This window comes from Myodes glareolus, chromosome 3 (genome assembly GCF_982192425.1).
Source record: "Myodes glareolus chromosome 3, mMyoGla1.1, whole genome shotgun sequence".
NCBI lineage: Eukaryota > Metazoa > Chordata > Mammalia > Rodentia > Cricetidae > Myodes > Myodes glareolus.
In genome coordinates this window covers 1,904,053-1,960,252 of record NC_142028.1, presented here as the reverse complement: position 1 = coordinate 1,960,252, position 56,200 = coordinate 1,904,053, and the positions used below count along the sequence as shown (strand labels likewise).

At 35.0% G+C, this 56,200-nt stretch overlaps 3 protein-coding genes across 3 annotated transcripts; 1 reads left to right on the top strand and 2 right to left on the bottom strand.

The window, feature by feature from the left end:
* Nucleotides 1-8,083: 8,083 nt before the first annotated feature.
* On the bottom strand, nucleotides 8,084-9,043 carry LOC148122496 (olfactory receptor 8H1-like). The gene has a single exon (XM_087903838.1). It carries the CDS (start codon nucleotides 9,029-9,031, stop codon nucleotides 8,084-8,086), a length of 948 nt encoding a protein of 315 aa, XP_087759964.1. The 5' UTR covers nucleotides 9,032-9,043.
* Nucleotides 9,044-29,262: 20,219 nt separating this feature from the next.
* Nucleotides 29,263-30,222, bottom strand: LOC148122495 (olfactory receptor 8H1-like). The gene has a single exon (XM_087903837.1). The coding sequence runs from the start codon at nucleotides 30,208-30,210 to the stop codon at nucleotides 29,263-29,265; it is 948 nt and encodes a 315-aa protein (XP_087759963.1). The 5' UTR covers nucleotides 30,211-30,222.
* A 14,486-nt stretch (nucleotides 30,223-44,708) lies between these two features.
* Nucleotides 44,709-45,656, top strand: LOC125399455 (olfactory receptor 8H2-like). The gene has a single exon (XM_087903836.1). The coding sequence runs from the start codon at nucleotides 44,709-44,711 to the stop codon at nucleotides 45,654-45,656; it is 948 nt and encodes a 315-aa protein (XP_087759962.1).
* Nucleotides 45,657-56,200: the final 10,544 nt, after the last annotated feature.

Below are 56,200 nucleotides of genomic sequence, written 5' to 3'. Positions count from 1 at the left end.
TGACACAGAAACAGAGAGTTCGAGTCATACTCAAGAAGAGAATGCCCAATTTATTCAGCTTAATCTGCGGTTAATATACCCTTTTGCCCCAGTAAAGAAAAACTCCTCCCACCCAGAGGGGGCTGGGGAAACTGGCACCTGTGAGAGCTTCTCCACAGGCAGGTGGTCTAGGGTGCAAGGCAGTGTCAGACAGGTAAGATGAACCTTGGTGTCTGGGCTCTTCCAGGCAGGTTGAGAAATTACCATTTTAAAGTGATATAGAGCCCCTGGGCTAATATACCAGGCTACAGCAGAAGCAAGCAGGAAACTTAGCAGGAAGCTTAGCTGGTTAGCTTAAACATTTCCTGCATCCTGTGCTTTGCCTCAAGGAACAGGGAAGACAGGGCCTCACACTTCTTTGCTCATGTTTTCTCTCCTTCTGCTCCTCATTTGGACCTAGGGAGCTAAGTCCAGTGCTCCAAAGTGGAACTTTGTCTCTATCTCCATCTATCGCCAGATGAAGGTTCTATGGTGGTATGCAAAATATTCATCAGTATGGTTATGGGACGAGGCCAGTTCATGCACCCTCTTTACTGCTGCCCAGGAAACAATCTGGGGATCTCTCCTTGGACCTGGGAATCCCTCTAGAACCAAGTCTCTTACTAACCCTAAAATGGCTCCCTTAGTTGAGATATTTACTTCCCTGCTCCCATATCCATCCTTCCTCCATCCCACCGATTCCATTCCCCCAAACTATCCCGAATCCTCCCCTTCTCCCTTCTCTCTACCCAACTCCCCTTACATCCTCCCCCCAACCCCCCTCTGCCCCCAAGTTTGCCTGGCAATCTTGTCTACTTCCAATATCCAGGAGGATAACAATACGATTTTCTTCAGGTTCACTTTCTTATTTAGCTTCTCTAGGATCACGAATTATAGGCTCAAAGACCTTTAATTATGGCTAGAATCCACTTATGAGTGAGTACATACCATATTCCTATTTTTGGTACTGGGTTACCTCACTCAGTAAAGCGTTTTTGATTTCCATCCATTTGTATGCAAAATTCAAGTTGTCATTGTTTTTTACCGCTGAGTAAAACTCTAATGTGTATATGTTCCACACCTTCTTTAACCACTCTTCTATTGAGGGGCACCTAGGTTGTTTCCATGTTCTGGCTATTACAAATAGTGCTGCTATGAACATAGTTGAACAAATGCTTTTGTAGTATGATAGGGCATCTCTAGGGGATATTCCCAAGAGTGGAAATGCTGGGTCCTGAGGTAGGTTGACTCCCAGTTTCCTGAGAAACCGCCACACTGATTTCCACAGTGGCTGCACAAGTTTGCATTCCCACCAACAATGAATGAGTGTTCCTCTCACTCCACATCTTCTCCAGCATAGGCTATCATTGGTGTTTTTGAGTTTAGCTATTCTGACAGGTATAAGATGGTATCTCTATGTTGTTTTGATTAGGGTTTCCCTGATCGCTAAGGAGGTTTGATAAGAATGGGCTCTGCATTTAAGTGTGGTTTGTTTAACATTTGAGACACTGTTGAAAAAACTTATTTTCTTTTTGTGAGCAGTTGTTAATCGGAAGTAGCTTCTGAGTTAAGAGTGGGAACCTCTGTACACTAGCTCTAACTGAACTAAGACCCTATCTGACCGTCTTTCACAGTGAGAGAGAAGAATAGATTATTATTTATCTTGATTCACTTAATTCTGAAATTACTTTTCCTGAGGTTTCTTCAGAAAGAATGAATATTTCAGAATTTTAGAATATAGTTTATTTGTGTGGTGAATGAAGTTACTTTAACAGGAATCATACACTTGATCAAAATATTTGAGTTCAATATAATTTATAAGAAGAATATTAGTTGATAATGATGAGATAAGATAATCTGCAGACTTTAGAACAACATACAAACTGTGACAAACAGATCACTTACATATGTTCTCCACAATAGATGAAAAGTTACAGGCTCTGAGAGCAGGAAATAGGCTTTCTTTCTTGTTAGCTAACTGATAAGTTGTCTGAGCTAACTAATAAGATATCCAAGTGGCCAGTTCTAGGGGCATGCGCATAAAACAAATACTGAAGAGACTCAGTAAGCCATATAAGCCATAAAGTAATTAAAAAAATACTTGAGACCAGTTATAGACACAGAAAGAATCAAAGAGGGGAAAGGGAATCCTGGAATAGATAGAGGACTTATGTGTGAAATTCTAATACAAACTAACTCAAATTAAAAGTAGTGAAGAAAATGAGAGTTGAGTATTAGTTAAGATTGACTTTCTGCATAAATTTTACTCCAGAAGGTACTGAGTTCATCCACTCACCTTGAGAAAGGGTTATTTGATCTCTATCTATCTTGTCTTTATCCTTACTCCTCTCTTGAATTATTTTGCTATTACATTATAATTTCTTTTTCTGCCACTACATAGGAAATGGAAATTTTTCCTTTCCTTTAGAACTAGTTTTTACTTAGTTCATCAGTATTTTACAGTGGTATATTTTATTTTAATAATAGTAACTCTCTTCTTCTCTATCACAACCTCATTCCTCAACCTGAATGATATATTTCTCTTTCCAAATAATAACTTTTGACAATTCAAATCAGTTTGTTTTCATATTTCACATGTAAGTGAAAACATATGAATTTGTTCCTAGTCTGCTTAATTTCACTTAACATAATGTTCTCTATTTCTACCAATTTTTCAATAACCAATGTAACATGGGGGTCTTTCTTGTTGGGATTTCTGTCCCACCTGGTACCCCACAGCTGTTTAGCCCTAAAGAAAATCACACAGAGGTCACCATAATTTATTGATTGGCCCATTAGCTCAGGCTTCTTATTAGCTCTTATGACTTATATTAACCCATTATTCTGATCTATTTTAGCCATATGCCTTGGTACTTTTTTCAGCTGGCAGGTCACATCCTGTTTCCTTGGTGATCTGCGCAGGACTGGGAGGAATAAACTTCCTCCTTCCCAGAATTCTCCTGTTCTCGTTGCATCACCTCTACTTTCTGTCTGATTTTCCCGCCTATACTTCCTGCCTGGCCAATCAGCATTTATTTAAAACATGGTTGACAGAATACAGACAATTCTCCCGCACCAAACCTATAGTATTTGTTCATCAAATTTACTAAGAATACTAAGTTTTGTATATGAGACAATTTTTCTTTATTCCTCTGTTGATGATATCTAGGGCTCTTCTAACCTTTGGTTATTTTGATTTGTTATATGAATATGATTATCTCTAAAGTACAGTGTCTTTACTTTCTTTAGTAATATGTAAATGTGTGTGTATGTCTATTATAGTTGTATTATAAGGAACTTCTATTTTCTTTTGAGGAACCAACATAAAAAACCCTAACATGGATTCAGTGATGTATAGTTCATAAACACACACACACACACATACACACATTCACACACACACACACACACACACACACACACACATGTATTAGTATTGGACTTCAACCTTCCCTGCTTTCACTGACATTTCATGTCACAGTCATTTTCCATGAATAAGATTGATTCTCAATATTGATTTTCTATGCATTTTGCTCCTGATGTTAAAAATATGTGTGTGTGCTCTTAAGTCAATTGAACTTCTTTTGTGAATTGTCTACTCCCCTCAAATGCTCATTTATGGATTTCTCTTATATAACCACAGAACTGTAAATTTCTGTCTTACTGAGTGTCATATTTTGAAAGCTCTCACCTATCAAAACAAAACAAGAACTAGAAATATCAGTTGAATGCAGATAATTCCTGTGTACAAGATGACCATAAAGAATGTTCCTGCCTCGAGTGATGTGACAGATTTTGTTGACCCCCAGTTGAAGACCTCACACTCTCTGAGGAATGGGTAGGGGGTGTAGGGAAGAAGAGTAAGCAGGGAGGGAGAGGTAACTGGGTTTGTTATACAAATTAAAAGAAGATTGTTTAAAAATTAATTAAAAGGTTTGTTCTACTTTTTGATCTTATGAAAGTGCATCTTCTGAATTTCAGGATTGTTTTATTTTCTTCTCAGGAAATGTGCTCCTATAAAGAGAAGCAATAGAAATTTCTGAGCACATGGACATTGTGATATGCCCTTCCTTGCCTTGTCCTCATTTGATCATAATTATTAGTCCATTCACAAATATTCTCCTGTACATTCTTCATAAAATATAAAGAAAGGCATATAAGTACTCATGTTACATAAAATGCTCTATAAAACAATATTGCTTTTCTCTAGCTGAACTAACTTCCCAATTATATTTTCAAATATATAAAAACTAATGTAGCCAAAACAAACATTCCTCCTTTGTGATAATAATCCACACATATATGTACTCTACTAGATATTGATCAGAGTCAGTTGCATATATCATTTCATGTAGGTCTTATAAGCATTCCAAGAAATATATTTGGTATCACTACTTACTAAAGAAAACAGTACACAAAATTAAATTTTCCCATGTAACTCTCTTAATACTGGCTTCAAGATTAAAACCTAGCTTTTATGGCTTCAGTCTCCTATTTTACGCATAGAATGAAGGAAAAAACAGACATTCCTTTTGACAGTTGTTTTATTCATTCTATAGACCATTCTGTAAGAATTATTCTAGGTCTTAAGTAAGTCATAAGACACAGTAGACAAGAAAAAGGAATTTCTTATTCCAAGTATTGGGACTAAATATAGTTCAGAGGTTAAGAACTGCTCTTGCAGAGTGTTATATGTGCTCTCATTATACAGCTGGCAGCGCATAACCATTCATAACTTCAATAACATGGGGAATCCCATAGACATGGAGGAAGCTACTGAAGTGTAATATATACACATGTAGGCAAAACATACAAAATTGAAAAAAAAGAAAAAGGCAGTAAGTGTTCAGCCTCTTAATTCTGGAAAAATATTCAGTTTCTAAGAAAATAAGATGAGGGGAATGAAATCTCAAGTAAAGTTGAGACAATTGCCTATAATTTTTGGCTCAAAATAAAAGAATAAAAAAGTTTAGGTACATGGGACAAAGTCAGAGAATTTGCCACATGTCTAAGATTCAATGTCCAATTACCTATAGAGAAAAAAAGAGAAAAATATATATTTATCAATTTTATATTGGAAGAAAATGGAGCACAAATATTTGAAAAAGAGAAACAGGTCTATGTTATATTAGGGGTCATATTAGAGATTATTGTATATCTGACTGTTGATGAATGTGCTTTGAATCCAAGCTTTTGTGAGAAACAGGCATTGTCAAAAAAAAATAAACTGGTGATTTCATATAATATGATTCTATTTATACATTAAGTTTGAGCTATAGTTTTAAAACCTTTCATATTAGCATCATAAACTAAGAAATTATTATTCTTGTTGCTACATCCTCCAAGCTTTTTTCTGACTCATGAAACATGAGATAAGACTCAAGATACAAAATTCCCAAATTTAAACCTCAATTTGCTATGCATGTGATTATTCTTATAGCATTGACTAAGGTATGCAACACAATACAAAGGATATAATATATAAAGAAATAATAATTAAATTGAAAAGTAGACATAAAATATTTCATGTTGAATATAGCTTTAGTTGGTAATCATACTATATAAATGTTAATGTAAAGTAGGTATGACATCTCACTTAAAATAAAATATTGTTTGCAATTTTGACAGTCTACAAAGTGACAGATTTTGACTACAGTTGCCAATACAAGAGACGCAAGGTTCCTAGACATAGAAATAGACAAGACAAGGAAAATATGGTTGGACAACTGCCTTCTAGGTGTGTGTGAGTGCATCTCACAGCTTACTTCAGAGAAGCTCCTCATTTCTATGGGTAGCAGTTAATGAGGAGATTCTTAACAGTACAAAGTGCTGAGAATACATGACAGATGAGCACTCAGTCATAATTAGACATCAATATCACCCCCTTACAAGTTTCAGGTAACACTGAAGAAGACAGGCAGCTGGAGGATTGACTAGAGTAATATGAAACAAACACTGGTATTTCTTCGTGTCATGGATGTCACAATGATAGCAGGGGCTAATACAGTCAAAATACTGTGTGTGCAATGCTGATGTCCTTTTCACAGATGAGCACTCATTGTAAATTACTCACTGGCTTAAAAATATATTTATTTTAAATACCAGCAACAAAATATGACAGAAAATGAGGAAAGTATACAGAATGAAGCATATTCAAAATCAAAGAAAAACAAACTAGAAAATACTAATTGTGAACATTTATTTAACTGTTTTATTTACAACAAAAATAAACAAATAGGAGTAACAAAATTATAAATTACAGAGAACTCAGTCACTGGAAGAAAAATAAGACAATTGTCGTGGATTATTGATATACTCCAATGTCAGTCTTTGAACGAGATAAAATTGGAAAATATCTAGTATCTGAACGAACTGGAAAGCTTAGGTTTGTAGAAATAATCATAATAATATATATACAAGTATATATATATATATATGTAGGAAAGAAGTAGTCTTAAATAAGTAGATAAACTATTTTAGAAATGTAATAAATAAATGTATAATTTATATTTATATAACTGTAACTATAACACTAAGAAAGTGGTACTACATTTTCTAAAAGAATGCTTAATGAAATACACATTAAAAAAGAAATAGTATTATATACACATTTACTTCTGAAAATAAATGTAATCCTCTTCCTGAAAATGTTTTTGATTAGAGCAAAATACAAATTTATAGTCAATAAAATACCTTAGAGTATTATCTTCTCTAATACATTAAACCTCTGTCAATCATTTAATTTAAATGATTTATTTTAAACATTTTACAATTGTAAATTAATAAAATAAAAGTCAGTGAAAAGATTCTTTCAATATTGCAAATGATCTGACTTTTTAAAGTTTAGCAGCTGCACACATAGGGGTTATTCTGTACCTGGAACTCTTGACTTGATGTGTATATAGGATATGAACTCTAACAGTAAGTAAGATCTTGCCCACACACTGAGAATACATTTAATGCACAACTTATATTCACAAAGATAGTGAAATATTTGACTTTTCAGTGAATAAAGGAAGTTATAAAGAATATAGAGAAAATGACATGCATTTGTAATGTTACACTATACAAAAGTACAATCAAGTTACTGATTGATAAAAATGTGAAAAATATGTTAATATTTATTTAGTGCTTCTTTTACTTAATAACCATTAACAATTTCCATATTGTCACCAATATTACAATATACTATTTTAATTTTGTTTCAATTATTTAAATCAAAAACAAATTTCATAACCATTGACTTTATTTCTGGCTATTTGTATATTTTGATTAACTGTAATGTGGTTAAGTATCTGTAAATATTCTTCAAATCAACAACAAATATAATTTAGCAATGTTTTTAAATTATAATAAGCAGAGAATTTCATTTTCATGAATATGTTATATTCCTTTTGTTATCACATTGACTTTTAAACATTTTTTATTTTATTCAAATGAGGAAAATGAGACTTAAAAGGTCACTCACTAGCGATAACAACAATAAGAAAAAATCATTCATATTACAAAGAGAATCACTTTTGAAAATGTTAATGTGTCAGTCTAATGTTCTCTAAGTCAGATATCTCACATTTAATAACATATTAAATAATATATAAGCTTAAGAATTTAAAATATTTTCTCAGTTGCATGCCATTTTTATGGATAATCTCAAATATTCAAAGCATGGGTTTCATATGCATTTCTTGATTTTCAATTGACACAGGTTTTTGAAGTCCTGTACTGAGAAATCCCAAACTTTGGTCATGAAAAGGAAGCTCTACACAAATACAGAAAGGAAACAAAGAACATAGTTTCATGAAGAGAGAGATGGTAAAGAAATAATCGATATTCAAGTAGTGGTGGATCACATATTTAATCATAGCTCTTGGAAAGCAGAGGCAGGAGGATGTTTGTGAGTCTGAGACCATCCTGGTCTACAGAGTGAGTTCCAGGACAGCCAGGGCTACACTGCCTTGAAAAACAAAAACAAACCAGCAAACAAAAACCAAAACAAAGCAAACAAGTGATGTGATCAGTACAAAAAAAAAAAAAGAGAGAAGTGTTTAAATGTATACAAACATTGTTATTTAAATTTCTGGGAGCCCTCTCTCTTTTTCATAAGTCTCCTGACAGCACTTTTCACTTCTTTGTTTCTGAGACTATAAATGAGTGGGTTCAGCATGGGGATCACAGTTGTATAGAAAACAGAAGCTACTTGATCCTTTCCCAGAGAGTAGGACTTGCTTGGCTTCAAATAAGAAAAACTCATAGTTCCATAAGAGACAGTGACTCCTAGGAGATGGGAGGCACAAGTGGAAAAGGCTTTGTGCTTACCTGAAGAGGAATTTATCTTCAAAATCGTAGAGAGAATAGACACATATGATAAGAAAATAATGGAAAGGGAAACCAGTAGAGTAGCTCCAGCTAAAATGAATATGTTGACCTCAGCATCTTGGGTATCACTGCAGGACAGGGCTAAAATTGGGAATGCATCACAAAAGAAATGATGGATTACCTTAGAATTGCAGAAATTCAAGGTGATTATGGGAGAAATAGTGCTAATGGAGTCCATAGCTCCAATAACGTAGGATACAGAGATGAGAGAATGGCAGCGCCTTGAGGACAAAATAACTGGATAGTTTAGGGGATTGCAGATAGCTACATAGCGGTCATAGGCCATTGAGGACAGTATGAAGCATTCAGTAACAGCAAAGAGGGCAAAAAGGTATAATTGACTGAAGCAGCCCATGAAGGAAATGTTCTTTCTGGAAGTCAGCAGGTTCTCTAAGGTTTTAGGTGTGATGACAGTTGAGTAAATGAGGTCAAGGAATGACAAGTGGGTGAGGAAGAAATACATTGGAGTGTGAAGCTGGACATCTAGACGGATGATTAGCATCATGCCTGTGTTCCCCAGCACAGTGGCCACGTATATAAAGAGAAAGAGCACAGAGAGGACAAGCTGGATCTCCTTGGAATCTGTCAATCCCATAAGCATGAAGTTAGGCTCATTTGTGTGGTTCCAGGCATTCATAGTTAATGGTTCTAAAATCTGCAGAAATTAAAGACAATACTTAACTTGAGTGATTTAAAATGTTTGTGTATATGCATTTAAAAGTCCTTTATTATAATTGTGTTTTCTCTCAAACAACATTATTTTGCAGTTTGAGGTTGTATAAAATTTAACTGCCCAAAGAGACAGATATATAAAGCACCACTTGTTTATGTGCTCATATTGGTTAGTATACTTCGCAATGTTGGTGGAACTGGTACTGCTATGAAATAATTCATTTAGGCTACAACAAATATTAGCCTCTATACAGTACTCCTTACTATCCATTTATTTTATATTAGGTAAATAATTCAAAAATTCAAATGAATGAAGAGAATTTAACACAATTGTGTCTATGTATTTAAGTAGATTTTGAGCATAAATATGACTTAGGGTTTTGTGTCCCTGATTTTTATTATATGAGTTAATTAAACCCAATTTAAGTATTACATAAATAGTAAACAAAGATGCAAAACAAACCTAATACATTGTTAATTCCTTATTTTTTTAATAATTTCGATTATTATTCTCCAATTAAAAACTAATCACTTCTAATAGGAATATTAATAGGATGTTTCTAGTATCTGATAGTTCAAAGTCAAAGTTTTCTATAACTGCAGTATCAGATGATATTTGTTTATTATAGAATCTCATTCCACCATCTACACATATGTGTTCATAAAAATTCTGAGTTACTTATAAAATTAACAAATGATAACTATGCACAGATTTTTTTTATTGAATCATCTATTTCACTTTAACTTATCTAATCCATTCTGATTTTAAAAATACTTACTGTGAGCCAAAATTAGTGAGGAGTAAGCAAACAAACAAAAACCTCTTATAAGAGTCTATGCCCCCAAAATTTTTTCTGCTCTTCTTCTTTTCCAAATAACGTAGGAAATAAATCTACATAAGCATTAGAAAACATCTGTACTAAATCTTTTATTTTCCTTTAGGTATTTGTTTTAACATTTTAGCTGAATTCATTATTCATATTGTGAAGATAAATTGAAAAGCCTAGAAATTTTATGCAGTTCTCTGTGAAATGAAAATTTTCTTGGTCTACTGTGACCCAAATGAAGCCCAGGAATTGTTGTGGTATAAACAGGCGAGTGGATGCTGGCTTTTCCGCTTTATGATTCCAGGTTCTTCATGTAATAACAATGAGCATCATGCAACATGTGGTCATCTACAGGGGCCAATTTCCAAGCAAGATTCCTTGGCACAGTTTCAGAACTAAAGCTCAAAAATAATTGAGTCAGGAAAAGCATGGTCAATCTGTCTTTCTGCTGCACCAATTAAATCTATGTTCACATATTTTTATGTAGTGTGCATATTAAATTGACTCATTGCTAAATAATTTCATAATTTACATAGGACAATAATAAATTAAGTATATTTTATCTACTTTGGAAAGTTGATTTTTCTGTCATATGTCAGCTACTTCATCAGTATCACTCATTTTTGTCTTACAGTCATTTCAGCAGTGAGAAAGTGCAGAAATGTTCACAATGCCCATGCATTATTGGAGGTATAGTGTCACAGCAGTACTCCAAAACTGTTCAGACGTGTAAGTTTAAATAATAATGCACATCACTTCTGAAACTGGGAAACTAAAACTTAGGTTTTTATATTTTTATTCCCTCTCCTCTCTCATGAATTTATATACTTTCAGTGCCTTCCTTTCTTTACCTCTTCTTTCTCTCTTTTTTCCTTTTACTTATCTTTCCATTTTTACTTGTTTCATTTAATTACATTAGCATATATTTAATGTACATCTTAATTAATGTTTTATGAAAAGTTTTTTTGACACTGCTGTATAATGTACTTCATCATGTTAGTGCTTTCAAATCCCTCCCCTGTACTGCCTTCTCCTTCTTATTGGTCATCTTTGTCCTTGATCATAGTTCCCTTGTTTCATATATCATTCTTTCTAAATTCTATATATTGTAGAAAAATGCAGTATTTGATGTTGTAGTCACAATGTGATGATTCCCCATTTGCATTCATTTTCTGATATGCAATAGGCTTTGGTCCATCCGATCTCTGAGAAGTACATGTGATAGATGCCAGATTTTATTTACCTTCTAGCTAGGAGCTGAAATTAGGTCTACTTTTCACTATTTGATTAGCACATAGATAACACCAGCATCTCAACTGTATGAAATCTGTAGTCTTCATGTGCATATGAAGTAATAATACAGTGATCATTTGCTAATTGTCTTTACTTTTTAATATGTAAACTACATATCAGCTAATAACCTAAACGAACTAATTGACATTCCAATTCCAAATACCAGTGCATATAGGAGTATCTATTTCCCCCTCTACCAAGCATCTGATGTTTGACTTATTGATAACAGTCACTATGACACACTGAGAGTTATCCTCAGTAGAAATAGAATTTACATTTCAAACACATAGGATGTTAAATTTTTTTATGTAGGTATACACTACCTATATTTCTTTGGAGAAGTGTTTGGTTTTTTTTTTTTCTGTAGGTCCTATGTTGGTATCTCATGTGTTGTTTTTGTATCTTATATTTTTAATTTTACAAATATTTCTTCAGTCTTCAACATAACTATTAAGCTTTTCTCTCATACTGTTTTGTGAATCTGGATTCTGTTATTTGTTTTATTTATCTTGCTATCTTTTGAAATAGTTAAGGCCACACATTAAAATAGCACCACCAACAATGTCAGGTAATTATTTTTTAATGCTTTGGACAATTCAACTGGATGAAATGTCTGACTTTGACTTCGTGTTTAATCTCTATTCTCTTTTTTTAACTCATTTTTCTGATTATACAATGTGTTGACCCACCATGACCGTGAGGCTCAAACTTTAAAGATAGAAGGAAATGTTAAAGGTGCTAGTTCCAGGGGACAGACTCCAAAGCTACAAAGAAACCCTGTCTCACAAACCAAAAAAAAAAAAAAAAAAAAAAGAAAGAAAGAAAAAAAAAGAAAAAGAAAAAGAAAAAGAAAAAGAAAAAAAAAGGTTTATGTTGGAAAACACAAAGGACTGTGTCTGCATAGTGCATGCAAAGCTCTTCTCTTTTCTAAAATTAAAGCAAGTATAATACGAAAGATCATTCACAGTAAGGTTAAGCAAATGACAGAAAATGAGGAAATACACCAGGTGTTATTTCTTATTATCTCTGGTCATATGAAAAGAGCAAAGGATATTTCCCCTAGGCTTTTATATTACCCACTGAGATTTTGGGGGAATGACAGGGCATTCCCATCCTGTCCTTGCTTTCAAGGTCATTGTCTTACCATGGTTGTACAATTCTTCTAGAAAGACACCTTCTTGGAAGAACTTTCTGCACTTTACCACATTCATAGATCAAAGTGCATTTAGTTTTCTCCCAGTTGCTCCAACACCACGATGCTGTTTTCCTAACTCTATGTATCATAAGTTTAAATGAGATATGCTTATGCCTTCAACATTACTTTACAGTTTATCAAAATTTTAATTGATGTTTCTTTTCTCTATATAATTTTTAGATATTATTTTAGGTTTTAGTGGAGTTGGATAGAGTTGAATCATTTTTACTATTATGGCTATTTTTAGAATATTAATTTTTTTGAACTATGAGCATGGAAGGTCTTTCATATTCATATATGTTTTCAGTTTTGTTCTTAAGTATGCTGTACATTCCATTAGAACTACTTCATGTAGGCTTTCATATATTCAGTGTTAGTTTTAGATTGTTTTACAATCAGAAACATGATTATTTTCTGTGGAGGGCCTCAACCACATTCTCCATTACAAGATGGCGCTGGCATCCGGCCTCACCGCCTGGTGAACAAGATAATGCACATGTGCTTGGTAACTTTCCACTGATGCGTCCCTGCCTACTCCCGAGGCATCATCTTGGTTGATGGGCAGCAGACCAATCCAAGAGTGACACATCTGAAGCGATGGGAAAAACTCCATTAGGGCAAGAGCATAGGGCTTGTATTTTAGCAGTGTGCTGACTATCAACAAGGCCTGGGTGGACAATCAGTCCCTGTGGGTAAGCGAGCCATGCCCTAAAAGCAGGCCCATGCTTCCAGGGGGTAGGGGCTCAGGCAGCTGCATAGGGACGGGCTGTACACCCATTTGGGCCATCAATAGGAAGTCAGTGAAGGCACGTAAGTCCATTTTTGTTCTGCCTCCGAGGGTCCCTCGGTCGTTGTCCTGACGAACTTGTTTCCATATTTTTGGGGGCCCTGGGACCGAGGGCCCATCATCCCATTTTTTGGACCATCAGTCTGTGGGTTTTCTAATGGTGGGAGGATCTTGCCATGGACATCCCTAATGGAGCGGCAGAGCTCAGCCCTACGATAACCTTTACCATAGTGCGAGCAAAGGGTAGGAGGCACTCTCTCCTTTTTTGATGACCTACAATCCTTTTTAAAATGTCCTGGCTTCCCATATTTAAAGCAAACTCTTTTGTCTGGCCCTTTAAAAGGGCGTTTTTGTGACTGCATGATGGCTGCAGCCAAACCTGTGTTTGTCAGGGGTTCTCCTAGTTCTCTACAGACCCTGAGCCAGTCCTGTAACCCTTTATTTTTCCTAGGGGCTATGGCAGCACGGCACTCCTGCATGGCTTGCTCAAAAATGAGCTGCTCAATGAGTGGCATGGCCATATCAGTATCGCCAAAAATGTGTCCTGCTGCCTCAGTCATTCTTACCATGAAATCTGAAAAAGGCTCCTGAGTCCCTTGTATAATCTTGGTGAGTGGAGTGCTCCCTTCTCCCTTTTTTGACAAGGCTTTTCATGTTCTTATAGCTGTATTGGCTACCTGGCGGTAGGCGCCATAAGGATAGTTTGTCTGGGCAGCAGCGAAGTGCCCTCACCCGGTCAGGAGGTCAAAGGTTCATTGTTGTTGTTCTGGAGTTAAGGCCTGAGCGTTAGCTCTGGCCTGTTCTTGGGCTACCTCATGCCATAGGGCTTTCCATTCCAAATATTGACCCATGCTGATGAGCGACGCTTTTGTAACTGTCTCCCAGTCAGCCGGAGTCATGGCAGTAAAGGCCAATCTGTCCAATTGGGCTAAGGTAAAATTAGCAGTCACTCCATACTTTCTGACTGATTCTGGTAACTCTTATTTGGTTGTATTTCACAGGTGCATGCACCCGCCCATTCTCCCCTTTGTAAATGGGGAAGGCCAGGCGCAACTTTTTCTTGACCTTGTCAGGGATAAATGAAAAAGTCTTTGGCCCAGGGCGTTTCTCATAAGGAGGCACCAGAGGGGCAGTTGTGGGAGGGCGCGGCTCATAAGGAGGCAGATGGGCCATTTGGGATAACCTTCTCATGGCCCTACCACTGGAAGACCGTGCCCCATTATGGGGATATCTTTCCCTCTCATATTTAGCCCCTTCTTCTTCTAATTCTGCCTTCTCCTCTGTATCTAGTTCTTCTACCTCTTCTCCCGAGCCAGAACTTTCGTTCTCATGTTCACTTTCATGGTCACTTTCAATTTGCAGAGCTTTGAGCTCCTGCAGAGGATATAAACTGCTGTTCTTTCCTTTTTTCTTGTTGTTGGTATCAGAAAGCTTTTGACCTTGTAGGTCAGTCTTTTCCCCCGTTTTTATTTTCTTAGAACCACTGGGGGGTCCTTTTTTCTTATCTGCGACTGTCCTTTTCTTGCGTGTGCCCAACCTCTCACTGCGCTCAGTTTCTGGCATGCTATCCTGGACTTCCTCCAATACACTTCATCCTTCTGCAACAACCGCCTGGCAGGATTCATCTTCTAAGCAATTCCAAAGTGATCCCAAAAGAAAAAATAAGAGAACTGCTAAAAGAAGTACCAAGGCCTCTATGAAACCTTCCCAAGGCAGAGACAAGTCAAGCCCCAAATCAAAAAGTCCAGGAATAGTCATACCTCTCTGAGCATACAGACCTGCAGTTCTGAATCCTCTTTGTGTCCAAGGGGTCTCCGGCGTGTGAGCAGTGTTCAGGGTCCCCTGGCATCCCGTGTTTCGGCACCAAATGTCCCGCGCTACCGTCTGGCCAGCAAGAACAACACGGCACACTTGGGATCCTTCTGCAGAAAAGCTTTAATGCGTCTTGAGAGAGAGAACATAAGCTTACAAAGCGGAGACCCAGAATGAGGGGAACCCATCCCTTATATAGGAAACAGTCCTCGCCTCGGACGTGTCACTCTTGGATTGGTCTGCTGCCCATCAACCCAGATGACGCCTCAGGAGTAGGCAGGGATGCAGCAGTGGAAGGTTACCAAGCACATGTGCATTATCTTGTTCACCAGGTGGTGAGGCCGGATGCCAGCGCCTTCTTGTAATGGAGAATGTGGTTGCGGCCCTCCACAATTTTCCTGATTTTCTCTATGTCTATTATTGTAGAAAAGCCACTTATTTAATTATGTATAAAATTAATATCAACTAAATGTAGGTGAATTATGTCAGATTTAACAAAAATCCCAAGAAATTCTTAAAAATTTGTATTCCCCAAATAAAATAGTCTTTTACATTTTTTAAAATTAAACTTTATAATTTATTGATACTTTTGAAGTTAATCATATTTTAAATATGGGTAGTTATGCTTTGAGCAACATCAGAGAAACTTCCTTTACTGTAGGTAGCTGTTAGTGATGAGACCATTATCTAGCAGAGGTACCATGAGTAAGAGATTATTGAATGCTCACTATTACACTGAACATTGTTAATTACCCTCTTCAAGACTTAACAGATATCCTGGAAAGTGGGAAGAAAGAATATTGGGAACAAAGGATAAGGAATCGTGTCACTGGAAGTTGTCTCTTTCAGATCACTTGGAATAATATAATCAGAGCATATGTGGACATATCATGTGATTAAGTATGAGAAATTAAGGATCAAACATGGTCAAAGAAATTCAAAGTGTACCTTAAACAATTTTTAAATTATTTCTAATCAAAAATATAAAATATGGGGCCCAGGGTTGAAGAGTTGCTCAGTGCTTAAGAACAATAACTATTCTTTTTGAGGACTTTTGATTCCCCAAAACCATGTGGCAGATAAAAACCATATCAAACACCTATTCAGATCAATCTTATGTATTATTTGGGTACTTGGTGCACATATAGGCCAAACATACTAAACATAAAACAATAAATAGTTACATTTAAAAAATATACTGAAATGCCTAACAAATATGGATTCTAGACAGCAAATATACCAAAAAATTTCCTAGGCATAATTTGCACTGGAAAAAAAAACTCGGCCATAACACTTTTTAATAGAGGAAAATGCCCATATCTAAATAGATTTTAAATGTAGGTGAATATTATACTCATTTAGAAGGTGAGTAAAATTGTCAATTTTGTTTTCAAGAAAAATCATTAAATAGTTAAATACTAAGGTGGAGTGAGAACACTTAACTTTATAAAGAGAGCATTCAGGAAACCAAAATTAAGTCAAATTTTTTAATACCAAAATACATAAATTGCTAAATTTTAATGATTCATGTAATCATAAAGATGAGACTTAAATAATCCATTTAGGAAGTGTTGCAAATAATTAGTAATTAAATTTCAAACTTATAAAAAGTAAATATATTTGTAAAGTAACAATGAATGAAAGAAAGGTAACTCAAGAGGCAATTACATGATATGTACATAAAATTAAAAAAAAATAAAGGAAATGTTAATATTCATTCTTGAAGTGATAAAGACATGAAGGCCTAGGAATACTGAGAGGAACTAGACAGGAAAGTTGGCTTCGCTGTTGACACCTGGTGGCTGTTAGAACCCTCAACCTTCCTTCTGCTGATATCTTCTACTTTAAGACTACAGAAAACTGTAGAAAATTGACCTGCAGATGGAACCTTCCATTCCTACTCTTTGAGTCACTAACCTCACCACCTCTCTGAGACATGCTTACACAGTCTCTGCTTCCTCAGAGAGACAGTGATCCTTCAGTTGATCTGATTAAAGGAACACTTCTGCTGAGGTCTGTCAGCATCTTATTACTCCTGAGTCTAATTGGTTAACCCCAAAAAAACTTTTGGTATGACCTGCATGCTATCCCTCTCTTCTTGATGACTTTCCTTCTCTACCCTCACACATCTCTTTTGTAAGACTTTAGAATTATGGCTGTTTGTGAGCTCAGGATGATGTAACGCCCAGCAGTCCTGATTTGAATCGTTCAGAATTTTTGTGAATTATTTAAATTAAAGTTGGGTCAATTCCTCACCTACCCTCTCTTCACTATCTACAGACTTCATCAGCAAAGACTCTTTGTTGATTGTGTTTTAGACTGAATCTTCCAGGATTTTACTGAGAAGGTAAGGCCTGGACAATGTCTGAAGGCTCCCCAGACTTAGGTCCTCTCCTGACTTCTAGGAATTCCTCAACTTTGCTCTCAGGTTTTGACACCTGATTTCCACACACAATACACACCCTCAACTAAAAATTAGGCTAGGTGCTGTGAACACTTTATGCTCAGGATAATGACTTGTCAAACAAATGTAGCATTCTACTTGTTTTAAGAGATAGTTCAAAAATGTTTGCATCCAAGGACACTTTTGGTGTGCATAATATTAACCCTCAAAAATTTATGTCTTGTCAACATCAGATCTGCTACTTTTGGGCACCTTTCCCTTTAGATCTCGGCCCAATATCCACAAAAACCATACCTGGCCTAAACTTAGTGCTTTCTACTTCTAAAAACAGATCAACTTAGATAAATCAATAAATAAAATAGCAAAAAAAGAAATCTAAATGTTTCTATTGTCAAGTCTCTGCTTTATCCTTATTTCTATCTTTATTTCTGTACTTCTTTTATTCCTCCATTACTGCTCTTCAGATTTTAACAACTCAAATTTCTAAACCTAGATCCCTAAACTCTCTCTCAGATGATAAGTCCCTTTCTTATAAAAATAAAAGCATATTATTAACAAATTTTCCTGTGCTGTTTAAGCCAACAGAAACTTGAGACTTGGTGGAATATGACCTTTCAACTCCTGAAGCAAAGTCTTTTAAACAGTGTCTCAGGCAGGCTAGTCCCTCGATGCTACAACAGGGAAAAGGAGGCCAAAGTTATCGAACACTTTCGTCCATTCTGGACCTGGGCAGTTCACATTCCTTAGGAGTGATTTCTCAAGTTATCTCTATCACCACTACAATGTGAGAGTCATTTATCCAGTTTTGTGAATCACATCACTCTGTCATGCACCTATAGCCTCAGACCATTTGAGTTGAGACTATGAAAACCCTTATTTTTTTTTCATTTTGCTCTTTTAGGCCTTATCAGCCTAGGACCTCAATACCATCTCCCTCTATACCCATACTACCCTGCCTAATTAAAATAGCATTAAAAGAAAAGGGGATTGCATTACTATGTGGAAGCTATCACCTTGAAAGCTATCATGGGTTTCCTTTCCATTTTGGCTGAGTGACTTCTTCTAGGTAGAATTATGCTGTGGCATTAATGCTGTGGCTGACCACATTACTAATAATATCATAAAAATGCAACTGTCATATAACTTCACACCATCTTGGTTACTGTGACTACATGGCAGAAACCAAAATGGTGACAGTCATAAAATTTCATAGGGCAGGTCTTTTTCTACCGACTTCCTCTAAACACCATCATTTTTTTCTCTACTGACAACTCCTGTAGATACTGCCTGGTAACCTGCTGACCAACGTGGGCAGATAGACTGTGTTCACATTCACTTCCACACTTCACAACAATTTATGCAGTCTTAGTCACAGCTTCTTATTAAACTATATGAAGTGGATTCTCTTCCCTGCTTCCATTTCAATTAGTCTACATAGATCTTGGTAACACATCTACCTTTCCTCTTATTTGTTGATGCTCTCAGCCCACAACCCTTTTACCCATTCCCATTGCTTAATGATAGCTCCCAATACCTAGAAGCTCTTTCTAAACATATCCAAAAATACATAAAAAAATAAGAAGGAAGAAATCCTATAAGGCTGCATAATGATGTTTCTAGAAGCTCTGTGTTATTAGTGTTAGGTGTGAAATACACAACTAAGCATCATTGGTTATATATGCCCCAGAGGCTTCAAAACCAATATAGGTTTTTCCTACTCCTCTTCATTGTCCATCTGAATTAGATGATAAAACCATATTACTAAAGACTATGTAGGCCCCACAGTATACAGTCTGGAATAATAAAGCTATAATTGTTCTGAATAACTTCTCGATGTTTGCTAACTCATGTAAGCTAATGGGGGAGAAGAAGCATCATCATTCTCCAATGGCTGTTTTACAAACGACAATGCAAGCTTTCCAGGAAAGATGCACCCATTGGTACAAAAGAGTTATGACTTTTATACATATAGCCAACTGCTTTCTAATTGGACATAATGGGGAAATTAGTCATTAGTCTACTCTTAAATACTGAATTATTGGATGCTGAAAGATTGTGGAAAGGAGGGAGGCCTTATCTTCATTTGTGTTCCATAGGTAAGCCTATCAGTCTCCGCAATCACAGAGAGTACATTGCTTCATCTCAGTATGTTCTAACACAAAACAGTAAATAATGAATTCACATGATCAAGGGTAGAAAATCCCAGCAATGAATTATCAACATGTCAGAAATTCCCATATAATACCTTATATCATTAAAAGTATCTCTTAAAAACAACCTCACAATCATGTCCCATAGTAAACCACTGCTATTAGAAGGCAATATGCTCAAACTAAGATATTCCAACCTTTCCTATATCCAATACACTCCACAAGTGAGATTAAATTTAATTGATCGAAATAGGATAAAATAATATTTATGTTTTCCAACATGAACCCAAAAGTATAATTAAATTTCTAAAAATGAGACAAAAAAGTTTTTCTCCTAAAATGATGCTTTCTCAACCAGTACCCTTGTACAATAAATGAAATGCATGAGGCGTTACCATCCCCGACATCAAGCTCTAATACAGAGCTACAGTAATGAAAACAGCTTGGTATTGGCATAAAAGCAGATATGTTTGGCAATCTTGTCTACTTCCAGTATCCATGAGGATAACTATATGTTTTTCTTTGGGTTCACCTTCTTATTTAGCTTCTCTAGGACCACAAAATATAGGCTCACTGACCTTTATTTATGGCTAGAGTCCACTTATGAGTGAGTACATACCATATTCATCTTTTTGGGTCTGGGTTATCTCACTCAGAATAGTGTTTTCTATTTCCATCCATTTGCATGCAAAATTCAAGATGTCATTGTATTTTACCGCTGAGTAGTATTCTAATGTGTACATATTTCACACTTTCTTTATCCATTCTTCCATTGAAGGGCATGTAGGTTGTTTCCAGGTACTGGCTATCCTATAGCCACACTGACAAATATCTTGCATATCACCATAGAAGCTTCATCTGGTGATGGATGGAGATAGAGACAGAGACCCACATTGGAGCACTGGACTGAACTCCCAAGGCCCAAATGAGGAGGAGAAGGAGGAAGAACATGAGTTAGAAAGTCAGGACTGTAAAGGGTGCGCCCACCCACTGAGACAGTGAGGATGATCTAATGGGAGCTCTCCAAGGCCAGCTGGACTGAGACTGAAAAAGCATGGTATCAAACCGGACTCTCTGAACGTGGCAGACAATGAGGACTGACTGAGAAGCCACGGATAATGGCACTGAGTTTTGATCCTACTGCATGTACTGGCTTTGTGAGAGCCTAGTCTGTTTGATCATGCATCTTCCTGGACCTGGATGGATGGGGGAGGACCTTGGACTTCCCACAGGGCAGGGAACCCTGACTGCTCTTTGGACTGGAGAGGGAGGGGGAGGAGAGTGAGAAGTAGGGAGGAGGCGAAATTTTTTAATATTAAAAAAATAAAAATTAAAAAGACATTCAGACATTTGGTATTCTGTAACTATTTTAGTAATGATTAAAATGTTAGTTTTGCAAATAATAAAAGATTATTTTGTATGTTGTAGTTTGAATCCTGTATCCCATTAGACTTTTCTGCATAAAATACTACAAATGAATCTTCTTGCAACTTGTTACTCCACTAATCTTGTCTTATATCAATTTATTATATTTGTCTTGAATTTTTTTAAGGAGGTGGAAATTTTTTGCATGCTCATTGTTTTTGTGTATTTGAAACATACTTGTTAATGCAAAATGATAAAATAAATTGCAATTATTACAATAAAAAATGAACAGAGATGTTGACCAATGGAATCGAATGAAGACCTGGATATTAATCCACACATCTACGAACACCTGATTTTTCACAAAGAAGCAAAAATTATACAATGGAAAAAAGAAAGCATCTTCAACAAATGGTGCTGGCATAACTGAATGTCAACCTGAAGAAGAATGAAAATAGATCAATATCTGTTGCCATGCACAAAACTCAAGTCCAAATGGATTAAAGACCTCAATATAACTCTGGCCATACTAAACCTGATAGAGAAAAAAGTGGGAAGTAACCTTCAATGCATGGGCACAGGAGACTATTTCTTAAATATAACCCCAGTGCCACAGGCAATAAGAACAACTGAACCTGATAGAGGAAAAAGTGGGAAGTAACCTTCAATGCATGAGAACAAGAGACTATTTCTTACATATAACCCCAGTGCCACAGGCAATAAGAACAACAATAGATAAATGGAACCTCCTTAAACTGAGAGCTTCTAACAAAGTCAATAATACAGAATCCTATTGAATGGGAAAAAAAATCTTTACCAACCCCACATCAGACAAAGGATTGATCTCCAAAATACATAAAGAACACAAAAAATTAGACTTTAAAATTCTAAATAACCCAATTAAAAAATGGGGTACTGAACTGAACAGAGAATTCTCAACAGAAGAATTTCAAATGGCCAAAACTTAAGGACATGTTTAGCTTCCTTGGTTATCAGGGAAATGCAAATCAAAACTCTGAGATACCATCTTACTCCTGTCAGATGACTAAGGTCAAAAACACTAATGATAGTTTATGCTGGAAAGGATGTGGAGTAAGGGGAACACTCAACCAATACTGGTGGGAAAGCAAACTTGTGCAACCACTTTGGAAATCAGTATGGCAGTTTCTCAGAAAACTAAGAATCAACCTACTTCAGTATCCAGCAGTACCACCCTTGGGAATATACCCAAAAGATGTTCAATCATACTACAAAAGCATTTGTTCAACTACATTCATAGCAGCATTATTTGTAATAGCCAGAACCTGGAAACAACCTAGATGCCCCTCAACTGAAGAATGGATAAAGAAGGTGTGGCACATCTACACATTAGAGTACTCAGCAGTAAAAGATAATGACATCTTAGATTTTGCATGCAAATGGATGGAATTAGAAAACAGTATCCTAAGTGAGATAATGCAGACCAAAAAAAAAACCCGAATATGGTATGTTCTCACTCATAAGAGCATTTTAGGCATAAACAAAGGACATCGAGCCTATAATTAATGATGCTAGAGAAACTAAGTAATAAGGTGAACCCAAAGAAAACCATATATAGACCCTCCTGGAAATTGGAAACAGACAAAGTTTGGGAGCATGGAGGCAGGAGGTAGAAGTAAGGGGAGAAGGGGTGGTTGAGGAGAATTTTGAGGGAATGGGATAGTTGAGATGGGGGAAAGACAGATAAAAGAGCAAGGAAAGAGATATCTTGATTGAGAGAGCTATTAGGGAGGTAGCAAGAAACCTAGCTCTAGAATAATGCCTAAGAACCCACAGGATGACCTCAGCTAAGACCCTAAGCAATAGAAGAGAGGGTGTCTGAACTGGCCTTACCGTGTAGTCAGACTGATGATTATTATAAATAATAATTGATATTTATTGATTGATTGATATTATAAATATTACCATAGAAACTTTGCCCAGCAACAGATGAGAAAAATGCAATGATCCACATCAGATCACTGGACTGAACTCCCAAAATCCAGTTGAAAAGAGGAAGGAGTGAGAGTATGAGCAAGAAATTCAAGACCATGAGGGGTTCATCCACTCAAGACAGTTTGCTTGAGCTCACCAACTCCAACTGGATTGGGAGTCAACTCTGAAGGTGTTTGACAGTTGGGCAGACTGAGGGGCCACTAATAGTGGCACTGGAATTTATCTCTACTGCTTGTACTGGCTTCTTTGGATTCTATTCTCTACAGATATAAGCCTTGTTCAACCTAGATGTAGTAGGGAGGGCCTTGGATTTTTCACAGGGCAGGGTGCATTGCCCTCTCTTAAGATCGGAAGGAGTGGGGTGGGAGGGTCTGTGTAAGGAGTGGGAAGGGAATGGAAGGAGGAGAGGGAGTGGGAATTTAGATTGGTATTATTTAAGTAATAAAATAATAATAATAAAAAGAAATAAAGAAATTAAAGACTTCCTAGAATACAATGAAAATCAAATTACAATAATCCCATCTTTGTGACATCATGAAAAGAGTGCTAAGGGGAAAATTCATAGTATTAGTATCTACATAAAGAATGTGGAGAAAGTCACATTAATAACTTAACAACCCACTTGAAACCTGTTGAACAAAATGGAATACTGTGCAGCTGAAAAATAATGACATCTTGAAATTAGAGGATAAATGGATGGATCTAGAAAACTTCATAATGGGTGAGGTAACCCAGACTCAGAAAGACAAATATAATATGTACTCACTTGTAAAGTGGCTTTTAGACATAAATCAGAAAAAAAAAGTGTGCTACAATTCTCAATCCCAGAGAATCCAGAAAGAAAGAAGACCCTAGGAGAAAAATACATGTATAAAATATACATTGACAGTATTAAACAACAAGATCCCCTGAGTATATTGGGAGTGTGGGAATCATGGGAGAGGGCAAAAGAGGAGAGGTAAGTAAAGGAGAAGAGTGAAGAAAAATACATAGCTCATTAAAAAAATTAAAAATGGTTGATAACAGATCTGAACAGAGGATTTTCAACAGTAGAAATTCTGATGGTGGAAAGACTTTTTAAGAATTGCTCAACATCCTTAGCCATCGGGGAAATGCAAATCAAAACAACACTGAGATACCATCTTATAGCTATCAAAAGGGCTAAGAACAAAAACACTGATGCCAGCCTATGCTGGAAAGAATATAGAATAAAGGGAAAACTCCTACATTGTTGGTGGAAATACAAACTTGTACAGCCACTTTGAAAATCAGTATCATGGATTCACAGAAAGTACACAAACAGTCTACCTGGAGACCCAGTGATACCACTTTTGGGCATATACCAAAGGATACACAATTGTACCACAAAAATTTCCCAGTTATGTTCAGAGAGCAATATTTGTAATAGCTAGAACCTGGAAACCATCTAGATGCCCATCAAACAAGAGTGAGTGAAAAAAAATTGGAACACTTACACAATGTAGTATTACTCAATGGTTAAAAAACAACTTGAAATTTTCAAGCAAGTAAGTGTATGGAACAAGAAAGTAGTATCCTGGGTGAGGTAACCCATACACAAAAAGAAGCCATAGTGTATATTCAATCATAAGATGATATTAGATGCAAGACAAACAATAACCAGGTTACAATCCACAACTCCTGAGAACCTAAGTAAAACAGGGGTTAAACATGGGAGGGTATAAGAAGGGAATATAGCTAAGATCTCCTGGGTAACCTGGGAAAGGTATAGGAGTGAGAGGTTTGGGGAGGAGAACATGAGAGATCAAGAATATTGGGCTGAAAAAGGATGGAGAAGAGAGCAATGAAAAAGATATCTCAATAGAGGGAGGCATTATGGGTTTAGGGAAGAAACTGGTGTTAGAGAAATTCTCAGGAATCCAAAGTGTTGACCCCAGCTTATACTCCCAGCAATAGTGGAGAGGGTCTCTGATGGAACCTTCTCCTTTAATCAATTAGTGACTACTCTAATTGTCATCATAGAACCTACTTCTAGTAACTGATGAAAGCAGATGCAGTGACTCACAGGCAAGCACTGGGCTGAGCTCCTGGAGTTCATTTGAAGACAAAAATGAGGGACAAAATGAATAAGGAGGGGTCAAGACCATGATGAGGAAAACAGCTGACCCAAGCTACCGGGTGCTCACAGACTATGGACTGCATAGGTGTGGTAAGAAAACATATCTTTCATCATAATTTATGGTTCTCTCTATACTACCAGAGAATAAAAGTCATCAGCAGACTTATCTAACTATGAATACTGAAAGATAAATTAATGACTATCCTGACAAGTCATGCATACAACTTTAATAGTTTCTAACTATTAAATTTACAATTTAATAGTTTAATAATGATGGTCTTGAAGTAGTCAACTACTTTCTATTTGATATAAATACCCTTCCCAGTTCAGAACTCACGACTGATATTGTTAACTGTCAAAAATCTCATGTCTTGTTAGGTTATATCCACTTTGTTATAACCTATGACTATTATTCTCCTAAAAAGATATAGAAATAATCTAGCTCCTAAATCCTTATTTCAGTAACCATCCACTAGTGAATTTCTCAATCTGCATAATAGAAGCTCATCTTGGTACAGTAGGTAGCAGTTAATGAAGAGATGCACAGCTGGTCAATATATAAAGAACACAAGAATACTCAGCACTTAATGGAATTTATATATCAAATCTCCTTTTCCTAAAGGCTCAGGGATTATCACATAAAAAGGGCCAAAAGATTGTGAAAGCCAGAGGAAGTGGAAGCCTCTAGAAAAAAAAAAAGTATTTTTAGGGTATTAAAGACTGTGCTGTTAATAAACACGAAATCACAACAGCTGGAACTGTTGCATTGATCTATAAAATATCAACGTCCCAGAAATTCAGAATGGGTAATTGATGTATGCACAAAGTCCACCTATAGTTGAGGTGCTAGTGTGTGTGTGTGTGTGTGTGTGTGTGTGTGTGTGTGTGTGTTTAATATTGTTGTTTTACAAGGAACTTCTCAACTTGTCTTTTGAGGATCCTACATAGAAAATAGTAACATGACATTACTGAAGTATATTTCATCAACTCACACACACACACACACACACACATTCACAGACACACACAAACTCACACACAGACATAAACACACAAACACACATACTCACAGACACACACACGAACACACACACTCACGACACACATACTCACAGACAAACACACAAAATTACACACACAAACTCACACACAACACTCACAGACACACACTCACACAATACTTATACACACACACAGTTACAGAAACACACACAGTCACAGACACACACATCACACAGACACCACACACACACAGACACACACAAACACACACAAACTTACACACACACTCACAGACACAAACAATCACACATACTAATAGACACACACACTCACAGACACACATACAAACAAACACACTCACAGACACATGCACACACACACTCACACACACACACATGTGTTAGTATTAGACTTCATCCTTCCCTACTTTCACTGACGTTTCATGTCACAGTCATTTTCAGTGAATAAGATTGATTCTCAATATGATTTTCTTTGCATTTTGCTTTCGATGTTAAAAATATGTGTGTGTGTGCTTTTAAGTCAATTGAACTTCTTTTTTTTTCTATTCCACTCAATTGTTCATTTATAAATTTCTTTTATATAATCACAGAATTAGAAGTTTCGGTCTTACTGAGAGTCATAAAAATAGAAAAGCCCTCACCTACCAAATCAGAAGAAGAAGAACAAGAACAAGAACAAGAAGAAGAAGAGGAGAAGGAGGAGGAGGAGGAGGAGGAGGAGGAGGAGGAGGAGGAGGAGGAGGAGGAGGAGGAAGACGACGACGACGACGACGACGACGACGACGACGACGACGACGACGAAGAAGAAGAAGAAGAAGAAGAAGGCAGCAAATTTCTGTGTACAAGATTACCATAAAATATTCCTGTGTCAAGTGATGTTACAGAATTTGGTGATTTTCCATGAAAGGCCTCACCCTCTCTGAGGACTCGATGGGGGGTAGAGGAAAGAAGAAAACAAGGAGGGAGAGGTAACTGGCTTTAGTATGTAAAATAAAAGAAGATTGTCTAAAAAATAATAAAATGGTTTGTTCCTTTCTAGTTTATGAAAGTGAGTCTTTTGAATTTCAGGAATATTTTGCTTCTTTTTAGGAAACATGCTCATATAAAAACAGGTACAAGAAAATCTAAGCACATGGGCATTGTGATATTCCCTTCCTTACCTTGCCATCATTTGATCATAATTTTTTGTCTATTCACAAATATTCTCCTGTCTATTCTTCATAAAATATAAATAAAGTCATATAAGTACTCATGTCACATAAAATGCTTTATAAAACAATATTGCTTTTCTCTTTCCAATTTTATTTTCAAATACATAAAAAATAATAAAGCCAAAAGAAACATTCCGCCATTGTGATTAATAATCCACATTTATATATACTCTACCAGAAATTGAGTACATTCAGTTGCCTATATCATTTCATGTAGGTCTTATAAGGATTCCAAGAAATATGTTTGGTATCACTACTTACTACAGAAATTAGTACACAAAATTAAATTTTTCTAACTACATCTTTTAAATCTGGCTTCAGGATTAAAGCCTAGCTTTCCTGGCTGCCTAGTCTCTTATTTTAAGCATAGAATGAAGGAAAAAACAGACATTTCTTCTGACAGTTGTGTTATTCATTCTACAGACACTCTGTAAGAATTGTTCTAGGTCTTAAGTAAGTCAGAAGACGAAATAAGAGGGAAAAAGGAATTTCTTATTTCAAGTATTGGGGCCAAAGATAGCTCATAGGTTAAGTACTGCTCTTGCAGAGTGTTGTATGTAGCTCTCATTATACGATTGGCATCTCACCACAACTCTTAACTTCAATGACAGGGTGTTTGACTCTCTCTTCCGTGGAGGGAACTACAGAAATGTATAGCATATATATTCATGTAGAGAAAACATTCAAAATTGACAAAAGAAAAAGGCAGTGAGTGTTCAGCTTCTTGTTTTGGCCAAAAATCCAGTTGCTAGTGAAAGTAAGATGAGGGGAATAAAATCTCAAGTCAAGTGGAGACAACTGCCTGTATATTGTGGCTCAAGATAAAAGAGAAAAAAGTTTTAAGTACATAGGTCAAAGACAGAGAATTTGCCACATGTCTAAGATTCAAAATTCAATTACCTATAGAGAAAAAAATTAAACTATATTTATAAATTTTATATTGGAAGAAAATAGAACATAAATACAAAATTTATAGTCAATAGTATGTCTTAGAGAATTTTCTTCTTTAATATAAGAAAAACTCTGTCAATCATTTAATTCAATGCTTTATTTTTAACATTTTACAAATGTGAATTAATAAGATTAAAGTCACTGAAAATATTCTTACAATATGTCAGATAATCTGACTTTTTGCTGCTTCACACACAGGGGTTATTACTATAGCCAGAAGTTTGACTTGATGTGTATAGGACATGAGCACTAAACTAATGTGAGACAAGAAGTAAAATCTTACCCACACACTGAGAATGTGCTCAATTCACAACTTAATCTCACAAAGATGGTCAAATATTTGAATTTCAGTGAATGAAGGAAGTTACAAAAGAATATAGACAAAAGGATATGAATTTGTTATGTTACACTTTACAAAAGTACAATCAAGTTATTGATTGATAATATGTGTTATTATGTGGAAATATATGTTAATATTTATTACAGTGCTTCTTTTGCATAATAACTTTAAACATTTTCCATATTGTCTTCATTATTATAATTTACCATTACTTTATAATTTACTTTTGTTTCAATTATTTAAATCAGATATGTATTTCATTACTATTGATTTATTTTTGGCTATTTACATAATTTTGGTTAACTGAAATGTGGTTAAGTATCTGTAAATATACTTCAAATCAACTACAAATGAAATCTTAGCAATGTTTTTAAATTATAATAAGCAAAGAATTTTGTTTTCACCCATTTATTATATCCATTTTATTATTACATTGACTCGTAATTATTATTTATTTTATTCAACTGAGGAAAATGAGGCCTAAAATTTACTCAGTAATTATTAATAAGACCAGCATAAGAAATTTTTCATAATATGAATGATTGACTTTTGATAATATTAATATATTACTATTATATTCCCTAAGTCAGATATCTAACATTTAATAACATTTAAGAAAATGTTCTCACATTTAATACTATTTGTCCTGATAATCTCAAATATTCAGATATGAGTTTACTATGAATGTCTTGATTTTCAATTGACACAAACATAAACATGATGTGATCACTAGGAAAAGAGAAATGTTTAACTATCTAGCAACATTGTTATTTAAATTTCTGTGAGCCCTCTCCTTTTTTCACAAGTCTAATGACAGCACTTTTCACTTCTTTGTTTCTGAGACTATAAATGAGTGGGTTCAGCATGGGGATCACAATTGTATAGAAAACAGAAGCTACTTGATCCTTTCCCAAGGAGTAGGATTTGCTTGGCTTCAAATAAGTAAAAATCATAGTTCCATAAAAGACAGTGACCCCCAGGAGATGAGAGGCACAAGTGGAAAAGGCTTTGTGCTTACCTGAAGAGGAATTTATCTTCAAAATTGTAGAGAGAATAGACACATAGGATAAGGAAATAGTAATAAGAGACAACAGTAGAGTAGATCCAGCTAAAATGAATATGGTGACTTCAGCATCATAGGTATTGCTGCAGGACAGTGCTAAAATCGGGAATGTGTCACAAAAGAAATGATGGATTACTTTGGAGTTGCAGAAATTCAAGGTGCTTAAACAAAAGACAGTTACAGAGGAATCCATAGCTCCAATCATATAGGATACAGCGATTAGAGCATGGGAGCGCCTTGTGGACATAATAACTGGATAGTGCAGGGGATTGCAGATAGCTACATAGCGGTCGTAGGCCATTGAGGACAGTATAAAGCATTCAGTAGCTGCCAAGAGGACAAAAAAGTATAACTGAATGAAGCAGCCCATGAAGGAAATGCTCCTTCTGGAAGTCAGCAGGTTCTCTAAGGTTTTAGGTGTGATGACAGTTGAGTAACTGAGGTCAAGAAATGACAAGTGGGTGAGGAAGAAGTACATCGGAGTGTGAAGCAGGACATCTAGACGGATAATTAGCATCATGCCTGTGTTCCTCAGCACAGTGGCCACGTATATAAAGAGAAAGAGCACAGAGAGGACTAGCTGGATCTCCTTGGAATCTGTCAATCCCATAAGCACGAAGTTAGGCTCATTTGTGTAGTTCCAGGCATTCATATTTAATGTTCCAATAATCTGCAGATATTAAAAACAAAGCTGAATGATTTAAAGTGTTTTGTGTATATGCATTTAAAGCCTTTTATCTACTTGCATTTTCTCTCAAACAATAGTATTTTACAGTTTGGGTTGGTAATAAATTTAATTGCCCAAATAGACAGATATATAAAGCATCACTCGAGTAAGAGTTCATATTAATTAATGTACTTCACAATGTGAGTGGAACTGGTACTATCATGAATTAACTCTGTTAGCCTATAACAAATATTAGTCTGTATAAACTACTACTATCTATTTATTTCATACTAGATAAAATAAATTAAGAAAATTTAGTACGATGGATCTTTGTGCCTAAACAGATTTTGAGCCCAAGTTCTACTTACGATTCTATGTTCCTGATTTTCATTAGTTAATTAAGCCCAATTTATTTCATAAATTGTGAATGACGCAAAGCAAACTTAATACATGATTAATTTCTTATTTTTAATAATATCATTTAACTATGATTATAATCAAATTCACTTCTAATAAGAATATTAAGGGTGATAAAAGTTTCTATTACCTGACAGTCCAAAGTCAAAGTTTTCTATAACTATAGTATCAGATTATATTTGTTTATTATAGAATCTCATTCCACCAACTAAACATCTCTGTTGATAAAAATTCTGTATTACTTATAAAATTAACAAACAATAACTGTGCACAGATTTTATTAATGGAGCTTCTGTTTCACTTCTTTAACTCATCTAATTCATCCTGATTTTAAAAATACTTACTGTTAACAAAAATTAGTGAGAATTAATCAAACAAACAAAAATCTCTCATAAGAATCTATGCCCCAAATTTTTTATCTGCGCTTCTTTTTTCAAAATAACATACAAAATCTACATGAGGATTTGAAAATATCTGAACTAAATTTTTATTTTCCTTTAGGTATTTGTTTTAACATTTTAGCTGAATTCATTGTGCATATTGTGAAGATAAATTTAACAGCCTAGAAATTTTATGCAGTTCTCTGTTAAATATTTTTTTTTGTGAAATATGCCCAAATAAAACCCTGAAATTATTATGGTATAAACAGGTGAGTGAATGCCTGGCCCTTCTGCTTGAGGATTCCAGGTTCTTTTTGTAATAACAATGAGCATCACGCAATATGTGGTCATCTACAGGGGCCAATTTCCAAGCAAGATTACTTGGCACACTTTCAGAACTAAAGTGTAAGAACAAATTGAGTCAGGAAAAGCACGATCATTCTGTCTTCTTTCTGTTGCATGAAATTAAAGCTACATACACATATTTTATGTAGTGTGCACGTTAAGTTGACTAAATTGCTAAATAATTTCATAATTTACCATTGTATATGATGGTGATTAATTAAGTATATTTTATCGGCTGTAGAAAAATGATTTTTTCTGTCATATGTCAACTATTTCATCAGTTCACACATTTTTTCTTACAATCATTTCAGAATCAATAAAGCACAGAAATGTTCTCAACACCCATGCATCATTTTACATGTAGTATCACAGCAGTAATTCAAAACTGTTCAGAAGTTTAAATTTAAATAATAATACACACAACCTCCTAATTTGGGATATTCAAATCTTTCCTTTCTATATTTTTATTCTCTCTCTCTTATGCATTTATGTACTTGCACTCTCACTCTTTCTTTCTTCCCTGCTTTTCTTCATTTCTGAACCATTTTCTATTCTTTTACTGCTCTTTCCATTTTTACTTAATTTCTTTTAATTACATTAGCATATATTTATTGTCCATACTAATTAAAGTTTTACGATAGTTTTCACGCAGCGGTATAATAAACTTTGATCATGTTAAGGCTTCTTAATTCCCTCTCTTGCCCTGTCTCCTCCCCCTTAGTGGTGGTCATCTTCCACATTGATCATAGTTCCCTTGTAAGCTTCATATTTCATTCTTTCTATGTTCTACATATTGCAGAAAATGTAGTATTTGATGTTGTAGTCACAATGTGATGGTTCCCCATTTACATTTATTTTCGGGTAAGCAATAGGTTTTGGTCCACCCAATCTCTAGGTAGTATATGTAATAGATGCCAGATTTTCTTTACCCTCTCATCTCTACTTAGGAACTGAAATTATGTCCATACTGCACTATTTGATTAGCATATAGGTGTCCAGGATCTCTATTACATGATATCTGTAGTCTTTATGTGCATTGAGGTTGCAGTGTAGCTTGATCATGTGCTAACTGCCTTGATTTTTTCTACCAAAGTTACATATCAATTCATAACTTAAATGAATTAATCGACATTCCAAACCCACATAGCCATGTAATAAAAGTATCTATTTCCCACTTTTACCCAGCATTTGATGTTTGATTTCTTGATGACAGTCACTATGACACTCTGAGACTGAACTTCAATAGAGATTGAATTTACATTCCCAACATACAGGGTTTTAAACACTTTTATGTAGTTATATTCTACTTATACCTCTTGGATAAGTGCCTGCTCTTTTCAATAACTCCTTTATTGGATACTCATGAATTGATTTTGCATTTAATGTGTTTAATTCTACAAATAAGTCTTTAATCACATATACAATTAATGCATTTTTCTCCCATACTGCTTGCCAAATTTGAGGTGTTAAGTGAGGTTCCCACCCGGCAGTCCCAGAGCTGGCAGTAAGGTACCTCTCCTATACTGACATTCGAGAGAGATAGAGCCAGCATCTATGGCTGCTACAACTACACTGATTACCATTTTAAAGCATTCCTAGTCAGAAAATTATTACCGATATACAATAAAGACAGATTTAGATGAAATACCTCTGAATGGTTCATAGTGTTGGATAAATGTGCATAGGCTTGAAAGAAAAAAATATAGAGTATAAAGAGAAACCAAGTCTTTAACAAGACAGAGTACAGACAGTCATAGATTAAAAGAGTAAAGAAAAATAAGTCTTGAAAAGATGGAAAATCCACGGAGATTGGATTATATATATTATTGTGTTTCTTTTGAATTTTTGACCATGAGTGGGCTAAGTACAGGAAGATATTTCATTGTACACGCTGCTAAGTTAAATAAACATAATAGTATCTTTACTTCAAAATTTGGGTCTAAGGTTATGTTGCTTTGGAAAAAAGGTTTTGTTTTTGTTTTCATAGAGGATGAGAACTTGTGGATTATTTTCAGACCAATATAGTTTGATGAATCAACAACCCCATGAAATGTTTTTATGAGCCCCCATATTCTTCACTCAAAAAAAGCAGAAAGTAGTTTGAAGAGAACTATGACTAAATTCCCAAATATTATTTATAATTTTTTTATATTTAAAGAGGGATATGCTATAAAGATGAATACTATGTTTTTGTATGGATCTTGCTCTATTGATACAAATTTAAGATCACTTTTGTCATATGAATATTACTTCTCTTGATTAAGGTATTGTGTTTGTTCAACTCATTTAAAAATGTAATGTATAATTAAGATATGCAAGTTAATAATCATCTATAATAATCAAGATGGTAGATATGTTAGGTTTTCTTGATATATAGATATATTTTATATGAATAGGCATTCTTCAAACATTTCAAAAACTAACAGAATATTGCTTTTAAAATGTTTTAAAAACTTAGGAATTTTAATGACAATAAGACACATCTGATCCTGGTAGCACCAATCTGTTTCAAGAGAATGATGGACATTGAAGAGGCCCCTCATGGAGTTTGTTTGTCTTTTGGACTGAAATACTAGACATTATGCTGTATGAACTCGACATGCAGGACCCACAAAAAGTGACTGCTGAACTTGTCTGAAAGTGAGATAGTCCTTTGACATTCTTGACTCATGAAAGAACAGACAGACATTTTTGCAGAAAACAGAAGAAAGCATCTAATGAACTTTGCCATTACAAGGCAAAATAGATCTTCAAATTTTCTGCTTCATGTGAAATTTTGCTTGATATTATGTATCTGTAAAACAAAGATAGATACTCCAATGATACAAAAGAACTCTGGGTGAGTTTCCAGTGAGATGTCTCTGTCAAATCTAGAGTTTGGGAAGTTGCTTACAATGCACATCCTGTTAATTTAGATAATATTATATCCTTCTGAAGTCTCTGATGGAGTTAAAAAATAGATACTTATAGTTTTCCTTAGTTATGATCAAAGATAACGTAGATATAAATATTATAACTGTACTTCTTGCTTGATAGCTGTTTTACATATGTAATTTTACTATGTTAAATTCAAATCCTTCTTTATATTTGGACAGAAAAGGGAATATGGTGTGGGAATTCCTTCTGTATATGTGTTGTTTTTATTTGTTAATGAATAAAAAACCCTCTCTATGGCAGGACTGAATGAAGTAAGGTGGGAAAAGTAAAATGAATGCCGGGAGAAAGTAGGTAGAGTCAGAGATGTGTCATGTAGCTGCCTAAGGTGACAGCTGTGCCAGGCACCTTGTAGGTAAACCACAAGGGGTTAATTTAAGATATAAGAGCTAGCTATAAATATGTGTACGATTTTGGCCAAACTGCATTGCAATTCATATACTCTCTGTATGATTATTTTGGGTCTGGGAAATTGAGAAATGAATGAGCAGTCAATTGTACAAATCTCCTTATCCATATCTAAAAATGTTGACACACAAAGGCCAATAATTAATAGTGCATTTAGATTTTCTTTAATCACATGAACTTTGAATGACTGAGAATTAACATTTTCATTATGGAAAATTTTCGAATACATCTGTAATCCTATATTTATGTCTTTTCACAAGCTTACTATATTACATTTAAACACTATAAAAATAGTTTACATTTTTTTTCTTCTGGTATCTTTGTTTTTGATAATCTGTTTTTATATATTCCTATTAGATTAATGCTCTTATTAAAATCAGTAATTTAAAAATATTTGTAGTTTATTCAATTACCTACTTTTATCATTTCTGACCCTGATTACACCATATACCACTTCATTCTTTATGAGCTTTTTCCTGTTTTACATTCGTTTATTATGTGGTTTTATCTTTTGTTCTTGTATATTTTTTACTATAATTTAGGAAACTTCTACTATCTGTTTGAATGGATCACAGAAGTCAACATTATATTTAATATTACAGATAATATCTGAATGGAGAGGAATCTTACATTTTAAATAATAAGTACTAAACTACCTAAATTATTTACAGTAGAGGTAACAAAAAATTATGTGTTTGTATACTTACAACCTCCAATCAGTATGTAATATTAGCCTTTTTATAAAATTTGATCATATAGTTACATACTATTTTTCATTTAAGTAGGTGTATGAACAACTTTAAGTTATGATACCTTAGATAATCAAGCCATACCTTCTTTCGCATGTGTTTGTGTATTGCCATAAACGTGAGTGTTTTGTTGAATTTTTTTTTCATCCAGTACTTTCTGATTATGTGTTTTCATTGTCCCATCCCTAAACACCAATCTAATGTCTGCAAAGTATCATGAAAAAATATTTTTCTTGGTGCAATATAAGTAAACATTTGAATTCATACAAATTGTCTTCTACAATAAGGACATATTTTAAAATTATACAACCATCACACTGAGAAATACAAATTTTATTTATTCCTATTATTTTTTCCATGTCGTTCAGATGCTTGCTTACTTTTATCTTCTTTTTATATTGAAAGTAGATATCTTTTATAACACATTTTTTTCTGGTTAGTTTTTCCCCATTCTTAATTTCTCCCGTATCTTTCCAACCAGCGCACTCTACCAAGTCTACTCCAATTCTTTTTCTCGCTAAGTTAGAAAAGCAGGGAAAAACAACAATAACAGCAACAAAGACAGAGTTTGAAAAAAACAAACATAAAAATGGACTAAAGAAAAAGTACAAGGAACACATACACACAGAGAAACACACATATTCATTCAGAAAGAAAATTACAAATCATAATATACTAGCAAGTACCTAGAGGGCAAAAAACAGAAAATATTCAGAAAGAGTATCACGAGACAAAAACATTGTACCTTCAAAAGCACCATTGAGTTTATTTTGAATTGGGTTTATTTTGCTAAGAATAGGCCCTGAACTTAAGTGCAGTTTTTGTAGCAAGAGAGACACTGTTGAAGAAATTTAATTTTCCTTTTGTGAGTAGTTGTTAGTTGGAGGTAGCTTCTGAGTTACAAACGGGTACTTGTGTGCATTAATCCTCTCTGACCTAGGACCCTATCTGTCTCAGGCCTGCTCAGGTCCTTTGCATGTTGCTAAAGTCTCTCTGTGAGTTTTACGTGCATCAGTTCTATTGTGTGTAGGAGGACTTGTTCTCTTGGTGTCTTCCATCTTCCACCGGCTCTTTCAACCTTTCTGCATCCACTTCCACAAATTTCTCTGAACCGTGAGGAGAGGGGTTTGATGAGGGCATCCCATTTTGAACCGAGTGTACCAAGATCTCTTACTTTCTTCACATTGTCCAGTGGTGGATCTGTTCCCAACTATTGTGGAGAAAAGTTTCTCTGATGATGGCTTAGCAAGACACTAATGTGTGAGTATAGCAGAATTGTGTTAGGAGTCATTTGATTGCTCAGTTCCTTTAACAAAACAATGTTATTTTGTGTTCTCTTAGGAACTTGGCCTATCAAGTCTCAGATTCTAAGACACTGGAGTAGTGCCAGGGATGAGTTAAATCTCATTGAGTGGAACTTAAGTCTAATCATAGATCATCTGGTATCCCCACAGTTATTGTGCTGATATTACACTGCATGCAAGTCACCGTTGTAGATAGAAGGATTTGCAGCTTGTGTATTATTTCTCTTTTCAGTCTGGAAGCATACAGAGTACCTTCCAGTGCCATTAACACTAGTCAGTAGTGCTGAAGGCTCTACTTAGGCACCAATATCATTTTTAAAAAATATTGATTATATAAAAATTCTTATCAATTCATTAAAAAACTCCAAACTCTTGTTCACAGTCTGTTCATGTAGTTTCAATTTCTCTGAAGAATTTGTCTTGTGAACAAGCACTAGTTTTCAAAATCAAAATTCTGTATATTCATATTCAGTAGTCATTTTAATATTAAAATTTATATGCATTGATAGATCTTATGTGAATCCTTTAAAACATTATAATATAATGAAATTTATAACACATGATATCCAGACTTTCATTGTATGAACTAGGATTCCCTCCATAATAAACACATTTGAACCATGATAGGGATGGCAGTCCTTCATACTGCTCTAGTTATTACTACATCATCATGGAACACTTGTCAAATTTGCTTTCATATATTTGAAGAAACTAAGGAACACTAACAAATGAACAATAAATTTGATATTACTGAACATTTTAGAGATTGGTTAATGGTAAAAGCTCAATTCATACAACATAATCAGATTAATCTGTCTAAATATATGCTGAATAAGGACAACAAGAGGCTTGCCAACATAGACTAAAGAAAGACCACATACCCCTAAATCCTGTAAGATGAATTACAAGCAATTAAATAATTCTGAGAACAACAGATATAGTATTCACCAATGGGTTCTTTAATACTCAGTGGTTAACAGTAAAAAAAAAATAACTACAAGTAATACTATATGAACTCAATTTATTGCATTTAGGAATATGTTTGTATATATATATATATATATGTATATATATATATATACAAAAATACATATAAAATAATGAAAGTAAGAGGTCTAAATCAGAAACAGAGCAAGAAGAGATATGCAGGATGATTTGAAGGGATGAATCAGAAGGTGGAAATTATATCATATAAAATATCAAAATTTAAAAAATGCTAAGTACGAAATAAACTTATAAATGTTTTTTAAAAGGGTGCAACATTTAACTGTAGATCTTTTCTCAAAATCAGCAAAGGTAGATTATGACATTTTTCACAGTAATAAAGAAGAGTAGGAGATTCTTATATATTTCAATTCATTTCATTCTGAAATTACTTTTCCTGAGGTTACTTCAGAAAGATTGAATATTTCAGAAGTTTAGAATATTCCTTACTTGTGTATTGAATGGAGTTATTTTTCATGAATTATACACATACAAAATTTCTGAGAACAATGTAATACATAAGAAGAATCTTAATTGATAATGATTAGATAAGATAATCACAGACTTTAAAACAACATGCAAACTGTGATAAACAAATCACCTTCACAATGTCTCCATAACAGATCAAATGTTACAGGCTCTGAGACAAAGAAATAGGTTTTCTCTTTCGGTAGCTAACTAATAAGATGTCAGAGATAAGTATTAAGCTATCCTAGAGGTCAGGACTAGGTGTATGTGCTTAAAAACAACACCAAAGAAACTCAGTAAGCCATAAAGTAATTAAAGAAATACTTGAGACCAGTTATAGATACAGAAAGAATCAAAGAAGGGAAAGCAAATCCTGGAATAGATAGAGTACTTATTGTGAAATTCTAATACAAACTAACTCAAAGTAAAAATACTGAAGAAAATAAGAGTTGAGAATTGGTTAAGATTGTCTTTCTATGTAAATTTTACTCCAGAAGACAACGAGTCTATCCACTCACCTTGAGAAAAGGTTATTCGATCTCTATCTTGTCTTTATCCTTCCTCCTCTCCTGAATTATGTTTGTGTAAGAGGAGGACTGCTTGTTTGACCTTAGCCTCTTAGCCCTGAAATACTAACACAGAAATTAAATCATTGCTTGGTCTTTTAGCTCTAACTTCTCATTGGCTAGACTTTACATCTTAATTTAACCCATCTCCATTAATCTGTGTCTCACCATGAGGTCTTGGCCTACCAGCAAGGTTCTGGTGTCTGTCTCTCTTAGGACTACATGGCTTCTCTCTGACTTGGCCCTTATTTCTCCCAGAATTCAGTTCTGCCTTCCCAGCCTACCTCTGCTCTGCCCTGCCAAAGGCTCAAGCCAGTTGTCTTTATTAACCAATCATATTCACAGTGCACAGAGGGGAATCCCACATAATTTTTGCTATTATTTTATAACTTCCTTTTTTGCCAAAACTTAGGAAATGGAAATTTTTCATTTCCTTTGGGTCTAGTTTTTACTTAGTTAATCAATATTTTACAGTGGTATAATTTTATTTAAATAAGAGTAACTCTCTACTTCTCTGTCTCATCCTCATTCTTCAACATGAATGATAATTTTCATTTATCTAAATAATGTCTTTTGATATTTTAAGTAGGTTTGTTTTCATATTTCACATGTAAGTGAAACCATGTGAGATTGTTTCTAGTCTGGTTAAATTCACTTATTAAAATAATCTCCACTTCTACCTATCATTAAACAACCAATAGTATTTGATCATCAAACACCGGCTGGCCAAATTTCCTAAGAATACTGAATTCTGTGTATGAGAAAAATTTTTTTTAATCCTATGTTGATGATGCCTAGGCTTTTTCTAACCTTTGATTATTATGATTTGTTATATAAATATGGCAATTTCTCTGGTATAGTGTCTGTCTTTAGTTAGGAATATATATATATATATATATATATATATATATATATATATATATATAGCTAGGATTCAAACCTAGATTTCATGGCTGCATAGTCTCTTATTTTAAACATAGAATGAAGGAAAAACAGACATTCCTTATGACAGTTGTGTTATTCATTCAACAGACCCTTCTATAAGAATTATTGTGGGTCTTAAGTAAGTCAGAAGACACAATAAGAGAGAAAAGGGAATATCTTATTCCAAGTATTAGGGTTAAAGATAGCTCAGAGATTAAGTACTGCTCTTGTAGAGTGTTGTATACAGCTCTCAGTACACATGCCAGCTCAGATCCTTTCACAACTTCAATGACAGGGTGTCTGATCCCCTCTTCCATGGAGGGAGTTACAGGAATGTGTAGCATATATATGCATGTAGACAAAACGTTCAAACATTTAAAAGTGAAAAAAAAAAGGTAATGAATGTTCTGTCTCTTTCTTCTGGCCAAATATTCAGGTGCTAGTGAAAGTAAGATGAAGGGAATGAAATTTCAGCTCAAGTGGAGGCAAGTATCTATAAATTTTTGGCCCAAAATAAAGAAAAAACGTTAGGTATATAGATTAAAGACAGATAATTTGCCACATGTCTAAGAGTCAATGTTCAATCACCTATATAGAAACAAAGAGAAAACAAAACTATATTTATAAGTTTTATATTGGAAGAAAATATAGCACAAATACCAGAAAAGGAGAATTAGGCCTATGTTATATTATGGGTCATATTAGAGATTTTTATATAGCTGACTGATGGGGTGTGTACCTTGTATCCAAGCTCCTGGGAGGAAGAGGCATAGTAAAAAAATAAGTAAACTGGTGGTTTTACATAATATGATTTTATTTATATTTAAACTTAAGTTATAATTTTAAAACTTTTCATATTAGCATCATTACCTAAGAAATTATTATTCTTGCTGCTACATCCTCCAAGCTTTTACCTTTCTCATAAAACATGATGACAGTTGAGCACTCAGCCCTAATAAGACATCAATATCACCCCTTACAAGGTCCAAGTAACACTGAAGAAGACAGGCACCTGGGGATTGACTACAGCAATAAGAAACAAGCACTGGTATTTGTGCATGTCATGAATGTCACAATGATGAACTTACAGTAGCTGTGACTACTGCCCAAGTCCTAGAAACACACACACACACACACACACATACACACACACACACACACTCACACACACACACACACACACATCTGCAAGCTGAAAAGTAGTCCTACTTATGAAGAAAATAAGAGGGTAATGATAGCAGGAGCTAATACAGACAAAATACAACATTGATATCCTTTTCAGAGATGAGCACTCATTGTAAATTACTCACTGGTTTATCAGTTGTCCTACTGATGACAGACACTTCCCTGCTCAAATCTAAGAGTAGAAATAAGTTTATGGTTATAGATACACATCTATGGTGTGCAAATATTGTAAACTGAACTAGAATCACACTCAATGTAACAAATATAATTTGAATTTCTATCAATATATGAGAATCTATACCAATGTAAATTGTTTATAAACAATAGCTTACAAGTGTTCACTTTGTTTCTCACAATTATTATTATTATTACTATTATTATTAGTGTCAATAAGCTCATACTAATCCACCTATTATTCCCTTCAAGGAGTGAGTCACAGATCACAAGAGGAACAAAAACAAAAACCAACATCAAGGTGTGAGAGAGGAGAGAGAGGGAGAGCAAGAGAGCAGTAGTGCTCACCCTTAGGTACCCAAAACATTGCCCAACCTGGTCCAGCCAATCCAAGGTTATTGGCTAAAGGAGGTTCCCCATCAGACTGATGCACATATGACCTCTTAGAATCTGTGGCATCATTCACACAGCCTGCACAGTCCTAAGTCAGACAGAGTTTCAGAATTTAGGAGGGGAATTAGAAACAGTTTTTCACTCTTACTCAGGAAGCTATTGACAGTTGCCAACCACGTGCAAAGGCAAAGTCAGTTTTCTCCAATGGAGTATCAATGGATAAAAAACAAACACACTTAATGGAAGGCCACATGCATAACATTAAAAGGCAAACACATTACACACTCAGTGTGATATTGTTTCTCTTGTTTTTGTTTATTTGCTTGAGTTTTACTTCCTTATTTTTTTTTGGTTTTTCATGTCTCAGTGTTTCAGGAACATTTTTTATCCTATTTTTATATTTTATATAAAATTTTCCAATTTTGTGTTTTGATGGATTTTTTTTCTGTATGTTCTGTACTTTTTCACTTTCTTTCTTTAAACTTCTTTCTGTCTCTTTTTATTTGTTCCTTAAGTTTCTAAAGAAAGGGAAAGAAGGAATGGAATGGAATGGTTGGGGAGGTGTGATGATCTGACAAGAGTCAAAAGAAGGAAAACCACAACATATTTAAAGCTAGAATATATCTGAATCATCCATAATAAAAATAACTTCTTGTATGCAACTGCACTGTAAAGTTACTATACATAATAACTATAAACCATATATTCCAAAAGGTAGAAGAAAGTATTTTGAATAATTTCACCAAATAATGGCAACATTGTACAAAACTCATTGTAAAATAATGTATACAACATATTTAATACAATAACAAGTATTTAAATATTAACTTCTATATATTAATACACATAGAACTAATGAAATTAACATGCAAATGTAAAATTCTTTATTTTGAGCTGAAGTTATGAGTTGAATAATAAACACCCTAATAAATAATAATATATCTTATATTTTGAGATTATATTTTCCTATTATTTTACCCGTCTTTCCTTACTCACTATCCCCCAGATCCTGAAAGGTCCCTTTTTATTTTCCTGGTTTCCTTGAGTAGTTAAGAATGTGTACTTAAGAATGTAGGATGTTTTGAGGTTAGGAGACTCAGATGAGAAAGAACATGAGGCACTTATTTCTCAGGTTCTCAGCTTCTGCACTGAACATTATCTTTTCTAGTTTCATCCTTTTTCCTGAAAATTTTGTGGTTTAGTATGAAATTTTAGTATGGCTGAACTGTATCCTATAGTGAACATGTCTCCCATTTTTATTATCTACTAAGCAGTTGAAGAACATTTATTTTTTATAGATATTGCTGAAAGAAGTATAATGAACATAGCTTCTTAAATGTCACTGTGTCATCATGTCAACTCCATATTGTCTTTTTCAATGCATGTTTAAGCTGTCAAAAGTGTAACTTTGGACATTTAAGGTGATCCCACTTCACAGTCAATCCACTGTTCCTCTGGCTCTTGCAACCTTTGTCTTCTCTCTTCTGAAGTGATCCTGAGCCTTAGGTCCTGGAGGGTTTTTTTCCACTTCTCTCTCTCTCTCTCTCTCTCTCTCTCTCTCTCTCTCTCTCTCTCTCCCTCCCTCCCTCCCTCTCTCTCTCTCTGTTTGGAAATGCATCTATTGGGCCTGGGCTCCCTAATTGTGCAATTTGATTGGTTGTACTTTTCTAGAATGGTATCCTTATACCGCGAAGAGAAATTTTTGATGAGAAAGGAGAATCTCAACTACACATAATAGAGGTACACATATTTCATTGTTTTTATTTAACAGATTTTAATTCTTTCAGAATTGTTCCTTTGATTTAAATTTTTATTGCTGGAAGTGTTATTATTTGTAATCACATTAACTTTCAAATTAAAATAATAACTCTGTCTAGCCGCACTACTTAAAAATGCACTGGTGTGAATAGAGTGTCATTTAAAACTATACTTCATAAATTTAGTAAACTAGTGGGCATATAAATAAACATAGTGCATAAAAAGATAACACATTTATCATTTTCTTCTTTATATGGCTCTCAGGGAACAGCAATACCTTTGCTGAATTACTCCTTTGACCTAAATTCTTGAAAACTTGCCAAGAAGTCTACCTTAGAAAGTGTCACAGGAGGATGACCACGTTGCATCATGCTCATGATATTTCCAGATAAATTCTGGTGTAATGGAAAGAGATAAAAGACATAGAATGTTTTGTTCATGTTTGCAATTTTTCTTTGTATAAATTTGTGGTAAAACTTCCATTAAAATTGACTTTGACTGAGAACTTAGGAAAGCGTCAAGGATAATTCAATTAACATCTGAATTTAGTTCAAATGAGTTCACAAAAAAGGAAAAATAATCAAAAGAAAAATAAAAGCCCTAAGACTGAAGGTGCAAATTCATAAATATATTTTCTCCTTCATTTGTGAAAAAATTTGGGAATTGAATATTTTCAGTCCAATGCTATTGGAAATATTTTGCCTCCGTTTTTTTCTACCCACTTTGAGACTCAGAGTAAGTATGTTTTTAAATTGTGAAATTTTGAAGCTGTCAAAATAGAAATTATATTTAAAAGTTAAAGTGCACACATCGTTTGGTACTTACAAAAGTACATTCATATTGTGACAAATAGAATCGGTGGAAGGAGGTTGCACCAGGGATGATTTATATTTCAATAAAATAAATTCCCTTAAAATTGTTTTGAATAGTGAAAAACAGTATCCAATAATTATTAGTATTTATTTTTCTTAACATAGCCAATTAAAGTTCAGTAAGAACAAATATAGTTAATTGATATTGAAACAGCCATGAAATTATGATTCAAAGTTGTTTCCAATACTTCTTCATTAAATGTGAAATTACATTTAAACTTACTGAAATAAGGGTGTGGCTAAGATCCTTTAGTGTCTTTGATCTTAAGCATAATCTTAGACTCTACATGAATTATTTCTGGGTTCACATTAATTATCTGAGTTCCATGACCTAGATCTTGTGTAAAGTGAGGGGATATTATTATGTGGATGATAACAACTCATGCAGGTTAAATATATAAAAGGAAATTATTCAGACTGGCACCAGTTTTTTTTGGAATTATAACCACATTTTCACTTATGATGTAAATAATGAAGTGTCACTTTATACATCTATATGGATATCTGTTTACAGTTCTATAACATATTATAAAAGTGCAGTGACAAACATACAAAAGAACTTCTATGCCATCATGAAACCAATGCATTACCATTGATTTCTTATCATTTAGGGTCATTCACTATGAACACCTGGAATCACACAAATAAACCAGACTTCATCCTCTTGGGACTCACAGATTCCAAGGAGATCCAGTTAGTCCTCTCTGTGGTGTTTCTCTTGATATACATGGTCACAGTGCTGGGGAACACAGGCATGATGCTGATTATTTGTCGAGATGTCCAGCTTCACACTCCAATGTATTTCTTCCTCATCCATCTATCATTTGTTGATCTCAGTTACTCGACTGCCATCACACCTAAAACCTTAGAGAACCTGCTGACTTCAAACAAGAGCATTTCCTTTATAGGTTGTTTCACCCAATTGTACATTTTTATCCTTTTGGCAGGTGTTGAATGTTTTCTGCTTTGCTCAATGGCCTATGACCGCTACATAGCTATCTGCAAACCTTTACATTATCCTACCATTATGTCTTCACAATGTTGCTTTGCCCTTCTTACTGGGTCCTACATGATTGGAACTGTGGATTCATCTGTCACTGTGTTTGCCATGATTACACTACATTTCTGCAAGTCCAATATCATCCATCATTTTTACTGTGACACATCTCCACTTTTATCTCTGTCCTGCAGTAACACAAATGGAGTTGAAATAATTATATTCATTTTTGCAGGTTCAACCCTTCTTGGTTCCCTTTTCACAATATCTGTATCCTATTTGTTTGTTCTTTCTACTATTTTGAAGATCAATTCCACTTCAGGAAAGCAAAAGGCCTTCTCCACTTGTGCTTCTCACCTCCTCGGAGTCACTGTCTTTTATAGCACTCTGGTCTTTACTTATTTAAAACCAAGTAAGTCCTACTCCCTGGGAAAGGATCAAGTAGCTTCTGTGTTTTACACCATTGTGATCCCCATGCTGAACCCACTCATTTATAGTCTCAGGAACAAAGAAGTGAAAGGTGCTGTTGTTAGATTAGTGAAGAAGAGACAAGGTTCCAGGAAGATAAAATAAGTCTGAAAGTAAGAGGTCATTCATAATGTTTCCAATTGTGACTGTCTGTAAAAAGCTACAATTAATTTTAGTCTATTTCTGTGTGTCTTTTCTCATACAAACATTGGTAGGAACGCAGTTTTAAATTTCAGTTTCCCTCACTGAATTTTGAGGAACATATACTAACACATCTATTTTTTTTCTTTTTTACGAAAATCTAGTTTGTAAAAGATGAGAATGTGTTTGAAATTCTTATAGTCATATCATATGAAATTTCATACTCATTGAACATCTCATTGACTATTACGTAAAGATAATTTCCACAAAGGCTATACTTTTAGAAATCATGCATTTTATACTGTGCAAGGTCCTATTTGTTACATACTTCTAGGCAAGAAGCAAAATTAGTTTTCAATTTTTTAAAGAGTACAAGATTAAATAGTAACCTCGGATATGTGTGATAAGATAATGGAAGTAATGTATTTAAGGAACCAATAAAATGGTGTTTATCATCAGTGAGAGACCCTATTCCTGACATATTTTAAATGTTCAATGTCATTTCTTGAACTAAATTGACTCTCATTGTATAAATTACTTTCAGATTATTTAATTCACAATCATGTCATTGCCCTAAAAAGAATATATTCCATTGTTTCAAACTTTAAATTTTATATAAAATTATGATGCAGTATTAAGTTATGCTTAAAATTAATGTATTAGTAACAATCTTAAAAACCTTTAAAGGCAAAAAGATGAGAAACACTAAAAGTTACTGACCAATGCATTTTCTTAATCTATCAATCTTGAGGGTTTGTCAGTGTGAGTCACACTAAAGCAAAACTCCTCGGTACTGTTTTGTAACATTACCTATTGATTTGAAATTGTTTTATTTGATCCTCTCTGAGACAACTGTCTTCTCAATGATTGGGGCAGATCAGTACTGGCTCCTTAGGTTGTTTAGATATGGTATACCATAAATCTATCTACTCAAAATCTGCTGCAGTTCCGCTGCCTTTGTGTGCATCTATTGAACTTTTGAAACCCTTACAATTCTTACACTTAATTGCAATACCTACAGTTAATTTTCTTTTACAGTTTAAATCTCTGTGTGTAAATTAATTTTAAAATAAATTCTTTAACTAAATGAACATTCATTTTTTTTTTGTTTTCTCCACCTACAGGCTTGTATGTGTCCTAATAAGTAATCTTCCTTAAAAAAATGCTGCTGGCGTGCTCCCCCGATTGGCCTGGCCAAGATCCCAGGGCAGCAGGCTCACAGAGCGGCCATGAGCTAGGCAGAGGCTGCCAGAGTGGTACAGACTCCCCGCTGTGAGCAGCAGAGCTGGCTGTGGGCAGGCAGGCAGGAGACAGAGACATGGACATGTAAAATGAGATTAAAATATTTATTCAGGGGGTTATGGAGGAAAAGGGGAGGGGGCAGAGAAAGAAAGGAAGAGGGAGAAGGAGAGGGAGAGAAAGAAAGACAGAAACAGAGAAAAGGAGAGAGGGAAAAGACAGAAAACACGTGTGCACACGTCAAGAAAGGAAACAGAAAGAAAGAAAGATGGCGAGGAGAGGTCAGAAGTCCTTGGGAGTGGGCGTGACTTGCCCCTTAAAGGAACCAGAGACCAAAAGGAATAACAATAAGTTTCTGTATTCTTTGTCTGTGTTTGCCTGTTTGTTTGTTTTTTCAGATAATATATTTATTTGAAATGGAAAAGTAACTATAGAAGAATCTGAAATCTCCAGTCTAAAATGGATGTTTTTTCAACACTTGCAAATGAAGCTTCCCCCCTTTACTTCTCCTTTTTATAATTTATTTTCTTTTTTTACAAAAAATGAAACAAACTATCTATTTTCCATTTTACATACCAACCTCAGTTCCCACTTCCTCCTCTCCTCCCATTTCCTCCACCTATTCTCTCCACCCCACCCCATAGTCACTACTCAGAGAGGGCAAGGCATATTGCTTTGGGGAAGGTTGAAGGTCCTCCCTACTATATATAGATTGAACAAGGTATCATCCAAAGGGAATAGGTTTCCAAAAAGCCAGTGCAAGCAGTGTCTGTTTATGTGTGTGTGTTTTGTGTGTACTTGAGGGTTTGTGGGAGGGCTAGTGTTAGGTGTCTTCCTCTATTGTTTTCCACATTAATATGTTTAATGTTACAAATAAAATCTGAATGGAAAATAATCTTGCATTTTAAATAAAATAAATACTAAGCTACCTAACATCTTCACATTAAGGGTGACAAAAAGGCATGTGTGGTTTTATATTTACAACCTATGATTAATATGAAATGTTAGCCTTTTTATAAAGTTTAATCATGCATATCATTTTTCACATACCTGTGAACAATGTTAAGCTATGATACCCTAAAAATTAAGCTATGATACCTTAGACAATCATGCCATCCCTAGTTTTGTTTGTGTATTAACATGAACATGGGGATTTTCATTGATTTGTTTTCATTCAGTACATTCTGACTACAATTTTCCAATTCACCATCCCTAAACACAAATTTAAAAGTCTTCAATATATCATGAAAAATATTGTTTTGGTGGAAAATAAGTTAACATATAAATTCATACAAATTGTCTCCAATCCTAATGACATACTTTAAAATGATACAATCTGTCAAATTGGGAAATAAAAATATTTATTTTGATTATTTTTTCAGTTATTCAGATGCTTATTATACTTTTGTCTTTTCTTTATATTGAAAGTAGATTTCTTTCATAAAATATTCTTATCAGTTTTTCCTTATCTTTAATCCCTCAGATATCTTCTGACCATCACACTCACACAAATACACTCAATTTTTTCCTCTCATTAGGAAAAAATACAAAAAACAATGACAATAATAACAGCAACAAAAGCAGAGTTGGACAATAAAAAATAAACTAAAGAAAAAGCCCAGGAAACACATATACATAAACACACACACACACTTTCACATAGAAAATTAGAAATTATAATGTATAAACAAATGACCTAGAACATAAAAACCATGAAATGTTTTTCTATGAGAGAATATCTTGAGAAAAAAATATGATACTGTCAAAAACAGTATTGACTTAATTTTGAGCTGAATTTTCTTTGCTAAGTGCCCCGGCACCGTGCCCCCCATCTGCGCTCTATGCACTAGAATTCAGTTTTATGAGCTTTGGGCAAGAGGCTAGAGGTTGAGCAACACACACAGAGACAGACAGACACACGGACTTCCCATCAGTGGTACAAAAGCCCTTCTTTAACAGCACCATGGAGGCTTAAATACCCAGCAGTCAATGGCAACAGGTGAAAATCCCATCCTCTGATCCTCTAGGCTTGGCACAGCTTTTAGAAACTTCAATTAGAAGGCTCTAGCAGGAAAGAGCAGCTGAAGGCCAGGACTCTAATTAGTCCCAACAGCTAAGAATAAGCCCCGCACTTAAGTGTGGTTTTTATACAAAGGACACACTGTTGAAGAAATGAATTTTCTTTTTGTGAGCAGTAGTCAATTGCAGTTAGATTTTGCATTTAGAATGAGGACTTGTGCAATATTTCCCTCTCTGACCTAGGACCCAATCTGGTTTAGACATATGCAGGCCACATGCATAACATTAAAAAGCAAACATATTACATCCTCTAAACACATTACACACTCAGGGTGGTATTGTTTCTCTTGTTGTTTTTGTTTATTTGTTTGAGATTCTTTTGTTTAATTTTTTGATTTTGTGTGTCATTGGTGTTTTTGGAGCATTTTTATATTATTTTTTTAATTTTATATAAAATTTTCCAATTTTGTGTCTTCACGGATTTTTTTTTCTGTGTGTGTTCTATACTGTTTCCCTCTGTTTCTTTAAATTTCTTGTCTATTTTCTTTTATATTTGTCCCTTTATTTTCTAAAGAAAGAGAAAGGAGGAATGAAATGGAATTGTTGGGGAGGTGTGATGATATGACAAGAGACAAAAGAAGGAAAACCACAACATGTTTGAGACGAGAATATAACTGAATTTTCCATGATAAAAATAATTTCTGGTATGCAGTTGCACTCTAAGGTGACTATACATAATAACTATAAACCATATAACTCAAAAGGTAGAAGAAAGGATTTTGAACAATTTCACAAATAATGGCAACATTTTACATAGCTCATTGTACATAACATATACAACATATTCAATGCAATACCAAGTATTGAAATATTAACTTCTTTATACTAATTAACATAGAACTCATGAAATTAACATGCAAATATGAAATTCTTTATTTTGAGCTGAAGTTATGAGAAGTTGAATAATAAGCACCCTAATAAATAGTAACATGTCTTACATTTTGAGATTATACTTTCCTATTATTTTTCCCGTCTTTCCTTGATTACTGCTCCCCCAGACCCTGAAAGGTCCCTTCTTATTTTCTTGGTTTCATTGAGTACTTAAGCATGTGTACTGACATAAGATGCTTTGAGGTTAGGAGACTCGGATTAGAAAGAACTTTAGGCACTTGTCTCTCAAGGTCTGAGTTGCCGCAATAAACTTTATATTTTCTAGTTCCATCTTTTTCTCCTGCAAATTCATGATTTCATTTTTTGTATAACTGAACTATATCCTATAGTGATCATGTGTTCCAATATCATTATCTATTAAGCAGTTTAAGAACATTTACTTTTTATAGATATTGCCAGAACAACTATAATGAATATGGCTTAGTAAATGTCTGTGTGGCATCATGTCAAATCCATAGTGCCTATCAAAGTTGTGATATGGCTATCTCTGTCCAAAATAGTATTTCTATTGTTTTGTTAAGATCATGTTTAACCAGTCATTTTGTTGAGACTTTATGAGGCAACGTCAGACATCTAAGGTGATGCCACTTCTGTTCCTCTGACTACTGCAACATTTGTGTTCTCTCTTCTGAAATGATCCTGAGAGCTGGGGGGATTTTTTTCATTTATCTTTTTTCTTCCTTCCTTCCTTTCTTTTCTTTTCTTCCTTCCTTCCTTTCTTTTCTTTTCTTCCTTCCTTCCTTTATTTTTTTCTTTTTCTTTTTTTGTTTTTTGTAGATGTATCAATTGCGCCTGGGCTCCCAAACTGTGCAATTTGATTTGTTATAATTTTCTAGAATGGTATGTTTCTACTGTGAAGAGAAATTTTTGATGAAAAGAGAGAACCACAATTATCAGTTAATATAGGGACACATATTCCATTGTTTTTACTTAACAGATTTTAACTTTTGCAGAATTTTTCAACCAATTTAAAATTTTTATTTTTGGAAATTTTAGTATTCTATAATCACAGTAGCATTAATGAAGTAAAACTTTCAATTTAAAAAAAAAACTCCAGCTCTTCCTCCCCCTCCCCTCTGGAGCCACAAGATCTCCCCAGAGCTGCTCCCTTGCACGCCGGGCCTGGGCTGTGGGCTCAGTCCGGCAGGGGCAGTTCCGGTGCTTTGAGAGCCTGCCTGAGGACAGGCAAGCCCTGTCTCAGCTCAATCACATTCCTGGCCAGCAAGAGAGAGTAAACTTCTAGCAGACTTCCATTGGAGGAGGGGTGAGTTTTCTCCTGGCCCAAGGGCTTCGGCTAGGAGGATTTCAGTCTTTCCCCGCCCCCCTCGACAATCTGGTCACGGGCAGAGGTGACTCCTCCCTGTGGAGCTCTCCTGAATCCCGTCCCAGCCTTTATCCAGGTACACCTTCCTCTCTTCCCCCCTCCCTCTGGGGCCAAAAGATCTCCCCAGAGCAACTCCCTTGCTCGCTGGGCCTGGGTTGTGAGTACAACCCGGTAGTAGGGAGTGCCTGTGTTTCAATAGACTGCCTGAGGAAAGGTAGGCCTTCTGTCAGTGAAGTCCCTGCCCAACAAGGGAACCTGACCTGGTACTAGAAGATCCAGTAGAGAGCATTTGAAGGAAGAGATGGGCAGACGCCAAGGCAAGAACTCCTCCAAAAATCTAAAAAACAACATGAAAACACCAGAACCCAATGACCCTACAATAGAAGGACTTGGACCTATTAATTCAGAAGAAGCGGGAAAAAATGCCATTATGAAAGCAATAGAGTCCCTTAAACAGGATATGAATAACTCCCTTAAAGAACTGGATGAGAAGTATAACAAAAAGATTGAAGAAATGAGTAAAGAAATGGATGAAAAATATAAAAAAAAATAGAAGAAATGAGTAAATCCATGAATGATACACTGGGAAACCAAGAAAAAACAATCAAACAGGTAATGGAAACAGTTCAAGAATTGAAAACTGAAATGGAGGCAATGAAGAAAACACAAAACAAGGGCCAGCTGGATATGGAAAATCTAGGTAAACGAACAGAGACTACAGAATCAAGCATAACCAATAGGATACAAGAGATGGAAAAACGAATCTCAGAGTCTGAAGATACCATAGAGAAAATAAATGCTCTGATCAAAGAAAACAGCAAATCCAACAAATTCTCATCACAAAACATTCAAGAAATCTGGGACACAATAAAAAACCCAAATCTAAGAATAATAGGGATTGAAGAAGGAGAAGAACTGCAGATCAAAGGACCAGAAAATATATTCAACAAAATTATAGAAGAAAACTTTCCCAACATAAAAAGAATGATATTCCTATGAAGGTTCAAGAAGCATACAGAACACCGAATAGGCTTGATCAAAAAAAAACATCCCCTCGCCATATAATAATCAAAACACAAAACATACAGATTAAAGAAAGAATATTAAGAGCTGCAAAGGAAAAAGGGCAAGTAACTTATAAAGGTAAACCTATCAGGCTTACACCGGACTTCTCTATGGAAACCATGAAAGCCAGAAGGTCCTGGATAGAGGTACTGCAGAAACTAAGAGACCATGGATGCAAGCCCAGACTAATATACTCAGCCAAGCTATCATTCACTATCAATGGAGAAAACAAAATATTCCAGGATAAGAACAAATTTAAACAATTCGCAGCCACAAACCCAGCCTTACAGAAAGTAATAGAAGGAAAATCGCAACCCAAGGAGTCCAACATTGCCAGCACTGCTTACAATAACTCAGACATCTAGCGACCCTTCACGAGCTTAACTCAAGGAAGGGACACATACAAACTCTATTAATCAAACAAACAAAAAATAATAATAACCGGAGTCAACAACCACTGGTCATTAATATCCCTTAATATTAATGGACTCAATTCACCTATAAAAAGGCACAGACTAAGAGACTGGATACGAAAACAGGATCCAACATTCTGCTGTTTACAAGAAACACACCTCAACCACAAAGACAGACATCTACTCAGAGTAAAGGGTTGGGAAAAAGGTTTTCAAGCAAACGGACCTAAGAAACAAGCAGGTGTGGCCATTCTAATCTCCAACAAAATTGACTTCAAACTAAAATCAATCAGAAGAGATGGAGATGGACATTTTATACTCATAACAGGAACAATTCATCAGGAGGAAGTCTCAATCCTGAATATCTACGCCCCTAATATAAAGCCTCCTACTTATGTAAAAGAAACACTTCTAGAACTCAAGGCAGTCATCAAACCACACACACTAATAGTAGGAGACTTCAACACTCCTCTCTCACCAATGGACAGGTCAATCAGACAGAAACCTAACAGAGAATTAAGAGAATTATTGGAGGTATTGAATCAAATGGACTTAACAGACATCTATAGAACATTCCACCCAAATAGGAAAGAATATACCTTCTTCTCTGCACCTCATGGAACCTTCTCGAAAATTGACCACATACTGGGTAACAAAGCAAACTTCCACAGATACAAAAAAATATTAGTAACCACCTGTGTCTTGTCAGAACACCATGGATTAAAGTAAGAATTCAAGAACAATGCTACCCCCAGGAAGCCAACAAATTCATGGAAGTTGAACAGTCAACTACTGAATCACCCCTGGGTCAAGGAAGAAATAAAGAAAGAAATTAAAGTCTTCCTTGAATTTAATGAAAATAAAGACACAACATACTCAAACCTATGGGACACTATGAAAGCAGTGCTAAGAGGAAAGTTCATAGCACTAAGTGCCCAATTAAAGAAAGCGGAGAAAGCACACATTGGAGACTTAACAGCACACTTGAAAGCTCTCGAAAAAAAAGAAGCTGATTCACCCAGGAGTAGTAGAAGACTGGAAATAATCAAACTGAGGGCTAAAATCAACAAAATAGAAACACAGAAAACAATCCAAAGAATCAATGAATCAAAAAGCTGGATCTGGGAGAAAATCAACAATATCGACAAGCCCCTATTCAAATTAATCAAACGGCAGAGAGAGAACATGCAAATTAATAAGATCAGAAATGAAAAGGGGGACATAACCACAGACACAGAGGAAATTCAGAGAATCATTAGATCTTACTACGAAAATTTATATGCCACAAAGTTGGAAAATGTAAAAGAAATGGACATTTTTTTAGATAAGTACCATATACCAAAGTTGAACCAAGACCAGGTGAACAATCTAAATAGACCTGTCAGTCGTGAAGAATTAGAAGCTGTTATTAAAAATCTCCCTACCAAAAAAAGCCCAGGACCAGATGGTTTCAATGCAGAATTCTACCGGAACTTCCAGGAAGAGCTAATACCTATACTCCTTAATGTATTTCACAATATAGAAACAGAAGAATCATTGCCAAACTCTTTTTATGAAGCTACAGTTACCCTGATACCAAAACCACACAAAGACACAACCAGGAAAGAGAATTACAGACCTTTATCACTCATGAACATTGACGCAAAAGTACTCAATAAAATACTGGCAAACCGAATCCAAGAATACATTAGAAAAATCATCCAATATGATCAAGTGGGCTTCATTCCAGAGATGCAGGGCTGGTTCAACATACGCAAATCTATCAATGTAATCCATCATATAAATAAACTGAAAGATAAAAACCATATGATCATTGCATTGGATGCTGAAAAAGCATTTGACAAAATTCAACACCCATTTATGATAAAGGTGTTGGAGAGACTAGGGATACAAGGATCATACCTAAATATAATAAAAGCAATATACAGCAAGCCGTCAGCAAACATCAAATTGAATGGAGAGAAACTCAAAGCCTTTCCTCTAAAATCAGGAACACGACAAGGCTGTCCACTCTCACCATTCCTCTTCAATATAGTGCTTGAACTTCTAGCAATAGCAATAAGACAACATAAGGGGATCAAGGGGATTCGAATTGGAAAAGATGAAATTAAACTTTCGTTATTTGCAGACGATATGATAGTGTACATCATCGACCCCAAAAACTCTAACAAAGAACTCCTACAGTTGATAAACACCTTTAGTAATGTGGCAGGATACAAGATCAACTCCAAAAATCGGTAGCCCTCCTATACACAAAGGATAAAGAAGCAGAGAGGGAAATCAGAGAAACATCACCTTTCATGATAACCACAAATAGCATAAAATACCTTGGGGTAACTCAAACCAAGGAAGTGAAAGACCGATTTGACAAGAACTTTAAGTCTTTGAAGAAAGAAATTGAGGAGGATACCAGAAAATGGAAAGACCTTCCCTGCTCTTGGATTGGGAGAATCAACATAGTAAAAATGGCAATTCTACCAAAAGCAATCTATAGATTCAATGCAACTCCCATCAAAATCCCATCAAACTTCTTCACAGATCTTGAGAGAACAATAATCAAGTTTATATGGCAAAACAAAAAACCCAGGGTAGCCAAAACAATCTTATACAATAAAGGAACCTCTGGAGGCATTACCATCCCTGACTTCAAACTCTATTAAGAGCAACAGTATTGAAAACAGCTTTGTATTGGCATAACAACAGAGAAGTCGACCTATGAAATCGAATAGAAGACCCGGGTATTAACCCACAAACTTATGAACACCTGATTTTTGACAAGGGAGCTAAAGCTATACAATGGAAGAAGGATAGCATCTTTAACAAAGGGTGCAGGCATAACTGGATGTCAACCTGTAGAAGAATGAAAATAGATCCATATCTATCACCATGCACAAAACTCTGGTCCAAATGGATAAAAGACATCAACATTAATCCGACCACTTTGAACCTGATAGAAGAGAAAGTGAGAAGTAGTCTACAAGATATAGGCACAGGAGACCACTTCCTAAGCAGAACCCCAGGAGCGCAGACAATAAGAGAAACAATAAATAAATGGGACCTACTGAAACTGAGAAGCTTCTGTAAAGCAAAGGACACTGTCAGTAAGACAAAAAGGCTACCTTCTGACTGGGAAAAGATCTTCACAAACCCTTCAACAGACAAAGGTCTGATCTCCAAAATATACAAAGAACTCAAGAAACTAGACACTAAAACTCTAATTAACCCAATTAAAAAATGGGGTACTGAACTGAACAGAGAATTCACAACAGATGAACTTCGAATGGCTAAAAAGCACTTAAGGTCATGCTCAACCTCCTTAGCGATCAGGGAAATGCAAATCAAAACAGCTTTGAGATATCATCTTACACCTGTCAGAATAGCCAAACTCAAAACCACCAATGATAGCCTATGCTGGAGAGGATGTGGAATGAGGGGAACACTCATCCATTGTTGGTGGGAATGCAAACTTGTGCAGCCACTGTGGAAATCAGTGTGGC

Excerpts from the sequence above, each read along its gene's own strand:
- LOC148122496 (XM_087903838.1), bottom strand. The coding sequence starts at position 9,031 with ATGAATGCCTGGAACCACACAAATGAGCCTAACTTCATGCTTATGGGA.
- LOC148122495 (XM_087903837.1), bottom strand. The coding sequence starts at position 30,210 with ATGAATGCCTGGAACTACACAAATGAGCCTAACTTCGTGCTTATGGGA.
- LOC125399455 (XM_087903836.1), top strand. The coding sequence starts at position 44,709 with ATGAACACCTGGAATCACACAAATAAACCAGACTTCATCCTCTTGGGA.